The 72089-nt window shown below is 44.4% G+C and overlaps 2 protein-coding genes across 2 annotated transcripts; one reads left to right on the forward strand and one right to left on the reverse strand.

Annotated features, from left to right (window-relative positions):
- Positions 1 to 1444: 1444 nt before the first annotated feature.
- On the forward strand, positions 1445 to 23642 carry Srsf12 (serine and arginine rich splicing factor 12). The gene is made up of 5 exons (XM_028872761.2): positions 1445 to 2022; positions 14661 to 14765; positions 16529 to 16632; positions 16793 to 16934; positions 21839 to 23642. The coding sequence occupies exons 1-5, from the start codon at positions 1523 to 1525 to the stop codon at positions 22200 to 22202; spliced, it is 1215 nt and encodes a 404-aa protein (XP_028728594.1). The 5' UTR covers positions 1445 to 1522; the 3' UTR covers positions 22203 to 23642.
- Positions 23643 to 35664: 12022 nt separating this feature from the next.
- Positions 35665 to 39216, reverse strand: Pnrc1 (proline rich nuclear receptor coactivator 1). The gene is given in 3 exon segments (XM_028872762.2): positions 35665 to 36729; positions 38645 to 38727; positions 38730 to 39216. Coding segments are annotated over 3 exon segments (891 nt in total). The 5' UTR covers positions 39094 to 39216; the 3' UTR covers positions 35665 to 36285.
- Positions 39217 to 72089: the final 32873 nt, after the last annotated feature.

Consider the following 72089-nt stretch of genomic DNA (forward strand, 5'->3'; position numbering starts at 1 on the left):
GAAGTAGACCAAAAACTTTCAGGTCAAATCATTTTCTTAAGAGGCTTGAAGGTGAGGATGGGAAGAGGTCCACAGAATCTTATGCCCACCACAGGGCAGATGTCCCCAGCCACATGGTCACTCTAGGCTAACTTTTTATTCTTCTAACTTAAAATGTTTCTATTTTAACGGGAGCGATCACATATGTGTGTGATGTGTGCTTGTGCGAGGCCAGAGGAGGCTGCAGGGGGTCTTCCACTCCACCTCTCTGTCTTCTCCTCCGGAAGATGGAGTCACTCACTGATCTGGACCTCTCCACTTCTGCAGGCCTTGCTGGCTAGCAAGCTTCTGACCTCACAGCGCTGGGCTCCCAGGTGTGTGGCTATGCCCAGGTTGTTGTTTTTGTTTTTGTTTTCACACGGGGGCTGGGAATTCTAACCTCATGTTTTCACAGCACGCACTCTCATCTACTGAGGCATCTCCCCGGTCACTAGACCTGCTACTCTCCTTGATGAGCCTCTGCAAGTCCGGGAGTGTCATCTGATGCTTGGAAGACATGATTCAGCAAAGCAGGGCTTTCTCTTATAAAGCCTAGAACTTTGGGTAAATGGGATTTTTTAAAAATCTGGGACAGGGAGGATTTTTAATCTAGACCCTTAGGAGTACCATGAAACATCAAAAGGATGATAAAGCACAGCTTCATTGCTTACTCAACACAGCGGTTAAGACACTGGCCAAGCTTTAGTACAGTATTCCTGTTTTTAAATTATTATTTTTATTTTATGTGTATAAGCATTTTGCCTACATGTATATAAGTATGTATGTATGTATGTATGTATGTATGTATGTACATTCCATGTGTGCTTTGTGCCCCACAGAGGCCAGAAGAGGATGTTGGGTACCCTGGAACTGGAGTTAAGGGGTCTGTAAGCTACCATGTGGACACTCGGGATCGAGCCAGGTCCACTGCAAAAGCAGCCAGCCCTCTTTAGCTGCTGAGCCTTCTCCCCAACCCCACCCCTCCCCCACCCCGGTGTAATATTACTTAGTTGTCTACACTTGGAAACGTTCCTGCCTCAGGCCCGCAAACAGAATGCTGTTGTTTTGAAAGAGGTACTTAGTTGCTTCAAAACATGTCTGGAAATTGCAAGAGCAGATCTATGCAATTATCAGTGAGGACAGGGCTCACTTAGCCCAGGCTGGCCTCAAACTCCTTCTGTAGTAGAGGATGACCTCTGATCCTTCTGCCATCACCTCCCCAGCGCTGGGATTACAGGGGCCACCACCATTCATTCCTGTTTCATGAGATACTGGAACAGTGTGCCTCCTGCATGCTAGGCAAACCCTCCACCAAATGAGTCCTCCTCCCCCCACATCCTTAGAGGATAAATTTCATTAAGCTACCAAATGTATTACATTTGTTGCAGCAGCCCGCTAGCCGATACAAAGTACTCTCAACTTTCCTATTATTAAGTCCAGCTGGAGCTTCAAGAGTGGAGCCACAATACCTAAGGGTTTCTAGGCCTGAAACCTTGTTACAAAAATGCAAACAAGCAAACAAAAGGCCTCTTGTCTGGGTTTCTTTGATGCTCTTCCAGTTTACTGCTGCCGGCCTTTATACTCAGAGTCACTGTGCTGTAGTGGTTCCTCCCCACTCGTGTGTGTACATTTGTTCTCCATTGAAGATGGAGTTGATCTCTCCGGGGGAAAGCTGAGGCTATGCTTCCATGCCCGCAAAGGGTGCCCTGTCCCTTGCTCATGGCTCTTTCGAAGCCCTGCCGGGAATCTTTTCTGGGGCTGCTTGGGTGAGGCGTATCTGGATCGGTGGCTATCGGGTCTGTTCCCCAGCAGCCGAGGCAGTGGTCAGGTCGGTGATCGCGCGGTCGCTCAGGCCCCGCGCCCCCCGCCCGCGTCTGCGGCTGCGCGGCCGGCCCGGGAGGGGGCGCGGCAGGCGGCTGGGAGCGGGGCCGCGAGCGGCATGTCTCGCTACACCAGGCCCCCCAACACCTCCCTGTTCGTCAGGAACGTCGCCGACGCCACCAGGTGAACCAAGACGGGACCCCGCGCGAGTACGGGCCGGGGCGGCGGGGTGTCTGGGTGCGGGCTGGGCAGTGGGCTGTCTGGCTGTCGGATGCTGGCCCGGTACCCCGGTGCTGAGTTGCAGGCTGTCAGAGTGCCAGCCGGGTGTCCGGGTACCAGTCGGGGGTTGGGGTGCTGGACCGGTGTCGGGACACCGGACTACGGGCTGTCGGGGTGTTGGGGTGCTGACTAGGTGCTGTCGTGATGTCAGGATGCTGGCCGGGTGTCGAGGTGCTGGCTGTGGTGGCAGTGATGGTCCCGGCCTTGTTGTCACTGCGTCCTGCAGACGCCGCCCACTAACCTTCCGGAGGAACTGGGGCTGTCTCATCTCAGGATGCGCACCTTAGGCCTTGCAATTTCCTCTGTGCTGTTCAGACAGTGCTTACGGCCCAAATTTAATGTACGAGGCCGGCCTGGTCTATAAAGCGAGTTCCAGGACAGCTAAAGCTGTTACACAGAGAAACCCTGTCTCAAAAACAAACAAACATGAAAACAAAAACAAACAAAAAAACCAATAAATGTATACATACACAAACGACTGGTCAATTCGATGTGTATGTTTTTGAGTGCTGGGAACAGTCTTAGCCTTCATCGTGGTTAAGTAGTCAGTTTCAGGGCTGGGAGTCTTTATCCCCCCAGCCCTCTTTGAAAATTCTGTCTAGATGATGCCAAGCATAGACCTTAAGAAATGCCCCTTTCATATAGCACTTTTTCCTTCGATAGGAGCCAGAGGGAATGGGAGGGGTGACATTAATAGACACCTGAATTTCACTGGAATTATTTAACCCTCTTTCTAGTTCTGCAGTCTTGTCCACTTAAGGAAAAGTTCAAGTTCAAGGAGTTGCCTGGACCCAAATAGGCACAAATCTATACAGCTCTTCACTTGTTAGTTATCTGGAGCAATCATGATTTAAGTTTTGTTTTGTTGAGAGAAGGTCTGTACCTAGTCCAGGCTGGCCTCAAATTCCGTACATAGGCTAAGATGACCTTGAACTTCTGACCCCTATTTCCTACACCTCCCTCTCAAGTACTAGGATCACAGGTATATGCCACCACTACACTGATAATTTACTTTTAGGGATATTAAGCACTTCACATTTGATCACTATAAATATATATATGCTACAACTGTAGACTGTGAATTAATAGAATTTTAAGATGCCTGTGTTTTATAGTTCTTCTCTTAACCTGTTTATCAATACATTATTACATAAAGAAAACTTAATATGTGGGTAGGCTTAAAAAAAACTTCACACTTAGACAACTTGAACAATAAGCACCAGGTCTTCATGGCATGTTTACAAAAGAAACCCCAGGGCTTTCCAATTCTAATGGCCACAAAGCTAGGCAGTGTAATACAGGTGGGTGAAGCGGTCAGCTTAAAAGCATGCAGAAGGGCGTGGGCTGCGGCAAATGGGCACGCACCATCTAATAGGGAAGCCATGATGCCACTTTTTCTTTTCAGTTCTAGAGAAGCAAACCCAGGGCTTTATGCACGATGGGCTCTCCTACTGAGCTATAGTTACAGGGACATCAATCAGTTCAGCTCATTTTGTATCCCAATCAGGACTTGGCTTTCCCTCTTTCTGCTCCGACCTCTCCCAGAGCTGTGCTTACAGGCATGTGCCACCACTACCCCCAATTGGCCTCATCTTACTTTCAAGAGAAGTCAGAAACCTGGATTTTTGTGTCTATTTGTATATACTTAAATATACAATATATAGTGTATATATTTGTAAGTTTTAAAACGTGGGGTTGGGGATTTAGCTCAGTGGTAGAGTGCTTGCCTAGCAAGCACAATGCCCTGGGCTTGGTCCTGAGCTCTGAAAAAAAAAAACAGTTTTAAAACGTTAGCATTATTAAGTCGTATAAGGAGTCAGCAACATGGCTCTGTGAGTAGTTGCCTGCCTCCAAGCCTGAGCATCTGAGTTCTATCCCTGGGACCAACATGGCGGAAGAAGAGAATAACTTCCTCATGACCTCCGACCTCACATAAGCCACATCCACACACACGATAACTAAATAAAGATGTATTCAGTTGAATAATGTGAATTCTCATTTTTGTAGATTTAGAAGCTATAAAATACTGGCTATTTTAGATTTCTATAATGTTCAAACATTATGCATAATAAATAAAACACATCTGGGCTGGGGTGTAGCTTAGCAATAATTGCTTGTCTTATATTCGTGAGGTCTTGGGTTCTGTCCCCAGCACTATAAAGTAAAACAAACAAATAAAAACATGTCTTCATGTAACTACTAACCTTGGATCCAGCGAGCCCTCCACCCTGTGCTGAGGCTGACAGTTGAGAGTTACTAATTCTATTTTCTGTTCTTTCATCACTTTTTAGCCTGCCCCGGGGAGGTAATCAAAACTGAGATTATTTTGTATCAAGAGAATAGTAGTTTCTAGTATTGTTAAATATTCACTATGTGACAGGTGCTATGTGAAAAACTCTGAATAAGCCAGAGGGATGACTCAGTAGGTTAAAACACTCGTGGCCAAGCCTGACAACCTGAGTTCAGTCCCCAGGGCAAAGAAGGCAAGCGGAGAGCTGACTCCTTCATGCTGTCCTCACCTCCACATGAACATGGTGACATGTGTGCCCGACACACACACACACACACACACACACACACACACACACACACGCGCGCGCGCGCGCGCGCGCGCGCAACATGTAATTTTTAAAAACTTCACATATATTATCTTTAGTTTTCACCATCCTGCATGTCTTAATTAGGATTACCATTGCTGTGATGAAACACCATGACCCAAGCAACTTGGGGAGGAAAGGGTTTATTCGGTTTATGTTTCCACATCACTGTTCATCATCCAATGAAGTCAGGGCAGGAACTCAAGCAGGGCAGGAACCTGGAGGCTGGAGCTGATGCAGAGGCCCTGGGGGATTGTCGCTTACTGGCTCGCTCCACAGGGTTCCCTTAGCCTTCTTTCTTATGGAACCCAGGACCACCAGCCCAGGGATGGCACCACCCACAATGGAGTGGGCCTTTCCCACATCAGTCACTAATTAAGAAAATGCCTTACAGCCTTCGCACAGCCCCATCTTATGGAGGCATTTTCTAAATTGAGGCTCCCTCCTCTCTTAAGACTCTGTCTTGTGTCAAGTTGACATAAAACAAGCCAGTACACTGTATGTATGCCTAACTTTTATTTCAAATGAGGCCTTGTCTTGTTTTTGTTTTTTGTTTTTTTTTTTGGTGTTGGGGAGTTGAGAGAGGAAGGCAGGGTCTTATATATTGTTCTTACAGGCACATGATACCACACCTTTAAAGATCTTGTCTCAAAAAAACAAAAAACAAAAATGAAACAAAAAAAGGAGGAAGAGAAGAAAAAATAAAATGAGATTATAAAGAAATTTATTTGGCTGATTTTCTTTTCTTTTTTCATGTGTTTTCAAAGTGTGTGTATATGTGGGGTTGGGGGTCAGGGGTCATCCTCTACCTCCCTCTACCTTATTTTCCTCTACCTCCCTCTACCTTTTTTTTCTGCGACAGGGTCTCTCACTGAACCCAGAGCTCACTATTCCAGCTAGACTGTCTGATCAGCAAGGCCAGGCTTCCATCTCATGGGGCAGGCCTATCTCGGGTACTGTCCTGTTACTATGAAGAGAGACCATGACCAACACATCTCATAAAAGAAAGCATTTCAGTGGGAGCTTGCTTACAGTTTCAGAGGTTTAGTCCATAATCATCATGGTGGGGGATGTGGCAGCAGGCAGGCAGGCAGATGCTGGAGAGTAGCTGAGGGCTTACATCCTGATCCTCAAGCAGCAGGCCGAGAGAGCGAGAGACTGGGCCTAGTGTGGGCTTTGGAAACTTCAAAACCTACGCCCAGTGACACACCTCCTCCAACAAGGCCACACCTCCTAGTCCTTGCTAAACAGTCAACCAACTGGAAACTAAATGTTCAAATATACAAGCCTGTAGGGGCTATTCTTATTAAACTACCATAAGACCTTATATCCAACTTATAAAAACATAGTTGGTTACACCCATAACATTTTGTACCTATGGGCGTACCTTGCCTGCTGGTTGGTTCTGGAGGGTAACTAATAGAATTGGCAGTGGTCTATAATGCTTTATGTGTGTGTGGGGTGGGTGGGTGGGTTGAGATTCCATTGGCCAGTAACTAAAAAAGAGGTAACCTACTCTTGGTACTGACAGTTTTATTTGGTAGTATATGGTATCTAGTTGGCATATCTCCCTCCCCTATTATAGAGTAAATCCATTTAAATGCCTTTTATATGTGTATATATTTTAGGCAACTTCTACTGTAGTAGGTTTCCATATGACTTTTTCAGAAGGCCTTTAGAGTTAATTATCCCTTCCTGTATTCCCTCCAGCGCCCTGCCCCTCTTCCTGCCCCATTCAGTCCTTCCTGTCCTGTTTTTCCCTTTTATCCCTTTATAAAATGGCATTCTATTTCCCCTCCCTTAAAATTCCCCTCCTCCCCCATAGCCCCTTACTGATTACATAAACTGTGGGAATTCCAAATGAAACACACATATCTAAAGATTCAAAGCTAATATCTATATATGAGAGAAAATATCTGATGTTTGCTTTCTGGGTCTGGGTTACCTCCCTCAGAATGATTGTTTCCAATTCCATTTGTTTATGGGCAGATTTCATTATTTCATTTTTTTCCTTTTCCCCCTCTTATTGAAAATAGATTTTTTTCTCACAATATATCCTGATTATGTTTTCCCCTCTCTTTATTCTTCCCTACCTCTCCTCCCATCCAGATCCCCTTTCTGTCTCTAATTAGAAAACAAATAGGCTTCTATGGGATTATAATAAAAATGTAAAATAAAACGAAAACTAATACATTGGAATTGGACAAAACAAACAGAAGAAAAAGAGCCCAAGAGAAGACAAAAGAAACAGAGACCCTCTTCCTCACACTCAGGAATCCCATAAAAACACTAAACTGGAAGCTATTATATATATATGACCTGTAGGGTAAAAGAGAGGAAAAGTATACAACTAAAATAAAAATAATAACCATTTTGTAAATGAAGAGCTGTGACATGCCATTATGAGACAAGGAGCCTCCAGAGATGCTGGTGAGTTCCTTTTCTGTTGGCATCTACTGCTGGGCAAGCAGCCTACCAATGAGAGTAGTTTGTTTCCCCAGTGAGACTCCTTTGGAGGAAACTGAATTTTCATTTGCAAGTGGCTATCAATTGTAGACCACTTCTGGGTTAGGGGTGGGGACTGTGTCCCTTCTCCTTTCAGCCCTACGACCTAACTGATGCAGACCAGTGCAGGCCCTGTGCATGCTGCCTCTTCATTCTCTGAATCCTTGTGTGCATGGATCGTGTTGATTTAGAAGGACTTGTTTTCTCGGTGGTCTCTATCCCCCTCTGGCTCACTCTTTACACTTCCTCCTCCAATGGGTCCTGTGAGTCCTGAGGGGAGGGATTTGATGGAGAGATCTGGTTTAGGGCTGAGTGTTCTAAGATCTCTCACTTTCTGCATTATGTCTGGCGGTGGGTCTCTGTATTTGTTCCCTTCTGCTGCAAGAGGAAGCTTCAATGATGATGGCTGAGCAAGGCATGGGTCTATGAGTATAGCAAAATGTCATTAGGAGTCATTTTATTGCTACTTTTTTGTTTGTTTTTAGAAGAGTGGTATTTGATTTTACTCTAGGTCCCTAGGCTATCTAGTCTCAGGTTCTGGGTCACCCAGGTAGTGTCAGGTATGGGTTCCATCTTGTAGCGTGGGCCTTGAGTTAAATCAGGTATTGGTTGGTGACTCCCACAAGCTTTGTATCACCACTGCACTAGCATCTCTTGCAGGCAGGACACCATTGTAGATTAGACAGCTTTTGGCTGACTTGGTGTTTACGTTTCTTTTTTGGTAGTGTGCAGAGTACCATCCTGTACCAAGGACACTAGCACACAGGCTCTGTGTAGGTAGGCACCAGCTCAGCTTCTCCATGTTCACTGAGTTGTGTAAGTATTGTCTTCAGCAATGGGGCTTTGCTGTCAGTTTGTGGAGAGCAACCTGGAGTCTTGGCAAGTGCCAGGATTCCAGGAATGTTTGGAGATTCCCTTGAGATCCCTTTGACTAACAACTCACTTAGATGTAACTCATTCTTGGTACTAAAAGCTTCCCCCATTATTTGGCAATTTTATTTAGATCTCCTTCGTGTGTGTGTGTGTGTGTGTGTGTGTGTGTGTGTGTGTGTGTGTGTGTAAGCTTCTGATTTAGTTTTTTTAACAGCTAATTAATATTGATTATCCATTCATCAGTTGATGGATATCTAGGCTGGTTGCATTTCCTGGCTGTTGTGAATAGAGCAGCATTGAACATGGATACACAAGTATCTCCATAAGAAGATGTAGAGTCCTTTGGGTGTATGCCCCAGAGTGGTATAGCTAGATCTTGAGATAGATCAATTCTCGGCTTCCAGAGGAATCACACGCTGATCTCTAGTGGCTACACCAGTTTGCATTCCAATCAGCCATGACTAAAAGCTCCCCTTTCTTTGAATCTTCACCAGCATCTCAGCATCTACTGACATTTTTCTTTGGCCATTCTGACTGGTGTAATATGAAAAAATTCATTAGATGCGTTTGTCAGGAAGCTTCCTGTGGGTTATTCAGTCATTTATGTATAAAGTCATATTATCTCAAATAAGGCTATTTTGACTTCTTCCTTTCCTACTTGTGCCCCTTTAGCTTTGCCTGTCTGATTGCTTTGGTTAAGGCTCCGAGTACTGTTTGGAACAGGAATGGAGAGAGCAGACATGCTTATCTTGGTCCTGATTTTAGTGGAAATGCTTTGACTTTGAGTGTCGTTTGTTTTTGTTCTTTTTAAGCTTCCAAGTTACCATTAAGTTGTTACTATGAGAGTGCTCAAGCTTTTTGACAAAGACACTTAAACTTTTCCTCTTAGGACTGCCTTCTTTGTGTTCCATAGATGTTCTGTCTTCGTTTTCACTTAATTCTAGGAAGTTTTCAGTTTCCATGATTTCCTTGGCCCAATTTTCATTAGTGTGCTGTTTAGTGTCCACGAGTTTGTGTACTTTCTGCCTTTTCTATTGCTGTTAATATACATATCAACATACATTCTTTTGTGGTCATATAGGCTGCAGGATGTTATTTCAGTTTCCCTATATCTGGTGAGACTGACTTTGTATCTTAATACGTGGTCAGTTTTGGAGAAAGTTCAATGAGCTGCTGTTCTTTAGTGTTTGGGTGAACGTACTGTAGATAGGTGAGGTCTACCTGCTTTATGTTATCATTAACTCCAGTGTCTCCATTTAGTTTTTGTCTGGGTGGTCTATTGATGACAGTTGGGTATTGAAGTCACCCACTATCACTGTATGAGGGTCAATATGTAATTTTAGAGCTAATTTATGAAACTAGTTGCCCTGTGTTAGATACATACATGTTTCAGATTGGAATATCCTGTTGGTGGATTTTTCTTTGAGTATGGAGTACCCCTCCTTACTTCTTCTGATGAGTTTTGGTTTGAAGTCTATTTTGTCAGATATTAGAATATATACACTTGCTTCTTGGTTCCATTTGCTTGGGAATTCTGTTTTCTGTCCTTTTACACCAAGATGGTATCTCCCCTAGATGGTGTGTTTCTTGGAGGCAGCACAAAGATGGATCATATGGGAAATTGAGACCATTAATACTGATAGTTGTTGAACAGTGTTTGTGGACTATTCCTTTACACTGTGGAAATATATGTCACTGTGATTGGTTTAATAAAGAAGTGACTGGCCAATAGATGGACAGGATATAGTTAGGTGGGAGAACCAGACTAAGGACACTGGGAAGAAGAAAGGCATAGTCAGAGGAGTTGCCAGCCAGACACAGGAGGAAACAGGAGGTGCAAGATGAAAGAGAGATAATGCCATGTGGCAGAATGTAGATTAATATAAATGGGTTAATTTAAGTGGTAAGAGTTAGCTAGTAACAAGCCTGAGCTATTGGCCGAGCATTTATAATTAATAATAAGTCTCTGTGCATTCATTTTGGAGCTGGCGGTCCCAACAAAAACTCTGCTTACAAGTGTTTATTAGTTCTTGTTTTGTTACCATGGTGTTGTTTTCTGAGACTTCTGAGACCTTGTGCCTTCTTGGGTGTGTTTAGTCTTCCTTTCAGACCAAGGTACTCCCTCTATTATCCTCTGCAGAGCTGGTTTAGTGGATGTAAATTAAATACTTTAAATCTACTTTTATCATGAAATATTTTATTTCTCCTTTAATTACAACTCATAGTTTTGCTGAGTATAGCAGGCTGGGTTGGCATCTCTGGTCTTTTAGAATTTGTAGAACATCAGTTCAGGGCTTTCTTGGTTTGGTGGTCTCCATTGACTAGTCAGTGTGTTGGTGGCTAGAGAGATGCCTCAGCAGTTAAGAACACTGGCTACTGTTCCAGGTGACCTGAGTTTGATATCCCCAGCACCATGTGATGGCTCACAACCATCTGTAACTCCAGTTTCCAGGGATCTGATATCCTTTCCTGGTTTCACTGAGCACCAGTCACACAAGCAATACACCCACATACATGTAAAACACTTCTACACAGAAAATAAAAGTAAATCTTAAAAAATTACTGTAATTCTGATGTCTTTATGTGTGATTTGATCTTTCTCTCTTGCAGCTTTTAATACTCTTGTTTGTTTGTTTAAGTCCTGTACATTTAGTGTTTTGGTTATCATATGTTGTGGGGAGTTTCTTGTCTATTTGGTGTTATATATACTTCTTATACCTTGATAGGCAACTTCTTCTTTAGATTGTGGAGAGTTTCATCTATGATTTCATTGAAAATATTTTCTGTGCCTTTGACCTGTTTTTTTCCCTCCATCTTCTATACCTATGATTTGTAGGTTTGATCTTTTCATAGTGTCCCAGATTTCCTGGATGCTCTGTTCTTAGTTGTTTTGTTTTGTTTTGGTTTGGTTTTTTGGTTTTTCAAGACAGGGTTTGCTCTTAGTTGTTTTGTTTTAGATTTGACATTTTCTTGATTGTGTGATCCATTTCTTTTACCTTGTCTTCAAGGTTTGATGTTCTCTCTTCTGATCCAATCTCTTGGGGATATTTTCCTCTGAGATCTTTGTTTGGATTCCTGAATATTTTTAAAAATTATTTCCCTTTGGCTTTTCTTCAAAGATCCTCTCTCTTTTTTAACTTCTATTTTCATATTTTAAACTGTGCTCATCTTTTCATTCAACTTCAGGGATTTATACATATCCTTTGAGTTCCTTGAACATATTTATAATTGCTGTTTTGAAGTCTCAATCTTGTGCATCACCTAAGTTGCTTGTCTCAGGGAATATTACAGTGGGGCGCTGGTTTCTGAAGGAGACTTGCTGTCATGGTTGTCCATGGTGTTTGTGTTTTTGCAATGGGATGGAGGCATCAAAATTAAGATTGTTTGTGGTGTTTCTTGGTGTGGATTTCTGGTCTCACTCTTGTTGAGGACCAGTTAAATGATGCTTGGTTTTCAGTCTTGAGGCCATTCTGGGTTTCATGGTGGGGATCCCCATGGTTCCTAGTCAGTGCTGTGGGTAGGATGACTGACATTCAAATGGACCAAAGCCAGTTTTTTCAGGAGACCCATTCCTTCTGATTTATTGAATGAAGAGGTGAAAGAAGAAAAAAAAAACATTGCCAACTAAAAGACTATTTGAAAAGGCAGCCAAGCAACATTAAATAAAGTATATCATAAACTAGACACTGCCTGGGCATATAGTGGATACCTAGTCAATGTTAAATGAATCTTTATGTAATAGTTTCTAGATCCTCACCCCTAGCCTTAGTTACTGATATATTGGGCCATCAAGATGGTTTATCAGGAAAAGGCACTCCATGTACAATCCTGACAACCCCAGATCCTACCATGAAAAAGATTTAACTTTTAAAAGTTGTCTCTGACCCTGGCATGCATGGCACGTGCCTACCCAGACTCACAGACTCACATCATACACACAAACAGATGTTAATATGAAACTAAAATTTTCAAATGTAATTAAAAATCAGATGTTATTATCTAGTCTGGAGAAGAGTTAGTTAATCTCACTTGCATGCCCACAGGCTTTGTGAACACATCACGTCTCCTTCTGCAGCTCTGCACCAGGAAGCTCCCTGTCTCCCCTTTCTTTCATCAAGCTCTTTACTAACTTTCGTCCTAACAACAACTTCTTCCATTCGCTGCAGCCAGGAGCTGTGCAGTCACCTTGGAGTCTCCCCGCTCTGCATTGCTTCTGAAGCATTCTTCTTTCTGCAGAGCCGAGCTGTGAACTAGAAGCGTGAGGCCGAGTCCCTGTGAGCTCCCCGAGGCCATGTGATTAATAACAGACTAGTGTGTGATTCCGTCTCCATCATTTGCTAGCTCAGTGATGTTACAGACAGGCTAACCTGTCTGTGAACCACCATAGAGCTGTGAGAATTAAATGACCTTCAGATGAGCAGCTTGTGTATGTAACTGTCAGCTCGCACTGCTGGACAAGTTGTGCCTCCGGTCAAATTGTAGCTCCACAAAGACATGACGCCACTGTCAGGTCCCAAGGAAACTCCAGTTCTCCAGACTCCAGAAAGCATTCCAAATATCCAGAAATGAGCTCAGCCTGGACTACAGGAGGATTGCAAATTCCCTCCGGCTCACAGACTCCCTCCCCCAAAGCTACTCATTCTCCTTATAATACTGCTGTTCTCGCTATGTTCTCTCTGTAGTCTGCTCCTGCTTCTCTCACTATTTTCTCTATTCCTGTCCCCTTCTGTGCATCCCTCGCCCTCACAGACAGCCCTGGCCAGGGCCAGTCTACTTCTTTCTCTCTCTGTTCTGGACTCTTCCAGATGTCCTGGCTGTTTCTCTCTCTCTCTCTCTCTCTCTCTCTCTCTCTCTCTCTCTCTCTCTCTCTCTCTCTCTCTGCTATCTTTTTTAAGTTAGCCCTGTGCCTATAATGGTAGAAAGCATACAGGAGGCTCAAAACACCATCAACTATAAGAATAAAGTAGTTATTTTGTTTTGGGTTATATGGGAAAATACACATTTTTTTGGTTAAAGTTCAAGAAATAATTCTGAGACTGCTTTCCATTCTAATTCTTGCTTTCTACATACAAAATTCCAATAAACATGAAGTTATAGTGAGACAAGTGAATATATTCTTAAATGAAACCATTGAGTCTTGTGATGGAAGTAACTTTCAAAGGTGGATGTGCTGAGTTTAACAACCACCTGTAATGTTGGTAAAAATCCAGACTCCCTGAACTAGGGTCTCCAAGAGAGAAAGGTTGAGAGTGGTTTGGTTTGGTTTCCCTTTTAAAACCTTGGGTGAAACTAGGCATGATGGTGCAGCCTGCAGTCCCAGCCCCTGGGAGGCCGAGGCAGAAGGACTGGGAGTTCAAGGCCAGCCTGGGCTACACAGCAAGACTCGGCTCTCCTGTTGTGCCCAAATCTCGGGGGTCCCCAAAAGACTGTCTCGGGCCTGAATCCCATATGTAAAAGCAAAGAGCCTTTGTTATATTCAGGCTCCAGGGGTGAGAGCAGAGAGCCCAGAGCCCAGGCAGGGTGGGGTTTTTATCAGAGCAGAGGTTGGGGTGAGGGGACTTCCAGGGTTCAGGACCCTGATTGGCTGACAATCGTCTAGGGGTATCTGTAAAACAAAAAATAGGTGTGTGCTAGACTCTGGGACATCTGGCCACCTTGTCTAATGGTTGGAATGCTTGGGATGTCAGGTACTTTCCCCTGGGTGGGGTCAGCTTATGGCTTTCCCTGGGTCTGGGTGTTGCCTGCCAGGAAGCCTGTCACAGAAGCTGTGTCTGGGCCTTTAAGCCTGTCATGGCAGCTGTGTGGTCAAGCTCTTTTGGGGCCCCTCTACATCCCCTACTGTTACAAGAGACAGTTTTAGATACAGAAGTTTAGACAATACACTTAATTTTTTTTTTTTAACTTTTATTTGTGTGGGGGCCTCTCTCTCCATGCTTGAAGATTACAAGACAACTTGCAGGAGATTGATGGGGCAATGTCTTTCTGTATGCTGTGAAAATATGTTGCTCTGATTGGTTAAAAATTAAAGCCATTTGGCCTACGGCAAGGCAGCTTAGAGGTAGGTGGAAAATCCAAACAGATAGACAGGAAGAGAAAGGAGAGGAAAAAGCAGATGCCAGCCACCACTGAAGGAACAACATGCCAGCAGACTGGTAAGCCACAGCCACGTGGCAACTTATAGATTAATAGAAATGGGTTAATTTAAGATATAAGAGCTAGATAGCAAGAAGCCTGCCATGGCCATAGTTTAAAAATAATATTAGCCTGTGTGTGTGTATTTGGATCTGAGCAGCTGCTGGACCGGCAGGTGAGAGAGACTTGTCCTGACTGCCAGCCAGGTGGGACACAAGACAACTTTCAGCTAGAGGAGATTGTTCTCTCTTTCCACCATGTGGGGGTGTAAGGTTTTGAACTTAGGTCTTTAGGCTTAGCTACATACCCATTGAGCTGAGCCCTCTCATTGGCCCAACAATACATTTTATTTTGAAAGTTTCAATTGGATTTCTGTAGGCAAAGTGTTTATTCCAGCTATTTATATTTCTTTGCCTTATTTCTATACCACTCCAGGCCTGAAGACTTACGCCGAGAATTTGGTCGATATGGCCCCATAGTAGATGTTTACATCCCACTTGACTTCTACACTCGCCGCCCCCGAGGATTCGCTTATGTTCAATATCCTTTATTTTACATGTGCATGCAAATATACATGGGCTTATATGTATTTAGGGGTGTATGTTATGAGATCGACATTGTCTAATTAAATGTGTTTATCTCAGAAAATCTAAAACAGTCCACAGTAGCTGGCAAGTGCTCCCATACCCCCAGTTTGGGCCAGCTTGTTAACTAGACTCCAACCATAAGCCTAGCATGACAAAAGGCACCTAAGCTGGAGCAGAGTAAAGAGGGAGGGTGGACACGGGTGTAAAGCCTGGAAGAACGAGGCCTCTATCAAGCAAAAGACAGATAGTCTTTGAGACTTCCGGCTTTCCTACATTTATTCAGAGTTCTGGAGTCAAAGCCAAATCTGATTTTATTGGTTCTACATCTCTGAAAAGTCCATTTTGCAAGTCCTAAAGAGTTAAATGTTCAAGACCCAGTGTCCCTGAGGTCATTGCCAGTCTCCTTTTGTGTGCATTTTTTGAGCATTTGTGTTTGTTAGTTTAAGAAACTAGTAACAAGGCCCAGCATGGTGGCTCATACCTTTAATCCTAGAGCTTGGGAAGCAGAGGGATTGCTGTTGGTTCAAGGACAGCCTGATCTATATACAGAGCTTCAGGTCAGGCAGAGCTACAAAATGAGAAGAACAAGCTCGTAAACAACCTTCTGAAATACAGCTACTTCCATTTTACATAGCTATTGTCCATTATAGTACGGCTTGGGATCTGCTTTAGAGGAGGGAATTTAGTGGAGCATTTCAAATCAGGATATGTGATTCCAGATGGTCACAGATTGTTTTTGAATGAAAAACGAGGACACTACTGCTCCTATATATAGTTGAGGACTTTTCCTCATTGTAGACATGAGTGAGAAAACAGCCAGGGGCATCTGGAAGGGCCCAGGCTGAACTGGATTATGGGGGGAGGGGCAAGAGAGGAACTAGGACCCAAGAGGCCAAGAGAGCATATATCCAAAATAGTTAGTTGTCTTGTAGAGGGAAGAAAAGCTGAGGAAGGGGAGGAGAAGGGAGGGGAGGGGAGGAGAGGGGAGGGGAGATGAAGGAAGGGGACAGACTGGTTAGGGTAGGGGGTAGGGTATGCCAGCCAGGATGACACGTAACAGGTACTTGCAAAGCTGAAAGACGGTGACCAGCATCCACTTTGATATGTTAATAGGCACCTCAACCATTTCCCAGGTTTCTTTGAGACCTAACTGTTTTTCTGTTATTTCATACTTACATCCCAGTAGTAACACCTAAGGGACTGTTCAAAGTAGTAGGTTCAAAGGTGGGCACCATCATCAAAGGACCAAAGTAGTCCTTTGGGTTAGCTTACTTTTATTGTAGCAGTTTTGTTTATGATGAGTCATTTCTCCTAAATTTCATAACTAGACTTTTAGTGATAGAGTACTTTTATTTACAGAATAAAAGCTTCTGCACACTGATATTTTCAGTGAAAACCCTGATGGATCCTTTCTCTGAAAAGGGGGTTGGGTATAAGCTCTAAACAGTTTATTGTAAAATGCCAACTAATTTGAGATTAATTTTTTCTCACATTTCAAATTATGCTGCTAATTGTATCTACTGTTCCTTTTTTTAATTCATGTTTCTAAATCACAAGAGGGGATTTGTTTTCATAATAAAATACAAAAGCTTTTCTGGTTATTGATATTGGAGCCAGAACTTGGTTTTCCTGTAACTTAATTTCACATGTAAATAATACCCTAGAAATATTTTTACTTACCATCTGATGTCCAAAGTGTCCTTAACAGCTGATCATGTTTGAAGATGTTCGAGATGCTGAAGATGCCCTTTATAACCTCAATAGGAAGTGGGTATGTGGCCGGCAAATTGAAATACAGTTTGCACAAGGTGATCGCAAAAGTAAGTGTAAATGACCATTAGCTCTCGATTACTTAAAAGAATGGGCCTCAGCAACAGTAGCGTTTTACTTAAAGTTCTTCAGAAAGTGATATCGACTGAGTGGCAGCAACTGTGGTTTTCAGGTAGGGAACCATTAGAAGCCTTGTTCTTCGTATTCCAGCACCAGGCCAAATGAAGTCCAAAGAACGCCACCTGTGCTCTCCAAGTAACCACAGGCGATCCAGGAGCCCCAGCCAGAGGAGATCTCGGAGTCGAAGTTCATCCTGGGGAAGAGACCGGAGGCGGTCGGACAGCCTGAAGGAGTGAGTTCTGAGAGCAGCTGTGCACGGCTTCATTGTCTACGTTTTCTGGAAAACATTTGAAAGAATACTGGGGTCGGGCTGCTTAGATGATGGTTTTGTTTAATGTGCACAAACAAACTTTTGTAGAAAGATATGCTCTTCTCTATCATGCATTGGTTCTGCTTGTTTTCCTGGACAGTGGGGTTGAACTCAGGACCTGGCACATGCTCGTAGGAACTCTACTACACCTCCACAGGCATGGGGGCTATATTCCCAGCACCCTCTCCTTTTTAAACTTTTTATCTTTAGACAGGCTCTTGTTATTTTGGTTGTGTGCGTTATAAGTACATGCTTATGTATGTGTGTGCACATGTATGCGTGTGGGTGTGCATGCATGTGTGTGGTTAGAGGTTTATGTCTTTCTTGATCACTCTCTACCTTGGGTTTTGGTAATGGGTCTTTCACTTCACCTGGAGCTCAACCTTTAGGCCAGACTGACTGGCCAGGGACCTGGAATCCACTCTCTCCACTCCACCACATCCCATTGCTGGGTTTACAGATGTGCACCATTGCCTCCTAACCTTTTAAAGGTGCTGTATAATCCAAGCTCACCTTGAACACACTGTTTAGCCCAGGCTGGGCTCAAATTTGAGATGATCCTCCTGCCTCGTCTTCCCAAGTACTGGGATTGCAGGCATACATCACCACACCTAGCTCATATATGGTTGTCAGCTTGGATTCACTGGATATATTCCAGTGCTCTTCAGTAACCGTTTGAAGTGTCAGGGGACTTGACTTAGTTTGAACTTTTTAAATAGATTCTATGAAACTGGCCGTAGTGGCACATACCTAGAATCCCAGCATTTGGAAGGCAGAAGCAGGAAGATCTAGAATTCAGTCAGGCTAACTCAGGCATGTCTAGATCTGTCTCAGACTCCCCTCCCCACAAAAGAAAGATAATATATACCCCCCAAAGTGGGGAAACAGAGGCGGGATGTTGTGGGTGTCATGTGCCTTGTACCCCCAGTACTCAAGAATGGAATAAGCAGGATATTAAGCCCCAGGATCAAGGCCAACTGGGGCTACACACTAAGACCTTATCTCAAAAATAAATACATAAAATAATATATACTCAACAAACAAGGTTAGGAATTTTAGATAAGTAAAATTTTCCTAAATGAACCCAGTAATTCAGAATCTTGACTTTTGAAAAGGAGTAAACTAAAAAACTGTACTACAGTTGTTTATTGAAGAAAGGAGGTTGACTGAAATAAAATCAATTTATTCTTTTTTTTGTTTGTTTTGCTTTTCAAAACAGAGTTTCTCTGTATATCCCTGATGTCCTGGAATTCCATCTGTAGACCAGGATGGTCTTGAACTCAGAGATCAGCCTGCCTCTGCCTCCCAAGCACAATTTATTCTTATAAATTGATAATGTATTATTACTAAGAATCAATTCCAGCTATGCCCATATTATAGAAAGGAGACAAGAAAATAGTAAGTTTGTTAAGAAGAGACATTTGCAAGTTACCTGTTTTTCTACTTAGGAATCTGTATCTATTTTATTAGAACATAGTAAACCACGGTGGAAATTAAATGTTGATACTACTGAAACAGTCATTGAAACTGGATTGTCAAGCCCAAATTCCCTTGAACATTTATGGTTTAATGCTTTAACTTTTTCACTGTGGAATTTTAAAGTGAATTCTGATCTTAAAGTATGATCCGGATACCTGGATGTGGTGATAACTGAAAGGTGGAGGAGGAGGCTCTGGAATCTGAGGCCACCCTCAGCTATACAAAGAGTACCAGACTAAACAGGGCACATGTGTGCCAGGCTGAAAAAACAAGCAAGCAAGCAAACAGAGAGAAGAGAACAAGAAAACCAGTACACCTGCACTGTGGAGTCAGGGAGAGGCTCAGTTGGCGAAGCGCCCGCCGTGCAAGCCTGAGAGTCTGAGCTTGGCCCCCCAGCACCAAGGCAGAGCTGCACCGTGCCTGCCCTGTGTCTGCAGCCCCAGCACTAGAGGAAGCAGAGACAGGCATTTCCCTGGAGCTAGCTGGCCAGCCAGTTTAGACAATTAGTGAGAGCTGGATTCAGCGAGAGACCCTGTCTCAAAAATAAAGTGGAAAGCCATAGAGTAAGACACCCAGTGTCAAGCTAGGTGTGGTGGCGCACGCCTTTGATCCCAGCACTCCAGAGGCAGAGGCAGGTGGATCTCTGTGAGTTTGAGCCCAGCCTGGTCTACAGAGTGTGTTCCAGGACAGGCTCCAAAGCTATACTGTCTCAATATATATATTTATATATATATAATTTAATTTATTTATATATATATATATATATATATATATATAAATTAAAGAATTTAAAGAAGGCAAATTACCACAGAGTAACAGATGTTCTCCTTCAGTCTCTGCATGCTCACACATGGGTGCCACCACTCCCCCACCCCGATCCCAACACATGCACATACCCCACCACCACTACACAATTAAAAATAAAGACAGCCTTTTACTTCCACAGAATTTGGGGCAGATTTTAGGAGTTTTGGGTCTGCAATGCCCTCATCTCTGGGAATTTTGTCTCTTAAGTCCCAGTCATTTTGATAGCTTTGATCTCTTGAGGCTTGTAACTCAAGTTTTGTTTATTTTGATTATTCTCTAATGCTTTCAGATTATAAGTGTTGTGAGGAGGGTTTTGCTTTTCTTTTGATAGAGAGTATTGCTGTGTAGCCAAGGCTGGCCTGGAACTTGAGATCCTCCTGCCTCAGCCTCTTGGAAAGCTGGGACAATAGGCATTTACCATCACACTAGCTCATATAGCAGGTTTTGCTTTTATAAGCATTGTTTATGAACTTTAATTGTTTTCTTTCTTTCCCTATTTGTAAGTTTTTTTTCTTCTGATTTTTATGCCTGTTAACAGTTGTTTAACCCAGCTGGGTGCTGGGTGCATGTCTTTAATTCCAGCACTTGTGAGGTTGGACGGGATAATCACAAAATTGGGATTGGCTGGATTGCGCAGCAAGACCCTGTCTCAGAGAGAGACAGATAGACAGACAGAGACAGACACACAGAGAGACAGAGAGAGAGAGAGAGACAGAGAGAATGCTTAACCCAATCTAAATTTATGGGACTTTTTGCAGAACTATGGCCTATGACACAGGGTCACACAGTAAAAATGTTTTGGACATATATTCTAGTATAACAAGTATTGCAGACTGGTTACTTATGTTTGAGCCAAAAGCATGAGTGATTAAATTAGAAGGATTTCTTTTAGGACTGGAGCTGTGGTTTGGTGTATTCACCTAGCAAACACGAGGCCCCGTGTAGTTTTTTTGTTTTGTTTTTTTTTTTTTTTTTTTTTTTTTACTCTTTAGGGGCACACCACCCAGCTCCCAGATAAATACACAGACACTTATTCTTACTTACGAATGCCAAGCCTTAGCTTGGCTTGTTTCTAGCCAGCTTTTCTAACTTAAATTATCCCATTTCTCTTTAATTACTGTTTGCCTCTGGGCTTTTCACCTTTCTTTATTCTATATGTCTTTCTTTCCTTCTTACTCCGTGGCCAGCTGTGTGGCTGAGTGGCTAGCCGCTGGCGTCTGCCTCTCCTTTTCTTGCTGCTCACTCCCTTCCCTAGATTTCTCCTCCCATTTATTCTCTCTGCCTGCCAGCCCCACCTCTTTCTCTCTCCTGCCTAGCTATTGGCCATTCAGCTCTTTCTTAGACCAATCAGGTGTTTTAGACAGGCAAAGTAACACAGCTTTACAGAGTTAAACAAATGCAACATAAAAGAATGTAACACATCTTTGCATCATTAAACAAATGTACCACAGCAGAAACAAATGTAACACATCTTAAATCAATATTCCACAACAGCCCCGGGTTCTAGCCCCAGTGCTGCCAAGAAAAAGAGTGTCTTGTCACTAATTTATTAAAATATAATGTGTTAATCAGATTTCCAATCATTATAACAAACATCTCCAAGAAGAACTTAGGGAGGAAAGATTTATCTTGCTCAGAGTTTCAGAGGATCCAGCCCATGGGAGGCTAGGTCCATTGCTGTGAGCCTGAGGTGAGGCAGACTATTGTGCCCAGGGACCTTATGGTGCAAACTGCTCAATTCATGGCAAACAGTAAGCCTGGAGGAAAGAACAGGTGATAAGAAACAGCTGTTGCCAGGCAGTGGCGGCACATGCTTTTAATCCCAGTACTTGGAAGGCAGAGGCAGGTGGATCCCTGATCCAGTCTGGTCTACAAAGTGAGTTCCAGGACAGCAGGGCTACACAGAGAAACCCTGGTTCAAAAGACCGAGAAGAGAGAGAGAGAGAGAGAGAGAGAGAGAGAGAGAGAGAGAGAGAGAGAGAGAGAGAGCGAACACACGAGCGCTTTAAAAGCACCCCCAGTGATCCACTACTTCCAAGAAGGCCTCACCTTCTACCTTACACCTCCTCCTGATGATGCCATACACTATGAGTCCATCATGGGACTAACCCACTGATAAGGTCAGAGCCCTCGGAATCCACTGGCTGGCAACCAGGCCCCTAATGCTTGAGTCTGGGGAGGATATTTTCTTTTCCTTTTCGTTTTCATTTTACCAGTATGGGTCTTTTATTTGCATGTATGTCTGTGCCTCCCATGTATGCAATACTTTCAGAGGACAGAAGGTTCCAGATCCTCTGGTATTGCAGTTACAAACAGTTGTGCGTGCCTGAGCATGGGGTTGCTAGGAATTGAACCCAGATCCTCTGGAAGAGCAGCAAGTACTTTTAACCACTGAGCCATCTTGACAGCACCTGTGGGGGTATATTTCATATTCAAACCATTGCACATATTCAGTGCAATATAAAGCATGCCTGGAAATACTGTCTCTTAACCTGTTGTCTTGTATAAAGTACATGCTCTAATGTCACACATGCTTTCAGGTCTCGACACAGGCGGTCTTCTTACAGTCAGTCTAAATCTCGCTCCAAATCACTACCAAGGCAGTCTACCTCATCAAGGCAGTCAAGAACACCAAGAAGGAATTCTGGATCTAGAGGAAGGTCAAGATCCAAGTCCTTACCAAAAAGGTCAATGGAAAAATCTCAGTCACGCTCACCTCAAAAGCAGACTGGCTCAGGGGCAAAATCAAGATCACACGGACGACACTGTGACTCCCTAGCGAGATCGCCATGCAAGTCCCCCAGAGCTTACAGCAGCTCCGGAACTAAGACACAGACAGCAAAGCATTCTCATTTCCGGTCACATGCCAGATCTCGGAATTATCATCCTAAAAACAGTTGGTGAACAGCAACGTCTGGGAGAGCTCCAGGGCTCTGCTAAGTTATTAGACCTGGTTGTGGTTAAAATTCTGCAAGGCTTATAGAAATGTGAACTGGTGTTAGTCACTTTGGGCATGTGGAAGGAATCAAATTGCCCTAACTGTGACGACTAAATATTTGATCTCAATGTAAGGGCTTATCCACAGACCACTGTGTCTGCAGTGTCACGGGTAGGCTGTGTTTTGTTCACGCTGCAGCAAGGGGCTACTTCCCAAAGGAAGTCGGCAAAATGGAACCAATACAAAAATTCTCCTTAGATATTAAATATTATCAATAATGTCCTTTACAAAAACATGTTTTACTCTAAAGCACTTTCCACATAAAAAGTAACTGTGACTATATGGAATTGCATAGGCCAAACTTAAACTCTCTGTGTCTTTCTTGTGACTTTTGTTTAAGCTTGGGCCAATTCTTGGTAGGTACTAGTTCAAATTACAGTATTCTCAAATCTCAAAAGATAAAATTTACATAGAGATTCCATAACTGTTTAAAAGATAACTCAAAGAGCATGTCATTGTTTTTTTTAATACAACAGCATAGGCCAGTTGACATGAAATGATATAAATGTTTGCTTAAAAAAATGAAAACAAAGCCAGGTGTTGGTGGCACATGTCTGTAATCCCAGCACTTGGGAGATGAGGTAGGAGGGTCAAAACCAGCATGGACTGGGCTACATGAGACCCTGTCTAAAAATAAATAAATAAATAAATAAATAAATAAATAAATAAATAAATAAATAAATGCTTTTTTTAAAAAAGTGAAATCAATTTAGAAGTACTAGATTTTGAATGATTTGAGACTACTCTAAAAATTATGATGTGGAACACTCAGAATCCACAAATATTCATATTAAGCCTTACATATTTGAAGTATAGTACATTTTGTATAAATTCATATTTATACCATTATTTCTATATAGCTATTTTCATCTGCATTTTTTTTCTTTTTAGAGCTCTAGTTCAATATCCTAATTATATACAAAGTCTTTTTAAAAAAAGAATTAAACACTTAGTACATTATATGAAGAAGTACTAGCTAATGAGATGGCTTGGTGAGGAAATCCACTCACCACCCAAACCTGGCAACCTGAGTGCGGGCTGGGCAATCTGAGCTCAGTTCCTGAAACCACTGAAAGGGAGAAGAGAACTGACTCCTGCAAACTGTCTCTGACTTCCACCTTGTACTATAGCGTGTGTGGGCATACACACACACACACACACACAAATGTATGCAAAAACTTCATGTTCAAAGCTATACCTTCAAGCCAGACATGTAGCACACGCACATGCCTGTGTTCCCAGCACTCAGGAAGCCAAGGCAGGTACTTGACACCAGCCTGGAAACATAGAGACCCGATACACACACACACACACACACACACACACACACACACACACACACACACGAAAAAGATTTCATAAAAACAGCTTTGAGGTGAGGTATGTGACTTTTACATTATGCTACTCTACATTTTAAAAACCAAATAAGTTTGTTGACAATTATTGCTTTTGTAGTTGTTATAACTTAGAATTTCTTTTAAAATGTGTTTGAGGTTTACATTTCAGAGGGTTTTGGTAGATTTGTGATTAAAAGGTTTGCATATGATTGTCATAGGAGATATGTTTACAGATTTTCTTTGTTGGATCACATTACTGAAACACACTGTCAGCCCTTACAGCTAATATTTATGCCTGGAATACCTAAGAAACATGTCTTACATTTTCAGTGTTTGGAGCCATGTTGCTACTATTAATTTCCAATATAGACTTCCATATTTTTTGCATTTTAAATCCTTTATGTGAGAAACAACTTTACAAAATAATTTGTATGTCAGTGATATTTGGAAAAGTACCACAAATTAATGTATATTATATTCTCTGAATATATTTTCTCTATTTAACCATAGCAAAATTTATTTATTTCAAAATTTCACTCTGATGTTCCTCTGTAATAAAGCAATTATAAAAGTGTGGGAGACTGTTGAACACTTATGGGAAGGTTTGAAGTGCTATCCTGACATGTGCATATGTATACACTGTCGTCTTCAATAAGGACTAACACATGTAAAGTCTTGGGTTCTTTAATCCCAGCACTGCAGGGGCTTGGGCAGGAAACCAAGGAATTAACTGTACTTTTAGTAGTCAAGCCTGCTCTGATCTCTACATGGCAGTGATCATGTCATGCCCAGATAACAGCCTTCCATAACACTTAGAAAAAAGTTAATTTATTCCTGAACATATTTAAAAGTTTCACTTATGCTTGTCTTGGTTTTCCAGTATAATACCATTAATCCCAAAGATGCAAGTAGAAAGACTACTGACCCGAATCATCATGGCCAAATTAACTAAAGCAAGCAACTAATTAAAGCAAGCTTTTCTATTTATGTCCATAGGCTGTCTCCTCCTAAAATCGAGATTCAAGAGATGAGCATTGGATTTGAGGAAAACAAAGCTTTTATAGCCCAAATGGGGGATTTGGCAGACGAACAGGCAGGGTTACAGAAGCAGAACATAAGCATGCCAAGTTAGTCATAATGACCTCCTGAAACAAAGATATGGTCGCAAGGTGGTCATAACAAGGTAGTCATGACCACAGGTTGTCACAGGTGGTCATATAACCTTTTGAAACAGAGAAATGGTTGCCATTTCCTGGAACAGGCAGTATAGAACCACTTGTAGTTAAGGTTACAGGTGGCGCATAGCCCAATCCTTGAGAAATAGAGGTTTAATCATAAACAGGAATAAGCCTAGCTGTCTTTACTATAAAATGGCTTTCAGCCTAAGATGGAGGCAGGCTGGTTCATCAGTACTTAGTGCTGAGGAGGACACTGTTCAGTTTGAATGAAATGTAAAATGATACTGGCTTAAATATTTTTTAACTTAAAAATTTTATGTATGTATGGATGTTTGCCTGCATGTGTGTCTGTGCATCATATGTGTGCCAGGTGCCCCAGGAAGGTCAGAATAGGGTGTCGGATCCCTGGAACTGGAGTTATATATGGTTGTGAGCCACCATGTGGGTGTTGGGAATTGAACCTGAGTTCCCAAGAAGAGCATTTGAGTGCTGTTAACCACTGAACCATCTCTCCAGCCTCTTAAACGATTGTGGGTTTTTTTTTGAGAGGTATGATTTGTTTTGGCTCACAGTTCAAAACAAAGTCCATCATGGTGGCAGAAGCAGAAAGCAATGAGTAAATGCTTGTGCTCAGCTAGTTTTCTCCTGTTCATGGTGTCTGAAACCCAAGCCCAGGGGATGGTACCGCCCATTCTTACTGTTGGTCTTGGTCTTAGTTAAGGAATCACTGTGACAAAATGTCATGACCAAGGCAACTTTCCTTTTTTTTTTTTTTTTGAGAAAGGGCTCCTCTCTCTAACCCTGGCTGTCCTGGAACTCACTCTGTAGACCAAGTTGGCCTTGAACTTGGAAATCCACCTGCCTCTGCCTCCCGAGTGCTGGATTAAAGGCATGTGCCACCATGCCTGGCCAAGGCAACTTTTAAAAGAAAGCATTTAATTGGGGCTTGCTTACAGTTTCAGAGGGTGAGTCTGTGACCGTGGTGGAGCCTGTGGTGGCAGGCCGAGCACTGGAATAGTAGCTGCTAGCTCACATCTGATGTGAAAGTTGCAGGCAAAGTGTGTGTGATGGTGGAGGGGGACTGGGCCTGGCTTTTGAAACCTTAAAGCTCACCCCTGGATACAACTTCTCCAGCAAGTTGGGGAGGAAAGGCTTTATTCAGCTTACACTTACACATTGCTAATCATCACCAAAGGAAGTCAGGACAGGAACTAAAACAGGGTGGATCCTGGAGGCAGAAGCTGATGCAGAGACCGTGGAGGGGTGCCTGCTTACTGGCTTGCTTCACATGGCTTACTCAGCCTGCTTTCTTATAGAACTCAGGACTCACAATGGGCTGGGTCCTCCCCCACTGATCACTAGCTGAGAAAAGGCCTTACAGCTGGATCTCATGAAGGTATTTCCTCAACTGAGGCTCCTTCCTCTCTGATGACTCTAGCTTGTGTCAACTTGACACACAAAACGAACCAGTACACTCACACCTCCTAATCCTTCCTAAATAGTCCAGTTGGAAATCAAACATTCAAATATATGAGCCTCTGGGGGCCATTCTCATTCAAACCACTCCCTGGGCCCCATAGACTCTTGCCATATGATAATGCAAAGTGTATTCAGTCCAACTTCAAAAGTCCCCATAGTCCTTCATAGTCTCAACATGGTTTAACAGTCCAAAATCTCTTCTGAGACTCAAAGCAATCTTTTAACTATAAGTCCCTATTAAAAAACAAACAAACAAACAAACAAACAAAAAACCATGTAACATACTCCCAACATAGAATGTATATTATCATCCCAAAAGGGAGAAAGGGGCATAATGAGAAAATGCTGTACCAAAGCAAGACCAAAAACCAGCAGGGTGAACTCCAAATCCAACTTGTCTGTGCCCAATGTCAAAGGGCTTATTAGATGGCTCTTTGATTTCCCATTCCTTTCAGCTTTGCGGACTGCAACACACTGCTCTTTCTTGCACTGCTTCCCTAGTCCTCCTGCCTCCACCTCTTCAACACACCGTATGGATCAGAGGTGAGCTCCTAACTACTTGTCCAGCACCACGCCTGTCTGCTTGCCATCACCGTCCCTGCCATGATGGTCATGGGCTCACCCTCTGAAACTGAAGCAAGTCCCCATTTAAGTGCTTTCTTTTACAAGTTGCCTTGCCATGGTGTTTTGTCACCCAATAGTCATCCTACTCCAGACAGAAGTTGACAAGAGCGGTGGCTCACCTTCATTCCGTGAAGCTCTGGCTCCTCTTTACATTTCTCATCTACTTGAGCACAGGATTTGGCTCCAGCTTTACCTCTACTGGTGTTCCTTTTTTTCTTCAAACTGTACATTTTATGTCTCTTTCTGCCCCGCTTACTCTTTTCATTGTAGTTCTGTGTAAGCGTGATTACTAATAGCCACAAGACATAGTCAATACTAGACTGTCTTGCTGGGCAGTGGTGGCGCACACCTTTAATCCCAGTACTTGGGAGGCAGAGGCAGGTGGCTCTCTGTGAGTTCAAGGCCATCCTGGTCTACAGGATAGCCAGGGTTACACAGAGAAACCCTGTCTCAAAAACAAAAACAAAAACCACTACCACCACCACCACCACCACAACAACAACAAAAAATAGGTTATCTTGAAATCTCCCCTGCCTATAGCATTAGTCAAAAACTCTTCAATTTAGCTTCAGGCAGATTTTTTGGGCAAGGGCAAAAAGCAGGCATATTCTTTCCCAAAATGTCACAAGAATGGTCTCCAATATTCATCCCCTCTGAAAGCTCTTGAGCTGGGCCTTCAGAGTGTTCTCAGCACTACTGTCTTCCATGCTTCTACTAGGATGGATTAATCCCCACTTAGAGCATTCAACCACTTTTCCAGTCCAAAGCCCCAAGGTCTTCCATATTCTTCCCACAGACAACATGACCAGGCCTATCACAGCAGTATCCCACTCCTGGTACCAAGTTCTGCCGTAGTTACTGCCAACTTTCACTGTGACAAAACAATGACCAAGGTAATCTTTAAAAGCTAGCATTTAACTGAGGGCTTGCTTACAGCTTCAGAGAATTAGTCCATGACCACAATGGTGGGGAGCATGGGCAGGCAGACAGGCATGGCACTGGAGCAGGAGCTAGAATCTAATCTGAAAGTTGCAGGCAGAGAGAGCAGGACTGTGGTGATATTGTGTTCCCTAATATATTGTGCACCCTAATAAACTTATCTGGGAGTCAGAGAACAGCCACTATATTAAACTTAGATTTAGGCAGTGGTAGCACATGCCTTTAATCCTAGCATTCAGAAGGCAGAGATCTGCCTGGATCTCTGTGAGTTCAAAACCACACTGGAAACAGCCAGGCATGGTGACACACACCTTTAATCCCAGGAAGTAATGGCAGGAAGCAGAAAGGGATATAAGGTGTGAGGACCAGGAATTAGAGCCTTTTTTAAGCTTTTAGCTTTTCGCAGCAGTTCAGCTGAGATCCATTCGGGTGAGAAATCAGAGGCTTTCAGTGTGATGAAACAAGATCAGCTGAGGAATTGGTGAGGTGAGGTCGGCTGTGGCTGGTTCTGTTTCTCTGATCTTTCAGCGTTCACCCCAATACCTGGCTCTGAGTTTGTTTTTATTAATAAGACCTTTTAAGATTTGTGCTGCACAGGACTGGGTCTTGTTTGGCTTTTGACACCTCAAAGCCCACTCCCAGTGACACACCTCCTCTAACAAGGCCACACCTCCAAATTCTTCCTAAATACTCCACAAACTGGGAACCAAACACTCAAATATATGAACGTATGAGGGCCATTCTCATTCAAACCACGACAGCCTTTCTTCTTCAACTAACCTAACCAACATAATTCTGGACTGGCATGCTCAGAAGCTAAATAGTCCCTCATAGGTGTGCCTGGAGGCTTGTCTTCTAGGGGATTCCTTCAACTATTTTTGACTATTACTGTGTGCTTGGAACTGCTCTCTTAAGTTATTCATTCATGTATTTGACCACATCTATATCATAAAACAATGCCATTCCAAATAAGGAGGTTAGGATGCAGAAGGATGAAGTCCAGGGGCACACGGACATTACTGGAAAGCTGAGGGAAGGTCCATTCAGAGTTCTTTCCCTAAGCACTGTGCCTTATCTTTTGTAAAAGCAGCCTTTACAAGTTCCAGGCCACCTACGACTACTCAGTAAGACTCTTATCTCAAAACAAAACAAAATAACCTTAAAGCTAAAACAACATCTAGAGGAAAGCCAGAGAACCGAATCGGGAAAATGCATATGGAGGGTCGGCCAGATGGTTCAGTGGGTAAAGCACTTGTTCTGCAAGCCTGGTGACCAAAAATTGTCCTCTGACCTTCATTAGCATATTGTGGTGTGCATGCTAACAAGTAAATACATTTTTAAATGCCCATGGGCTTCAGCGTGGGCTGTGGCCCTGGGTGAAAGTTGGCTGTGTATCATGTAAAGTTGCCTTCTATCATTATAGACTGTACCTTAGGGTCAGGCATGGTGGCTGTCTTAGTCAGTGTTCTCTTGCTGTGAAGACACACCATGATCCTGGCAACTCATAAGAGAAAGCGTTTCCTTGGGGCTGGCTTACAGTTTCAGAGGTTTAGTCCATTGTCACCATGGCGTGGGGAGGAATATGGTGTCACACAGGCAGACATGGTGCTGGAGAAGTAGCTGAGAGGTCTACATCTGGATCCGCAGGCAGCAGGAAGAGTGAGACTCTGGCCCTGGCTTGGGCTTCTGAATCCACAAAGCCCACCCGTGACACACTTCCTTCAAGAAGGCCACACCTACTCAAACAAGTCCACACCTTCTTTCAAGTAGGGCCACTCCCTGGTGACCGAAAATTCAAATCTATGAGCCTATGGGGACCATTCTTATTCAACCCCCAGAGGAGCACATGCCTGTAACCCAAGCATTTGAGAGGAAGAGGCAGGAGGATCGAGAATTGAGGTCATTCTCAGATGCTCCAGTTTTAGGTTATCCTGGGCTACGTGAAACTTGAATCAAAATTGAAAACAAGGAAAGTAAAATGCACACAGGGATATTGGTCTGAATTCGCAGTGGCTTTAAGAGCCATGGGAGGTGGGGAGAAAGAGGCAATTCCATCTTTGAAGACTAGCCTCTTGTATCATTTAAGAGCAGCCTAATATTTGAAGAGTAAGCTTTATTTTGTTTACCTTTGCAAGGAACCTGAAGGGCTCTCGCAGGCCAGAGCAGGGCAACCATGGAATTGGCAGGGTTTACCTTTTACCCTCTCCCTCTTCCTAAACTGTAGATTCAATCCTAAAGCTAGCTCCCAAAGTCCATTCCCTTATTTGGCCAATGACTCACTCCTGAGACAAAACATCAAGGTCCAACAATCAAAATTCACTATTTATCTAACATGTCCAACCAGGATTTACCAACTCACCCTAGAACAGACTTCCCCTTTTCCCATTAAAAACCCTCAACTGCAAAAAAACCCTGCTTGCTGCTGCTGCTGCTGCTGCCTGCCTGCCTTTGCAGCCGTTTACCCCCTACCCCCACCCATTTGCCCATCCTGGATAACAATCTCCTTGGTGCTGAGAATTTGATATCTGGGTGTGTCCTGTACCGACTCTGAGGGGGCCAACCTCCCTTACAGAACCAGTGTGAGCCCTTGTTTTGTAACAAGAACACCCCAACAGTAACTTGTCCAAGGTTGGGTAGGGGGTGTTAGTATGTTTTGGATAATACTGAAGAATGAACTTAGCGCCTTGTGTATGTTTGGCAAGAATTCCACCAGTAAGCATATTATCAGCCCCATTTAAAATTTTTTTTTTTTTAAGAGAGGATATTGCTAATTCTCAATCAGTTATATCATCTAGGAAGGCCTTGATCTCCTGCTCAACCTCCAGAATAGATAAGATTATAGGCATAAGATACCACATCCAGCCTTAACAGGATCAAAACCAAAGCCCTCTATGATTTCATGTTTTCAAGTAAATACCAAAATATCTTCCTGCTCCCCTGGGTGTGGCAGTCCATGCCTGTAATACCCATTTTGACCCTATCTCAAAAATTAAAAACCGGCCTGGCGATGGTGGCACAGACCTTTAATCCCAGCGCTCGGGAGGAAGGTGGGTCTTTGTGAGTTCGAGGCCAGCCTGGGCTACAGAGTGAGTTCCAGGAAAGGTGCAAAGCTACACAGAGAAACCCTGTCTCGAAAAATCAAAGAAAGAAAAAAAAAAGAAAAGAAAAAAAATCAAAATCCAAACCAAACAGCAATAGCAAAACCCACCACCACCACCCAAAATCTCCTGTTCAAATGCCTTGAGCACTCTGTGGTCCCCACACATAGCTTTTGGGGTGGGGAAGCAGGGTGTTTGTTTCCAACGCTAGGTAAGCACTCTACAGCTGAGCTATGTTGGAGATAACTGAAAGTCATCAAAATGTTTACTGAGAGGAAAAAAGCAACTGCGCATTGTGGCACATGCCCGCAATCCTAGCACTTGGGATCCTGAGTCTGAGGCCGGCCTGGGCTGTAAGAGTCCCTGTCTATCAATAAATAAATAGTAAGACAAAAAGTGTAAAAACAAGATTTGTTACTTAAAAAAAAAATCTGAAAACAAAAATACAAGGGGAAAAATTTTGTTAGAAAAATGAAAAATAAAACTGAAAATAACAAGGCATGTGCATGCCTGTAATCTAGAAATCAGGAAGTGAAGGGAGGAGGCCCGCCTGTCTTTCCAAGCCAATTTGGACAATGAGACCTATTAAAAACAACAAACAACACACACACACACACACACACACACACACACACACACACACACCAATCAACCAACAAAACACCCCAGGGTCTGGAGAGATGGCGTAGTGGTTAAGGCTAGAGAAGTAGGTTCGATTTCCAGCACCTACCTGGCAGCTCAGAGACATTCATAACTGTAGTCCAAGATCACCTGACTCCCTTTTCTGGCCTCTGTGGGTAGCAGGCACGCATGTGATAAACAGACATAGATGCAGGCAAAATCCATACACAAAAACTAAGAATTTTTAAAATGAAGAACAAATTCTGAAGATGGAAGGAAAATACTTTTGACCTGCCATCTTTTCTCCCAACACAGGAGACTGCCAGGAACACATTCTCAATTCACATTTGACAGTCAGGTTAACTAACTCTAATCTTGGAGAATTCTCTGTAACTTAAGTACACACAAGCAGCTCTGGAGGATGGCCTGTAATATTTACAGGTACTTTTAATGTTGAAAATTCATTGTGTGTATGCGTATGGGAGAGGGCTTATGGCATGGGATTATAGGTATGTACCACTTGGTCTGGCAAATAATTTAGTGGTTCTTAAATTTTTGTTTGTTTTTCAGTGTGGGAAATTAAAGCTAGAGCCTCCTGCATGGTAGACAAGAACTCTAGCACTGAACAGTATTCCCAGCCCCAACAATGCATTTAATACACCCACCACTGCTGGACATGGTTGTAATCCCAACAGTAGGGAGGCACCGGCAGGAGGACCACAAACTCAAGGCTGTCTGGTCTCCATAGAAAGACCTGTCTCAAACTGAAAAATCAGACAGGCTGACATATAACTCAATGGTACCATGCTTGCTAACATGCCCAAAGCCCAGGGTTCACTCTTCAGCTCCTTCCCTCCCTCCCTCCCTCCCTCCCTCCCTCCCTCCCTCTCTCTCTCTCTCTCTCTCTCACACACACACACACACACACACACACACAGATTGCCTTTTAGAGCTGGATGTGGTAATGCATGCCTTCTGAGGCAGGCCTCACAGTGAACTCCGGGACTACAGTAATGTGGGACCATGGCTTAAAACCAAACAAAAATAACTTTTTTTGGTGAAGGGTGGGTTTGGTAGACATTAATGATGATACATGACAAAGTAGACTGCTAAAGCCCCTCTACTTCTTCCAGAGGTCTGAGATGGAAACTTGGGGGAAGAGTCTGTTTTGGGAGATTGAGCAAGTCATTGGGAGCAAACCAGTAAAGTGTTCCTACATGGTCCTGCTTCAGTTCCTGCCTCTGGTGGCCTGCCCTGAATTCCCTCAGTGACAACTGTGACCTGTGAGTTGTAAAATAGAATGAATCCTTGCTTCCCCAAGTTACCTTTTTTCTTGTTTTGAGACAGGACCTCTCCATGCATCCCTGTCTGGCCTGAAACTTGCTATGTAGACCAGACTGGCCTCAAAACTCAAAGATCCATTTGCCTCCTGACTGCTGGATTAAAGATGTGAGCCACCAGACCCAGCCCAAAGTTTCTTTTTTGTCATGTTGTTTATTGCAGCAACAGAAAGCTAACTGTCCACTTTCACTGGCAAGACTGGCTTCTCTTTCTGTACCGTCACACTCGGTACACACTTCTCCCCAGCACGCCGTTGTGAACCAGGAACAGGGTGGTGGTTGTTGGCTTTGCGCCAGCACCACCAGACCCAGGAATCTCATCGGTCAGCCACTCTAGATCACCACTGCCACTGGGTGGGTGTTTAGTTACCCCCTTTCCAGAGCTGTTCTGGCCTTGGTGCTCAGGGGGAGAAAGACTGCAGTGGAGCCCTGGATCTGTTTCTTCTCAGCATTAACATCTAGAGCTCATGTTTCTGTTGCCATGGTAAACAGCATGACCAAAAGCAATTTGGGAGTTTAGTTTTGAGACAGAGCCTGGGTGGCCTTGAACTCACAGGAGATTTGCTTGTCTCTCCAGTACTGCGATTAAAAGTGGTGGCCACCATGCACCCTACAGTCCACCTTTGAGGGAAGTCAGGTGAGAGGCTTGGCTTAAGTTCCAGACAAAAGTCGACTCTGAGGAGCCACTGAGTGATGTTCTGGAATCTCTGGCCGCTGGTCAGCTGGGGCTGAAGAATCATCTGTGATCAAGCACATGGCACCACTGAAATGCGAACTTGGCTTTACCAAGACAACAGGTGGTCTGCTGGAGCTGAAAAATCAGCTGTCACTAACTAGCATCATAGTCCAAACTGCTTCATTGGAAGAGTGGAGTATCTCCTGGAGGTCAGCTACACAAACTGGTCTGAGCGGGTCAAGACTACAAGTCAAGGTGGCTCGAGAACTTGGCTGGCGAAGAATGTCTAAGGAACCTCCACATTACTGGTTTTAAAGGGACCACAGTATCTTGGTCTTGGCACTTGGCGTCACTGATGTGCTACCATGACCCTTTTCTGAGACAAGTACCCTCCTCCTGCTTGCAACTTCTGAGTACTAGGATACAGGCACTGGAACAGCACTAGGCCAAACCTAAAACACTGTCCACCTCACTCGATGGCTCCCTACCTCGTGTGTACATATGTAGCGGATGTGTACCATAGCAAGTGCATGGTCAGAGAACAACTTTCCAGTCTGTTTCCTGTGGCTTCTAGGAATGAAACTCAAGTTGTCAGGTCTGTGCAGTAGCACATACACCTGCTGACCCACTGCGGCTTGCAGGAGCTGAGGCTCACAGGCTTGCTGAGCTGGCTGGCCAGTGAGCACTGGGGTCTTTCGGTCTCCCACCTCCATGATTACAAGGTCATTGGCTCAGTCTGCTAGGAATGCAAATTTGGGTCCTCAAGCTTGCAGACATCTCCCCAACCCTTCCAATGTTTTTTAGTTGGGGGTGGTGCCTGAGAGGTCACAGGATCACCTGCAGAGGTTGTCCATCTCATGGCTTCCAGGGACTTCAAGCTGGTGCCACGTGCCTTTACCCATTGACTCATGTATTTGTGGACTGCTCAGGAAAACTTAGGATAAGCCTTGGCTTTACCACCGAAGTCCCCAGAGGAAAAGAGTGTGGCTTTTAAGTCTCTCCATTTTAAGCATCACACACATACACTATCGAGAAATGTGATTATCTCACTGTCCAACTGCCGCTTACCTTCATGTAAGCTTTAAATTCCAAAGTCTCCATCTAACATTGCAACAATTGTTTGGTTATCGTGTGCCATAGCACACAAGTAGACCTCAGAGGACAACTCGATGGAGTAAACTCTCTTCCACCTTTAAGTGAGTTCCAGGGATCAAAATCAGGCTTTCCAAGCAAGCTCCTTTACCCTCTGAGCCATTTCCTCCATCCCTTTAATTTAATATACAGAAGTAGTATTTTTCTCGCTGAAAAATGTAGGGGCATTCGGGAGCTCAGCAGCTACACGCATTTGCTGCTCTTCTGAGTTCATTTCCCAGCACTGATAGCCCACAACCATCTGCAATTTGAGCTCCAGAGATCCAATTCCTCCAGCCTCCAAGGGCATTGCACTCACATGCACATAATTAAAAATTAATTGTTATTTAAAAATGTTTAAAAAGCACCTAAGTAAAGCAGTAATAGTTCATATATATAAAAGTAAATTCTAAGTCAGGTGTGGGAGCTTGCCTTTAATACCAGCTCCTCAGGAGGCCCAGGCAAAAAGACAAGTTTCAGCCCTGCTGGACCATGAGACAAGTTCAAGGACAGCATGGGAAACTCAAACAAACAAACAAACAAACCGAAAAACTACATTTTCCAGACCTAGATAGTTGACTGGTAGGGAGCGTGCCCAGGATGCACACAGCCCCGTGTTTGATCCCTAGCACATCGGCCAGGGCGGTGGTGCACGCCAGCCATCCCAGCACCGGAGAACTGAAGGCAGAATCTCAAGTTCCAGGCTATCTCGCCTCTATATAGCCAAGTTCTAGGCCAGTCTGTACTACATGAGATCCTGTCAGAACTGCCTATATTTAAACCAGCTTTACTTCTAAGATGAGAAATTCTTGCTCTCACAGGTAGGTTCAATTAAATTTTGTAGTAAGATTGGTAAAGACCGTAAGAATTTCAAAGTCCAATCATGAAGTCACCTGCTCACACATCCATTCAGTCAGCAGTCATACACAAAAAGCCAAGACTAGCTTAAAAGGGGGGGAGGCCAAATTATTATTGATTTAAAATTTGATTACAACCAATTTTGTTGGCATTTAAGATTTGAGGCGTTTTAAATCTCAATAATGGCTACATACTGATGTCCAGAATTCAAGTTTGGTAAAAACAGGAAAATTTCTAGTAATTACAGATTAAAAGGCAAGTCAATTTAGAGAAACACAGACAAACTCCATGTTTACAGTGATTGTGCCAGATTTAACCTTCAGTAGTACATGAATTTCACATTTAGATCTTCACTTTTGAGATTTGACAGCTGTTCTTAAAAAAATGTCAGTACCTGTGCAAACAGTCTTCCATGTGCCGTAAGCACCCACTTAAAATATCTCCACTGTATATATACAAAACACCCACCACATCTGCAGGGCAAAATACATACTTTCATAACAAAACTATAATGTACCTCTCAAGTATGAACAATATACACATAATACATGGTATACAGTATTTACAAAATATAAAATATAATACAAGCTGCTTATGTGTGACTTAAGCTCATCTGCTGGCAAGTTTCCACTGCTGTATCCATTTCCTTTTAAGAGTCCAAGGATTTGGGAAAAATCTATGTTTAACATACATATTGAAAACTAAAATCTAAGTCTGAACTTTTAGGAGTGTTTTCAAGTGCACTGCCATCAGCTCCCGGCTTTGGCCGGGATTTTCTGCAGGGCTTCCCATCCAGTGACTCGGAGGCTTTGGAAGAACACTAGGGGAAGGTGGATCACTAAACTTTGCTCCAGCATAATTTTCCTTTTGGCTCACTTCTGTTAGAAATGCTGATTTCTTCAAATGGTTGCTTTTAATGTTCTCGGTATTTTTAAAAGGCTTTTTTTCCTGCTTCTGCATTCTATCCGGGGAAGCAGAATCCTGCCAAAAGTCATTTTCATTCCTTTTTGCAGAGGTGATCTTGGTTAGTGGCAAGTTATACTTGCTTTTCTGTCTGTTTATCTTTGGTTGTTCACACAAGTGTATACCATGCACAAGCTGGCCGTGGGGAAGGGCAATTTTCTCCGATTTTCCCATTTTTGATTTTAAAACCTACAAAGGAACACAAAAGTGAATACAGTTTAAAAGTTATCTTTATATCATATAATTTGCATATCATCTTTCAAATTCCTCTAGAATTTAATCCAGTTTCAACTAAGTATGTATTAGTTGTGCTTGCTACTAGGTTTCCAAATATGTTGCTACTCAAAACATGAAAATCAATGCTGTTACCAGCATACATATAAAGTAAAATATCAAACAAAAAATTCAAAGTAACTATGTCCATCTTATCTAACTGTAAGCAACTGTAACAAGCGAGTGTCCTCTGTGGGTTAGAAAAATGTTCCTGTATGCCTTTCAGATTTGATAAATTCATGAAAAATTTTTCTTTTTTCTTTTTCTTTTTTTCCGAGACAGGGTTTCTTTGTATAGTGTTGGTGCCTGTCCTGGATCTCACTCTGTAGCCCAGGATGGCCTTGAACTCACAGAGATCCACCTGGCTCTGCCTCCAGAGTGCTGGGATTAAAGGTATGTGGCACCACCACCTGGCTTGTATTCCTATTAGTGTTATACACTTGTTTTCAGCTGTTACTCACAGAGATCCGCCTGGCTCTGCCTCCCGAAATCTGGGATTAAAGGCGTGCGCCACCACCGTCCAGCTATGAAAAATCTTTTAAGCCCTGCCAAGAAGCCAGTAAAGCAGAAAGAAGCAAGAGATCTAGGCCAGCCTGGGCTACTTGGCTAATCTTGTAAACTGACTCATCCCAACAAACAACAAAAACTTTTGCTCATTGTAGTAACTTTCCTAACCAAAACTGGAACCTACAGAAATTTTCATCAAACGAGAATTTATACAATTTAGATTCTCGCCTTTCTCGTACTTGCATGATAGCAAAGACACAAAAACCGAAAGCTAAGTACTAGGTCACTTACCCACCCACACATCGTTAAGGGTGGAACAGCCTCCCCTTTTACTGCCTTTGAAGACTAAAATCTTCGTGGCTAGGCCTTTTAGATTAATACTTCAAAACAATCTTAGAACTAATCTTAGCAGATGTGATGCCGCACGTCTGTAATCGCAGAATTTTGGGGAGTGGGGGCGGGGCTAAATTATCAGTTATTCTCAGTTGCATATTGAGTTCTAAGCTAATATAGATCACATAAGCGCCTGTGTGAAAAACTGAAACTGAAACTAAAAATAACAAATGAAAAAAATAAAAACACTTTGAAATCTGTAATTTTGATTCCCCTCCACGGGCACACCTCGATCAAGTACAAGTTTCAGTACGATGACTGTTTTTTTGATAATGGTATCAACGAAGAATAAATCCTTCAAATGGCACGGCAAAGGTTTTTTTGGGTTTTTTTTTTGCTAAGACTACTCTCAAACCCCTCTAACCCCGAGGGAATTTTATCCATATCATCCAAATCAGTTAATCGGCGTAGTTCATTTCGGTAACTTCGAAAACTCATTTTGGGCACCGCTCACAGCACGGGGGCTGGGACACACTCGAGTCGGCCATCTGACGACACACGACACACGCTCCCGCCAACTTCCAAAAAACCCCAGGTCCGACTGCCTCCGTGGGTCAGGCCGCGCGCGGGTCCCGCCCGGGTGCCCCAGTGGGCACCGCGCCTGCGCCCCCGCCCCCACCCAGCACCACCTTCATGAGCGCCCCAGAGCGCCGCACGTAGCGGGCTGACGTCAGCCCTCCGCCAGTCCGCGGGCCCCGAACGCTGAAACCCCCTGGATCGCCGCCAACCTTCTAAATGCGGGCTGTTGCTGGGCCGCAGCCGCGGCTCCCATTGGCTGGCTGCGGAGCCAATGGGCGGCGCCAGCGCAGCGGCCCTGGACTCCCCCCCCCACTACGGACACCCCCCTCCCCGCTTCCGCCCCGCGACTCCAGCGAGCGTCACGGAAACTTCCCTCCCGAGTAAACAGCCGCCCCGCCCCCACCGGCCCTACCTCCTTGCCGAGCGGGGGTTGTCTGTGCAGCAGGGCTGTGGCCGCTGGGCCTCGCTCCTCCTGCGCGGCGATCGGCCCCGGGCCGGGCTGCGGCCGCCCTCCAGGCTCGGCCGGTGCTGCTGGAACTGGTGGAAGCGGCTGGGGAGCTGTCCAGCCGGGCTGGCCCGCACCTTCTTCTTCCGCCGCTTCTTGGGCGCCGCCCGCGGGGCGGCCGCCGGGGCCAAGCTGCATCCGGACGGCGCGGCGGTGCGAGGCGCGGGGGCCAGGCACGGGCCGTCTCCCCCGAGGAAGTGCGGCAGGAAGAGGGTGGGCGGCAGCGCGCGGGGGTCCGGAAGGCGCGGCAAGGGCGGCGGGGCCGGGCTCACCATCGGGAGGGCCCCGAGGAAGCCGAGCGGCGCCAGGCGGCCGCCCAGAGCGAGCTCTCGCTGCGGAACGGAGACGACGGTCATGGCGCGGCGAGGCTCGGGGTTCGTCCGAAGACGGGAAGCGGGCGTCACGGGGAGGCGGTGGCGGCTGCTGCTGGGAGATTCGGAGCAAGGACCATGACTCGAGCGAGGCGGCGCAGCAACAAATAGCCCGGGCCGCGGCCGCGAGTGTTGTTACCCGAGGCCACGCCCCGTGCCCGCCCACCTCCCTGCGGCGGCCCAATCAGAACGCGCCTACCAGGCCACGCCCTCTGCTCCGCCTCCGCGCCCGGAGGCAAGACACAAACAAGCGGCTTGCAGCAGCCGGGCACAAAGAGCGCGCTCTGCGCATGCGCGCCCAACGGGCTCTTCTGGAGAGTGTCCCGTGAACAATGAAGTTCGACTTTGGCCTCAGCTCCCCCGAGGCTCTCGCCAGGGGTGGGCGGAGGGAGGGGTGGGCGGTGGAGGAATTAGGAAGCTGCTGACTTCAGGAAAGGACAGCCCATCATCCCCCCCCCCCCCCCCGCTTTTTCATTCTATTTCGTTTTCAGCTGAACATTAAATTCGTATTTAAGAGATTTCAGAGAACACCAAGGGTTTATTCATTAGCACTGGTGAAGATCTGTCTCCGTTTAATCTACAGTAAAGTGTGGCTATGTGGTTTCTCATTTATTCGGTTTGTGACGCTGCTAGTTAACCCTGGCAAAGAAAATAAGAATTAAAGGCCTTAACTGATGGATTCCTAAATTTACAAAAAGTTCTCTAGCCGGGCGCATGCCTTTAATCCCAGCATTCGGGAGGCAGAGCCAGGCAGATCTCTGAGTTCGAGGCCAGCCTGATCTACAGAGCAAGAGAGTGAGATCTAGGACAGACACCAAAACTACACAGAGAAACCCTGTCTCGAAAAAACAAAATAAATAAATAAATAAATAAAGTTCTCTATAGTCTCGAAAATGGGCCTTAGAATTTTTACTGCTTTTATAGCTAAAGATCTGGGGGAGGGCCTTGAGATCTCACACTGCCCCTGATTCTTGATGCTGCTGCAGCAAACCAATTGGCCTTTGTCCCAGTAAGGACAAAACCAGCCCTGCTACAGTTTGCTAGTTAACCTTTCCCCACAGTTTATACATAAAAGAACTGTGGCCACCAGTTACCAGACAAGTAGGTTCTCAGAACTAATCCCGTAAATCATCTTGTTTGAAACAATCCTTTAATGGTTAGCTTTTGTTGTTGTTGTTGTTGTTTTGGTTTTTCAAAACAGGGTTTCTCTTCGTAGCTTTGTGCCTTTCCTGCATCTTGCTCTGTAGACCAGACTGGCCTCAAACTCATGGAGATCCACCTGGTTCTGCCTCCCAAGTGCTGGGATTGAAGGGATTGAAGGGATTAAAGGTGTGCACCAACCACCGTCCAGCGATTAACTTATTTTTTAATCCTCATTTTACAGTAGGGGAATTAAGACATACAGAGTCTAAAGGATTTGCCACAGATCATTAAAAAACTTAACAAAAGGCAGGCAGTGGTGGCTCATGCCTTTAATCCCTTTAATCCCAGCACTCAGGAGGCAGAGGCAGGCAGATCTCTGTGAGTTCGAGGCCACCCTGGGCTACAGAGCGAGTTCCAGGACAGGCTCCAAAGCTACACAGAGAAACCCTGTCTCGAAAAACCAAAAAGAAAAAAAAAGTTAACAAAAATCCAGGTTTGGTAGGATTAAAGTTTGAAGCTGGGTCCTGGTGGCTCAGAACTGTAATCCTATCCTCTGGAGAGGCTGAGGCAGGAGAACGGGAAATTTAATGAGAGTGCCTCAAAATAATAAAAAGAGGGCCAACTGGGTGGATCAGTAAGTAGGTAAAGTACTTGCTACATAAACCTGGCAACCTGAGTCCCATCCTTGGATGCCACATAAAAATGGAAGAGAACCAAAACCACAAAGTTGCCCTGTGACCTCCAACCACATGCTGTGACATACCTACTCCTGCCACACACAGGCACACACACTGATGAGAACAGAAGATGGGAATGGACTAGACAGAAACTTAAAAGATCTTATTAAAAACAAACCTTGAGCCAGGTATTCGGGTGAACGCTGGAAGATCAGAGAGCAGAACAAGCCACAGCCACCTCACCTTGCCAATTCCTCAGCTGATCCTGTTTCCTCAGACGGGAAGCCTCTGTGTTCTCACCTGAATCAATCCCAGCTGAACTGCTGCTCAAAAGCCTAAAAGCTTAACTAGCCTCTAGTTCCTGGTCCTCGGCCTTATATACCTTTCTGCTTCTTGCCATCACTTCCCGGGATTAAAGGCTTGGGTCACCATACCAGGCTGTTTCCAGTATGGCCTTGAACTCACAGAAATCCAGATGGATCTCTGTTTAGAATGCTAAGATTAAAGGTGTGTGTGCCACCATTTTCTGGCCTCTATATCTAGTGGCTGTTCTATTCTCTGACCCCAGGTATGTTTATTAGGATGCTCAATATATTGGGGAACACAATTATCATCACAGAGTAGCTCCATTATTGTCCTTGGCCAGAAGCAGGGAATGTCCTTGTTCTCAGGCCAGGAACACTAGATGGGAGCCCTGAATTCTCATTTCTTCCTAAATAACCACTCCCATGTGGAAGGTAAAAGTAAGAATGTGACCAAAACTCCAATTCAGACACTAATTCCTGATGGTGACCAGATCTGAATACAAGTCCCTGGCTTTCCATCCTGAAAAGGTATATCCACTCCTTGATTTCAGCCCTCCTTGTAAATGATTTTAAGGTTACCTCTTGCTGAGGTGGGAGTGTTGCAGTTGCCTTAATCTGGGCTCTGTTGCGGACTGTTAAGGGAAAGCTATTTCCTCCTAGTCAAAAGCATGGGGTCTACCTCTTGCCTTGGGTAGATGATGACAGTCTATAACTTCCTTTTTATCTCTTTTTCTTTCAGATACTGGCCAGAGCCTGGACGTGCTTTCCTGGACACTCTGGGTTGGTCACGCTTTCTCTCTCCTCTGATGTGTCTAACCAGCTTTCCTGCTCTGTGGCTTTACAAAAAGGCATGTTTTTCTCTCCCTCTGCTCTGTCTTCTCCCTCCAGCTGCTGGGATTTACAGCATTTCCACTCTAGGATCTTCAAAACCAAACTAAACCAAACCAAAAAGTCTAATAATTTTTTTGTTGAGCTTCTCTGTAAGTCTGTTCTACATTATCTTCTTACTGAGACAAGGACCTTGAGAGGGGACTTCAATTTCCCTGGTAGCATGTGATACCCCAAAAGAGACTCATCAAAATTTCCAGTAACAAGAAGTAAAAATTATTTTTATTTTATACAGAGTCTTGCTGTATAGCCCTCAGTGACCTGGAATTCACTACGTAAACCAGACTGGCTTTAAACTCATGGAGATCTGCTTGCCTGTGCCTCCCCAGGCCTGGGATTAAAGGTGTGAGCCATCATGCTGGGAGGACTCCAGCTTCAATGCTGAGGTGCACCTCCTTCCTTAAAAGCACCGCTTTGAAATGGCAGGGCAGGGGTGGCCTTGGAGGTGGTGGCAAGAGCCTTTAATCCCAGCACTTGGGAGGGAGGCAGGCCTGATCCACACACTGAATTCCAGGACAGCCAGCACCACATAGTGAGACCTTATCTTCAAAACAAAACAACAAAAAAGCACATCGTTGATGATCATCACCTGTATTATTTGCCATGCTAGATGATTGGGTTTGGTTTTGATTTTCGTTTTTTGAGGGCCTTACTATGCAGCAGGACAGATGAGCTTGCCTGTGAGAGTGAGGGCAAGAAGGTGACAGGCAGAAGCTTCCTTCTTCCATGTCCTCTCATGTGGGCTGCCACCAGAAAGTGTGGCCCAGATCCGGGATGGATCTTCCCATCTCAGATGATCCAATCATGAAAATCCCTCATTGGCATACCCAGCTGCTTGGGTTTCAGTTGATTCCAGATGCAGTCAAGTTGACAGCCTGGGTTAGTATTTGTGGTGGCTATTCTTGGTTGTCAACTTGCTTACATCTGGGATTAACTAAAACCCAAACATCTCCACCTGTGAGGGACTTTTGCTCAATTTGAAGTAGGTAAATCCTCTTTTAATCCAGATCTTTGAGGTAGGAAGGCACACCTTAAATCTGGGCCACACTTTCTGAACGAAGCTTTTGCTCACTGGCTTTAGAGCCTACTTCTTCAGGATTCCAGTGTCTACAGAAGACCAGCTGACATCCTGCCTTACCGACTGAGAAACTACTGGATTCTTGGACTTTCCATTCATAGCCAGCCATTGTTGGATTATCTGGACTGTAGTCTGTAAGTTATGCTAATAAATCCCCTTTCTATATATATAGAGTTGTTCTATAAGTTTTGTTACTTTCAAGAACCCTGACTAACACAGCTCTAACTCTCCAGGTAATAGTATTGAAGGGTGGGTCCTCCGGGAGGTGATTTGTTGCATGGGAGCCCACAGGCAGCAGTTAGTGAGCCTAGAGAGACCCATGGTGATGTGTGTGAACACAGCAAGTCCACAGTCTGTGTGACTCTGAAGATAAGTCCTCACCAGACTGATCAGGCTGACACCTGGCCTTGGGCTTCCTGCCTCCAGCAGTCTGAAAGGCAAGTCTGTGTTAGTTATAACAGCATGAGGTAGGCATCCTGTTGTACTAGCACTGAAGGGCACTGGTAATGCTGGACCTTCACTCCAGGCTTGGAACGCCATCTGAACATTTGATCTCTACCAGTGTAAGGGAAGTAAAAAAATAAAAAAACAAATTTAGAGAAATGTTGGGGAACTCTGACTCCTCTTAGAAACAGGTGTTTCTAGAAACACTACATTATCAACCCTGTAATACTAGTTCATTTTTTTACTATTGGAACAGGTTTATTTTGGCTCATGATTTGGAAAGGGCAAAGTCATGGCTCTGTATCTTGTGGTAGCCTTGCTGACATAGTCCTGCTGTGATACAAGAGACTGGGAGTTCACATATGTGTGTCTATCTCTTTTGGTGTCTTGCCCTCTTTGTTTTGGGGTGGGGGGAACAGAGTCTCACTATGTGGTCTTGGGTGGCCTGGAACTTGCTACTAGATCAAGCTGGTCTCAGACTTTGAGATCTGCCCCCTCTGCTTTTGAAGTGCTGGGATCAAAAGTGTGTACCACCACACCCAGCTCTTACCCTCCTACAGATCCACCATGATTCAATCATGGGGGCTCCACTTTAGTGACCCAATCACCTCTCAGAATCCTCTGGGCTTTTGTGTGTTTGTTTACTTTGGTTTGTTTTCTTGAGCAGGGTCTAGGGTAGCCTGGACTGGCCTCAAACTCACCATGTAACTAAGGCTAACCTTGTACTTACTGTATCTCAGACTTGCTGGAACTCAGTATGTAGCCCAGGCTAGCCTCAAACTGGTAGCAATCTCCTGTCTCACCCTCCTTCCTGAATTACAGACTTGAGCCACTATACCCAGCTTCGAGGCCCCACTTCTAAGCACCATAGCCAGATCAGGCCTCTACCCACACAAAATTTCACAACTGGGATTCAATTACAGCACATAAAAGTCGGGGAACAACACTCCGGCTGTATCACTGGGTTAAGAATAATTGGAGTCAGGTAAGGCCTGTGCTCAGCTCACTGGCCTCCTTCTGAGCACATCTGAGGCAAATAAGCTAGAAATGCCTATACAGTTAAAGGGAGATGGTTAACTGAGGAGAGAACGAAAGGGCTGGCTGCTGGGTCTCATCTCTGTAGACAGAGCCTCCAGACTCTGGGGAAACACGGCCCTTCAGGTGGCTTCCTTTATCCTTTAAAGCGAAATGAACTGAATTTTTTTTTTTCTTTCTTGAGACAGGGTTTCTCTGTGTAACAGCTCTGTCTGTCCCAGAACTTACTTTATAGACCAGCTGGCCTCAAACTCACAGAGATCCATCTACCTCTGCCTCCCAAGAGCTGGGATTAAATGTGTGTGCCACCACTGCCCAGCCTGTTTTTGTTTTTTTAAAGACAGGTGCTAATATAGCTCAGGCTGGCCTTAAAATTTCTGATCTTCCTACCTCTCCCTCTATATCTATAAATGCTGGAATTATAGATGTGTGCTTAATATTCGTTGCTAAATATTTTTATGTTTTATTTTTCAAAAAGAGAAAAATCTTCAAATAATAAAGTAGTGCTTTTTTTTTTGTCCATGACCTCTCTATAGAGTGTATTATGCCTACTCAGAGAAAGACTTAATGATTACAGTCTTATTTTCTGATTTCACCTGATCTCTTCAGAAAAGTGACATTCAATTATTTCCAAGAAGTTTAAAATAAATTAAGAGAGCTGGGTGTAGTGAAACACACCTGTAATCACAGCAACCAGGAAGCTGAAGCAGGAGGATTACCGTGAGTTTAAAGCTAGCCTGCACTGCATAATGAGTTCCAGGCCTGTGGACAACTTAGTGAGACCCAGTAACAAAATAAAAAGAGGGTCTGGAGCTGTAGTTCGGTAGTAGAGTCTATAATCCTAGCCACTTGGGAGATAAAAGCAGGAGAATCAGGATTTCTAGGTCATCCTTAGCTACATAATGAGTTCAAGACCAACATTGGTTATATAAGACCCTGTCTCAAACATCAACTATAAGAAAAAACCAACTGAACATGGAAAGACCAGCCCAGTGGCTTATAGAGCTAAAGGCCAAATGAAACCTCTTTCAAGAGACTCACTGAAGGAGCTGCTCGTGTTGGCATTCTGCCAGGTCATATTTTAGTATTGATGATGACTCACTGCTATAAATGCAGTATCTAAAATGATGTAATTATCATTCCCAGTTCCGGGAGAGAATAACTAAAGTTTAGCCTAACTGGTAAGTTAGCATGTTACAGTTATTCTTAATATGTACAAGTACACAACATGTGATTAGTTTAAATATTGATGCTAACTTTCATCTTTGATATGAGACCTCATTATTAATAGATCTATATTTATTACCCACCTACCTGTCTATTACCTATTGCCTACCTATGTATTTTTGAAACAGAGTCTAGCTCAGGCCATCCCGGATTGCTCATTCCTTTTGCCTCTGCCTCCCAAGTGCTGGGATTACAGGTATACCAGCATACCTGACATACATATTTCCTGTACTTCTTCTGTCTCTTTATTCTAGTGTCCTCTGAGTCACAATGTCATGGTTCTCTAAGCTTAGTTTGCTAATCCTTTTGTGACTCCCACTAGCTTAATAGTTTGTGCTTTATATACAAAGTCTACAATCAGAGTCTCAGCCTCTGTGTGTCTGTGTGTCTGTCTGTCTGTCTCTCTCTCTCATTTTTTTTAAAAGACAGGTTTCCTTATGTAGCTCAGCTGGGCTAGAATTCTCCATATAGCCCAGGCTGGCCTCAAACTCATGATCCTCCTGCCTCAGCCCCTCCCAACCCCCCACCCCCACCCCCAGCACTCCACCCCCACCACCCCACCCCACCCCACTCCCATCCCCAATTGCTGGCATTATAGATATACTCTACCATGCCCAGCTGGGTCGTGAGAGTTTTGAGGACTGAACAGTAACAAAAGGAATCTATAAGCCATGGAAACAGAGAAGAAAAAAATTCCAGGACCACGTTTTTTGTTGGCTCTTTGTCACTATGACAAAATCTATGCTTTGAGAAACTTCACCTGGAAGGAAGAAAGGTTTGTTTGGTGACGGTTTCAGTCTCTGGTCATTTGCTTTGGACCTGCGGTGACACAGAGCACCAGAGCAAGAGGACATGACAGCAGGAGGGAGGAAGAGGCCACGGTCCAGTACCTGTGAGAGCATGCCCCCATAACTTATCTTCTTCCCACTAGGGCTCTGTCCCTAGAGGTTCCACTTCCCAATAGCACCACAGGCTGAGGACCAAGCCCTCAATACACAGGGCTCTGGGGACATTCAGGACCCTAACTATAATGCCCTCTAATGATTATCTCAGAGTATCAAGGATGTAGTGAACGAGCAACATGAACCTCCAGGCAGAAAGCTCACACGTTGTCAACACACTAGTTGAAAATATTCCTACATGGAGAAACCTAATGATCAGAAAAGAGATGATCACTGAAACACTTCCAGAGAGACACAGGTCTCCCACGAAGCATTAAACCTTGAGTGGTATCTGATCACTAGAACTGGAAGGTAGAAGACAGTGACCTCAACATTCCAAAGGGAAGTGATTACCAACACAGAAACCTGTGGTTGATATAGTGTGCACCCCAATAAACTTATCTGGGGGTCACAGAACAATAACAGCCACTAGATTAAACTTAGGTTTAGGCAGTGGTAGCACACGCCTTTAATCCTAGCATTCTGGAGGCAGAGATCCGCCCGGATCTCTGACTTTAAAGCCATACTGGAAACAGCCAGGCATGGTGACTCATGCCTTTAATCCCAGGAAGTGATGGCAGGAAGCAGAAAGGTATTTAAGGCGTGAGGACCAGGAATTAGAGCCTTTTTTAAGCTTTTAGCTTTTAGCAGCAGTTCAGCTGAGATCCATTTGGATGAGGACTCAGAGGCTTCCGGTGTGAGGAAACAAGACCAGCTGAGGAATTGGCAAGGTGAGGTTAGCTGTGACTTGTTCTGTTTCTCTGACCTTTCTGAGTTCACCCCAATACCTGGCTCCTGGGTTTGTTTTTATTAGTAAGACCTTTTAAGATTTGTGTTACAGAAGCCTGTTTCTCCCAAACTGTCAAGCGTAGGGCCAGAATCTAACTTTCTCAAACACATAAAACCTAAGACATTTGCTCTCATTTGGTCGTTCTTAAAGCTTCTCTGTTGTATGATATTTTGTTTGTGTTCTGACAAATAAAGCTTGCCTGGAGATCAGAGGGTGGGCAGAGCTAGCCACTAGAGGCCAGGTAGTGATGACTCACACCTTTGATCCTAGCACTTGGGAGGCTCACGCCTTTGATCCCAGCACAACTGGGAGGTGGAGACAGGAATATAAAGCAGATGGAGAAAGGGTCTCGGCCCCCATTCAGTCAGAAGATTCGTAGCTGTAAGAAGTCTCTAGTGGCTGCTCCTTTGCTTCTCTGATCTTTCAGGTTATTACCCAGATATTTGACTCCTGGTTTTTATTGATAAGACTAATTAGGATCACACTTCACCCCTCTTTTCAGAGACAAATCCAGAAAGAAAAGAGGAAGTATGATGACCCATTTGGGAAAAGAGTGAAAAGATTTATGGGTAAGAGAGAGAGAGAGGTGATCTTAGTGTGACAAGCTGTGCAGGTGGCCTAAAGACCAACTAGGCCAGTCTGCAGCAGAATTGATGGTTGCTAGGGGATTCAAACAAAAAGATTAAACTGATAGAATCTGTAGTATGTTTGAAAGAGTTGAAAAAGATGTACTCTTCTGTCAGAGAGTTCTGGGATAAAGAAATGATTGATAAATGAAAAACAAAATCAAGGAAAGGGTCAGGGAAATTATTACTATTTAAGACAGGGTTTCATATAGCCCAGATTGGCCTCAAGCTTACTGTGTAGCTGAGGGTCCCCTTGAGTTCTTGATCTTCCCCTCTCTACCTCCCAGGCACCAGGATTACAGGCATGTGGCACCAACACACATGTCTTATGGCCCCTGGGGATTAACCTAGAGCCTCACACATGCTAGGCCAACACTCTACCAACTGAACTACGTCTACAGCTACACTTATTAATTTGAAAGAAGAACAGAAGTACAAGAAACAGATGTCAAGAGATTTTAAATTTATGACATACCCATAGTAGGAGGACTGGGAAAAGAATATGTGCATATATGTAGATATCTGTGTGTGGGATTCTGGGTACTGACAGGTCAAAGAAGCCACATCTTCAGCTGAAGGAATGGCTAAGCAATAGAGTATACTTTTAGTATGGGCAAGGTCCTGGAGTTGATCCTCACTGCCAAATGAATAGCAAAAACAAAAATAAATATACATATTATACATTCTCTAAGCAGATGTTTCATCACTTTTGTCCCCACTGGTGAAAATAAAATGTGTTTTAAGCATTTTATTTAAAAATATGTCCCAAGGGACTGGAGAGATGGTTCAGTGGTTAAGAGCACTTGTGGTCCTTAAAAAAGAACCCAGGGATGAAGAGGTGGTTCAGCAGTTAAGAGCCCTGGCTGCTCCTCAGAGGACTTAGGTTTCATTCCCAGCACACACCTGGCAGCTCACAACCATCCTTAATGCCATCAGGGGATCTGACACCCTCTTCTGGCCTCCGTTGGCACCAGACATGCACATGGTGTACAGACAAAACCCCTGTATGCATTTCAAAAAAGAAAAGAAAGAAAACTCAAGTTCAGTTCCTAGCACCCACATCAAGCAGCTCACAAGTGCTTGCGACTCAAGATCTAGGAGTATTTGACATTGTTGGCCTTCTTAGGCACCCACCTCAGGCACATCCATACATAGACACGTATACATAGTTAAAAATAATAAAAATAAATCTTAAATTTAAAAATATATTCCAAGAGCTGCTTGACCTAGTAGCCAACATCTGTAATCTTGGTATTTGGGAGGGAGACTAGGAATCAAGGCTATCCTTAGTTTCATAGTGATATCAAGGCCAGCCTGGGTTATATGAGATCCCTGTGTCAATTAAAAAAAAAAAAAAAAAAAAGTAATCCTAACTCTTGCGAAGTTAGGTAAGAGAATTGTTGTGAGTTCAAGGCCAGCCTGGAGAACGGAGTGAGTACCAGGCCAGCCGGGGGTTACTCAGCAGGACCATATCTCAGTGAAACCACAATGAGATACCACGTCACATCTACCAAGCTGGCTAGAGTTAGAAAGCCAGCAGTGGTGGGTATTAGTGAACTTTTCACTCCATGACAGTTGCTGGGAGAAATAACATAAGGAAGAAAGAATTATTCTGCCTCAGTTTCTACCCAGGGTGGGCCGAATCTATGACTCTTGGTCCCAAGGTAATGCTGGATATCAAAGTACTGAGAACAGGTGGCAGATGCTGGCTCCCTAATGGGATCCAGGATATGGAGAATAACAAAGTCAAGGGGTGGGGTGGGGCCAAAGCATGATTCAAAGGCACACCCCAAGTAACCTACTTCCTTAACTAGACCCTGCCACCCAGAGTTCTACAACTTTCCAATAGTCTATTGAGAATATGAATCCATCAGTGGGTTAAACCATTGCCTAGGTCAGAGCCCGCATGATGTAGTCATCTCTGGACATATCCTCACAGCACACCCATAGGTGCATTTTATTAATATCCTACATATCTCTCAATCCAGTCAAGCCGGCAAAAAGAATATCACTTTGAGGATGTAGCTATGGTAGACAGGCTCACATTTCAGAGTGATGTTATAAAATCATGCAGTTGTCTTAGAAGCAGTTTTGTCAGTTCCTCAAAAAATGTTTGACAGTTATTGATGACCTAACAGTAACACTCCTTGGTGCACCCAAAAGAACCGAAATCATGTATATGGCAAAGTCTACATAGAACAGGGAGTATGTGGTGGGTGTCAGGTGCAGAGGGCACTCATAACTCAGGGCTGTCCAGTACTAAGGATACCTCAGCCCATTACACAGTGTTCACAGTAAAGAAGCGGAAACAGCCCAAGTCTACCAAAGAACGAATGGAGAAACATGATACAGTATGTTCATCACAGCTAGCCATATCTGACTACAGAAAGAGATGGAACACCATCATATGCTGTAACCGTGACTCCTGGGAAGCCCGGCCTGAAATGTGTTGTGTCGCCCAGACTGCCTTAGCCATGTAGCAATTCTGTCTTGGTCTCTTGAGTCCTGGGATTACAGGTATGTGCACCATGCCTGGTTCATCTGTCACTTTAGCATCAAGATTCTCCCTTTAAATTCCACATCTTTCTTACCTCGGCACCACTTTCCTGATTTAGGTAAAAAGCTGTGGAGTCTTTTGAGTTTTGAATGGGTCATAACAGAGATCCTCTGGCTGGAAATGACGAGGAGCCTGGCCTGCTGCGCCTGCTGCTTTAATGAGCAATCTCACTTGGTCACCTCGGAGACGGTCAAGCAAAGCATCAGCTGGGACCTTTCTCTGAATGAAAAGCAGCAAATACCTTAGACCAGAAACCAAAAAACCTTCTCTACCAAGAAGCCAACAGAGGGCCTTACAAGAAAAAACAAAACTGGGTCTGAGAGATGGCTCAGTGGATAAAGTACCGAATATTGGGGACAGGAGTTTGGGGACCCAGAACTCATCTAAATGCCAGGGGGAGTGTGGTGGCCTGTCAGTAATTCCAGACCCCAGGAGCACAGAAGCACACAGACAGCTGGATTGACAGGCTCTGGGTTCAGTGGAGAAACTCTTTCTCAAGCATAAAGTAAAGAGTGAATGAGGAAGACTCCCGGCACCAACCTCAGGCCTAAGCATGCATAGTCACATGCACCCACACACATGCAAACATGCATGCCCACATGCACCCACACACATGCACATGCCCACATGCACCCACACACATGCAAACATGTGTACATGTACACACACCACATACATGCAAGCATGCATACACACAAATCACACATATGCACGTGCAAAAAATAAGAATCATCAAGTTCTGTTTTGTAGCAAAAAGGAAAGAAGACAAATTATTGCACTAATATGTGTCTTGTTGGGTACAGTGATACAGACTTGTAATCGTGGCATTTGGCATGCTAAGAAAGAGGATTGCTCACGAATGGAGGCTAGTCTGGGCTACAGGGGGGAGTTCTGGGATAGCCACGCCTAGATAGTGAGACCTTATCTTAGGAAAAGAAAGAAAGAAGATAAGAAGTGAGTAACTGTCTTTGAAAGGACTTGAGAGGGTTGGAGAGGTGGCTTAGTGGTCTAGAGTACTTGCTGTTCTCGCACAGGACCTGGGTGTAGGTTTGGTTCCCAGCACCCACATGGTGGCTCCCAACCTTTTGCAATTCCAGTTCCAGGGGACACGATGCCCTCTTCTGACCTCTGTGGGCACCAGGCAAGCACAGGGTGCACATGCAAACATACAGGTGAAACACATACATAAAATGAACATTTTTAAAACAGGTTTAAAGGATTTGAGGATCATTACCATAGGGTGGTAATAGGTGGCAAGGAGATGGTCTTCAAAACAAAACAAAGCTTTACATGTAATTTCTGTTTCAAGCTTTTGGGGAACCAGCCTTATACAAACAGGTTAATTAAAGGAGGTGCTAGTGAAGAGCACATTCATGTATTTCTTACACACTTAGTAAGAGCTCAGAATCCATCCTTCCTTCCTTCCTTCCTTCCTTCCTTCCTTCCTTCCTTCCTTCCTTCCTTTCTTCCTTCCCTCCCTCCCTCCCTCCCTCCCTCCCTCCTCCCTCCCTCCTTCCTTCCTTCCTTCCTTCCTTCCTTCCATCTGTTTTGTTTTGAGACAGAGTCTCACTTTGTAGCTCTGGCTAGGCTAGCCTGAAATTTGCTTTGTAGACCAGGCTGCCCTTGAACTCACCGAGATCTGCCTGCCTCTGTGTTCTGAGTGCTCGGATTAAAGGCATACACTGCTATTTTACAAATGTTCACTCACTAAAACCTCCTGTATACCAAATACTATAACATACTTGGGTTTTGCTGGGTTAAACAAGGAATTCATGGCCCCAAGACACTTTATAAAAATTTTTATTTTTATATTTTACTCCTGATATGGGTTCTGGAATCAAACTCAAGACCTCTGGAAGAGCAGCAAGTGCTCTTAACCACGGAGCCCTCTCATCTCTCCAGCCGTGGGCTGGGCAGAGCCGTGATGCAAACCCCACTCCATCAGTGTCAAACGGAGTAGCTACAATCTATTAACATTCATGAGAAAGCCTCCGGAGCTTCCAAGGACAAAGGCTGTATCTGTCTATTCACTGAAACACTCCTGAGGCTGAGGACTGGCTCCTTCCAGGACTCTGAGCTGGTTGACCTTCCTTACCTGTTTTCTTTGTTCAGTGCAAACACAGGCACTGGGGCAGATTTGTTGACTTTAACTTGTGTGGGTGTGTGTGGGTGTGTATCTGTCTGTCTGTCTGTCGGGGAGGGGGGCTGATAGCAGGACCTCTTACAAAATGGGCAAGTCCTGTACCACTGGGCGGCATTGCCCCATACTTACGCTCCTTTAGCCTGTCTGCTCCGCTTACTGGTAATATTGTGGTGTGATCTTGTTAGTGGCTCAGCCCCCATCTCTCTTGTAATCTCTGGGAAGAACTCAGACACAGAATGTGGTGGGGAAGACAGGCAGAGGTCACGGAAAAGCAAGCACAGCACACTTTCAAAGATAACAGGGACCATGGCCAAAGAGACCACACTGACCCAACCAACACATCAGACAGAGTCTGACTCACTTCTCTGCTAATGAAAACAAAAACCTTCCTTTCAGGTCAGAGTCCTGGCCAAATGATCGCTAGGTCTGTTTGGACTGACTCTCACTGGCTTTTACAGGAAGGAGCTCAGTGAGGGCCTTCGTGGACTAATGTTTTACCAGAAGGCTCGTGCTAGGCTACCATCTTACGAGGTTCAGAGAGAGCTTTGTGGAGCCTGGATCAAATGGTTATCTGTCAGGCAGCTCGAGAGATCATGTCAAGTCTGGAGGCCACCTTTCCTTCCAGAGCCGGAAGATGATTCAGGCCTGATTTTCTGATCCTTCATTCACAAGCCTTTACTTCACAGACTGCTGACCATGGAGAGGTCCTGCCCCAACATCCTCCAAGACTTCTCACACTGGACTAGCTTCCTAGTCATTTTTCCCCTTCCTCTTTGCTGGGATATCAAATCTTTCCCTTTCACCCAGGACCACCCTCCCATTAGGAATTTACCTCTATCCAGGGTTGACTTCAGGTGTGTCTGCAGCTCTGTGCATTACTGAGTGCACAGTTTAAGCAGAAACCGGAAGCTGAGTGAGAAATGGAGATTCCAGCCTAATTTTAAGAGTCTGGGGTCAAGCAGAGGTGCCAAAGAGAGGGCGCTGGTGCCCTGGCACTGGTTAGAGGCAGTTGTGTGCCGCTGGGGGTTCAGGTCTTTTGCAGCTGCAGCAAGGGCTTGTCCCGGCCCCTTGTTTTGTTTCATTTTGGGGGGGGGGTTCATTTTGGATTTTTGAGTTCCCTAGCTGTCCTGGAACTTGCTCTGTAGACCTGGTTGGCCTTGAATTCACCAAGATCCACCTGTTTTGGGATTAAAGGTGTGTACCCCCCTTGTCTGGCTCTTGCCCCCCGGCTGGGCTGGAAGTCAGTCTGTACAACAACAGACTTGCTTTGATCTTTCCACCCCCACCTCAGTGCTGGGCTGACAGGGGAGCCTGGCTGTGCTCTGTCATCAGCCTGGTCTTCTCTCACACAGACCTGGGAGGGGAGCTTCCCTAAACCAGACCTGCAATCACTGTTTTAGGCCTATGCACTTTTGAGTACAAATGTCTCTTTTTCCTCTAGTATTTTTTGAATAATGATTTTTTTAAAATTTAGCATAAATATTAAAAATCCCCTTCCAGTTCAGACTTTCTTCCTCCCTCTCTGAAGGCCTTTCTTGTGGCATACATTCACACAAACAAACACACATGAAGGTTAAATTAAATCTCTTGAAGAATCCAAAGTAAAAATAATAGTAATAATTCCTAGGGCTCTATAGTAGAGTATTTGTCTACCATGTGCAAAAATGCCAAAAAATAAACACTAAAAAAATAATAATAATAGGGACTGGGGAGTTGGCTCTGTGGGTAAAGACTTGCTGGGCAAGTGTGAAGACATGAGTTGGAATGCCCAGAACTCACGTAAAGCTGGTGAGGCAGTGTGTGTTTATAATCACAAGGTTCCTTTGGAGATGGGGGTGAGGGCAGGAGAGTCCACAGCAACTCATGGGCCAGCTACTCTGGCATATGCAGCAGCAACCAACAAGAGAGACTCTGTCTAAAGGTAAGAGTCAAGGACTGACACCTAACAATATCCTCTGACCTCTGCACACCTTCTGTAGCACATGCGTTCGTGTGTGTACACACACACACACACACAGAGAGAGAGAGAGAGGAGAGAGAGAGAGGGAGAGAGAGAGAGAGAAATAATATAATCTTTATGCTTTAGGAATGGTGCTGCACACCTGTGGTTCCAGCATATGGGAGGCTGAGGCAGGGATCTCAAGTTCAAGGCCAGGCTGAGCTACATAATGAGACCCAATCTAAAAAGAAGCAAAATAACAAAACACAAACCCCAAAGAATGAACAAATTCTAATTTAATCCGTGCCATACTTTTATGACAATGTAGTTGTGATTCTTTTCTGTGGAAGAGACTGAAAGGACGAAAGGCCAGTAAACTTTCTGTCCAAAGCCTCTAAGCAGTACTACTCACTCCAAGCCTTTCAGATCCTCCACTCTAGGACAGTCGGGGGTCCTTGGCTCTGCTCTAGGACAGTTGGGACCCTTGGCTCCACTCTAGGACAGTTGGGACCCTTGGCTCCACTCTAGGACAGTCAGGGGTCCTTGGCTCTGCTCTAGGACAGTCGGGACCCTTGGCTCTGCTCTAGGACAGTCAGGGGTCCTTGGCTCCGCTCTAGGACAGTCGGGACCCTGGGCTCTGCTCTAGGACAGTTGGGCACTTGCTGTTCTTACAGGCCTGGAGTTTGGTTCCTAGCATCTGTTTGGGGCAGCTTACAACTGCCTCTAATTCCAGTTCCAGGATATCTGACACCTTTTTCTGGTGTCTCCAGGTACCAACCTGCACATAATTAAAAATAAAATAAATTCTTGCCGGGCGGTGGTGGCGGCGCACGCCTTTAATCTCAGCACTGGGGAGGCAGAGCCAGGCGGATCTCTGTGAGTTCGAGGCCAGCCTGGGCTACCAAGTGAGTTCCAGGAAAGGCGCAAAGCTACACAGAGAAACCCTGTCTCGAAAAACCAAAAAATAAATAAATAAATATAAAAAAATAAAAAATAAAAATAAAATAAATTCTTAATAACAATAAAATTCCCCTTCCCCCCAAAACACTGACTCCTTCTTGAGAACCCCATAACCATACCTGGGTGTGTACTCTCCTTTCTCTAAGCTCCTCTTTCTATTAACCTTAAGTTTATGTTTAAACATTCATTTATTCATTTATGTAGTGTGTATATATGCATTCATGTGTGGGTGTCGGGGGACTGAACTCAGGCCATCAAGCTGAGTAGCAGGTACCCTACTAAGCCATCTTACCTCATCTTTCCTCCTCTCTTCTTTCTTCTCCTCCCCCTCCTCTTCCCCTTCATTTTGCCCAGGTTAGCCTCAAAATCCCTTTGTAGCAGATGAAATGTTGAATTCCTGAGCTTCCTCTCAAATGCTGGGGTTATAGGCATACGCTACAATGCCTAGCTAAACTTCCTTCCTTATAAACTGCAACTCTGCTTAAAAAGAGAGGGAGGGAAGGAGGAAAGAAGGAAGGAAGGGAGGAAGGAAAGAAGGAAGGAAGGAAGGAAGGAAGGAAGGAAGAGAACTAGACTAATTTTTATCAAATTGAAATGACGTATTTGAAATTTAAAGTCAAAATGAAGCTCACAGTAGCAGTGAGTGGTGATGTTTGGTTATCAGGAGGCTCCTGAGGGCACACTGAGGAGAGAAAATCCACAGAGAAAGAACTGGGCCCCTCATACATGTCTCTAGCATGAGTTAACACAAACAGAAATGAGATCCAGCATCGCTGGAGTTGACGGCAGCTTGCACAAGGCCAGACATTTCCTGAATTGCAACACTTCTTGGCCAGCACCTTTCCCTTCCTGGCAAAGTCCAGCATTACTCATGTCTCCTTAGCCTTTGCCAGCCAGTTGGAGTCCCTTTACTGCTGGGGTGTGGCTGTTTTTAATATTGAAGTAGGCAGGCCGCTGGAGGGCCGTCCCAGTGAAGGTTGCTGGCAGGAAGAAGGCGGAGCTGAACTTACGTGTGAACCATCCTTTCAGACTGTCACACTAGGTCATCACTTGCATCAGTAACGCTGTGAATCTGGGGTGTGGTGAATCTGGGGTGTGGCTGAGACTGAGCAGTGACTGGGATGCCCTGTTGGCATGATTTCCGTGGACCCTTGACAGTCCGTGAGTGGACTGAGGTAAGCCTGCCTGAGTCACAATCCCTACTCAGCAGTTACTTGGTAATCATTATTCATGATGGTGAGCAGTCGTCGAATATTCCAGTCTTGCATGGTGTTGCTAAACTTAACTGATGTTGATTGTCAGGTTGAAAGGCTTTTAGAACACAGCAGTGACAGGCCAGCCCCAAGTCCCCCTCAGAATGGGTCCTGCCTAAGACAAGAGAGGATGCTGCCAGCCATTCTCAGGCCTCTTCTACCCTGAGGCTCTCCTTAACCTACCCGCTTCATGCCTTGCCCATCTTATTTTAGACTCCAGGATGGCCTCCACTTGTGGCAACCCTCTCAGCCCCTCAAATTCTACAGGATGAACCACCTTACCTGGTTCTCTGAAGCTTCTGAACCTAGCTGTGTCTTCCTGGAGCCCTACCTCTGAGAATTCCTCCAGACCTCATACCCTGGCTCTTCCTAGTGTCCCCATGAAGGGGAAATTTTTCTAGGGTGTCTGGCTGTGGACAGTCAATGGAAGTATCTTCCCTAAGAGCTGGACATGGAGGTTCACTCATCATCTCAGCTTGTCCCTCTTCCCCATTATCACATGCCATCTTTTCCTTTGGGCTTCCATAGCATCTTATCAGGGGCTTTCGAATAACCTTACAGGACACCCCCCTCTCGTTAACTTATTTGTCTGTGAGTTATAGTTCCCTTTTCGTCTGTTGGTTTTGAGACAGGCTCTCGATGTGTGGTCTGGGACTTGATGGGTACACTACGATGTCCTCAAACTCATGCCAATTCTTCTGCCTTTGCCTCTCAAATGCTAGATTACAAGTTTCCACATGGTACCCAGCTATATCTACTATTTTTAAAATTTAATTGAGGGATTTGTTTTGTTTTGAAACAGGACCTCATGTAGTCCAGGTTGGCTTTGAATTCTTGACTCTTCTGTCTCCATTTTCCAAGTGCTAGTATTACAGGCATGCACTGTCATGTCTGGGTTGTCTTTTTATTAACCCCATTAAAAATTATTACAGGGACTAGAGAGATGGCTCAGAGGTTAAGAGCACTGGCTGCCCTTCCAGAGGTCCTGAGTTCAATTCCCAGCAACCACATGGTGGCTCACAACCATCTGTAATGAGATCTGGTACATGTAGACAGAACACTGCATACATAATAAATAAATAAATACTTAAAAAATTATAAGTCAGGCATGGTGGTGCATACCTTTGATTCCAGCACTTGGGAGGCAGAGGCAGGTGGATCTCTGAATTTGAAGCCAGCCTGGTCTACAGAGTGAATTCTAGGACAGCCAGGGCTAAATTGAGAAACCCTGTCTCAGAAAAAAAGAACAGAAACAAAACATTTATTTATTTGTTTGTTTGTCTGTGTTTGGGCATGAGTACCAAGGAACCTGTGTGGATATCAGAGGACAACTTGGAGGAGTAATTCTTTTCCAAATATGTGGGTCCCAGGGATCAAACTCAGGCCCCCCAGCAACTGCTTTCACCCACTGATTCATCTTGTCAGCCCTTAACCCTCTCCTTTTAAGGCTGGGCATGGTGGTGCTCACCTTTATTCTCAACACCTGGGAAGCAGAGGCAGCTGGATCTCTGGGAGTTCAAGGCCAGCCTGGTCTACACAGGGAGTTCCAGGTTTGACACTGTACATTACATAGTGTCCTGGCTAGTTTATGCCAGTTTGACTCAAGGTGGAGTCGTCTGAAAGGAGGGAATCTCAATTGAGAAAATGCCTCCATTAGATCGGGCTGTAGGGCATTTTCTTAATTAGTGATTGATGGGAGAGGGTCCAGCCCATGGTGAGTGGTACCACCCTGAGCTGGTGGTTCTGGGTTCTATAAGGAAGCAGGCTGAGCAAGCCATGTTGAACAAGCCAGTAAGCAGCCCTCCTCCATGGCCTCTGCATCAGCTCCTGCCTCCAGGATCCTGCCCAGTTTGAGTTCCTGTTCTGACTTCCTTCAGTGATGAATAGCAAATATGGAAGTGTAAGACAAATAATCCCTTCCCTCCCAACTTGCTTTTGGTCATGGGGTTTGTCACAGCAATAGAAACCCTAACTAAGACACTCAATAAGATTCTGTCTCAAAAAAAGAAAAAAGTCACTGTTGACTGTAGAACCCCACATCACTACCATCAAGTCCATCACTGTGGTCCTTATCTTCCCCTCTCAGCTCTGCTCCCTACCTCAGAGCCCCAAGCTTTTTTTCCTTTTTTCCCAAGACAGAGTTTCTCAGTGTAGTGTGTAGTCCTGGCTGTACTGGAACTCACTCTATAGACCAGGCCTGTCTTGAACTCACAGGGATCTGCCTGCCTCTGCCTCCTGAGTGCTGGGATCAAAGGCGTGCACCACCAATGCCAGGCTGCCTCAAGCTTTTTTCATTTTCTGTTTTTGCTAGCCTGGGTGCTGGGAAAGTTGTGCAAGCTTTCACACTTCATGCTCCTCACAGGTGAAGTCAAGAGAATGACAACTGGCATCTGACAGCTGCATGTGACCGTTGCACAGCACAGTGCCGGACAAGCATCAGCCACTGCCACCACTTAAGAATATTCCTGACACAAGAATCAGTTCTTGAAATTGTATTTATATGTATTTTATGTATGAGTGCTCTGCATGTGTACCTGCATGCATGAAGAGGGCATCAGATCCTATTGTAGATGGTTGTGAGCCACCATGTGGTTGCTGGGAATTGAACTCAGGACCTCTGGAAGAGCAGCCAGTGCTCTTAACCGCTGAGCCATCTCTCCAGCCCCCCCCCCAAGAATCATTTTAATTAATTAATTAAACATTTTTTGAATGGATGTGGTGGTTTGAATGTGAATAGCCCCTATAGGCTCATATGTTTGAATGCTTGGTCCCTAGTTAATGGAACTGTCTGGTAAGGATTAGGAGGTGTGGCTTTATTGGAGGAGGTATGTTACTGAGGGTGGGCTTTGAATATTCAAAAGCCCACACCAGGCCCAGTGATTTTTTCTGCCTGCATGTAGATCAGGTTGTTAGCTCTCAGCCCCATGCCTGCGTGCTGCCATGCTTCCTGCCATGACTCACCTTCTGGTCATGGACTCACTTTCTGAAATGATAAGCCAGCCCCCAATTAAATGCTTTCTTTTGTAAGAGTTGCCTTGGTCATGGCATTTCTTTATTTCACTTAGAACAGTAACTAAGACAGAGGGCTAAGAGATGGCTCAGAGGTTAAGAGCACTGACTGCTCTTGCAGAGGACCTGGATTCAGTTTCCAGCACCCACATGGGTGGTGGCTCACAACCACCTGTAACTCTAGTTCCAGGGTATTGGACCCCTGTTCTTACCTGTGTACATGCCAGGAATACACAAGGTGCATATACTTACATGCAGGCAAAACACTCATACACATAAGCATTTTTTTAAAAAACTTGTAAGACACAGGCTTACTATGTAGTCCTGATGGCTCTCAAACATACAGCAATCTTCCTGCCTCAGCCTCCAGGAGGGTGAAATTACAGGTGTGAACTACCACACTTGACTTAAATATACTCTTGGTTTCTCAGTACTGGGGATCAAACCCAGGGCCTTGTGCCTGTTAGACAAATACTTTACCCCTGAGTTAGACCTGCAGCCCACCATCTGATACATGATAAAGCTACCAAGAATCTACATAGGGAAAAGAAAGCACCTTCAACAAGTGCTGCTGGGAAAACTGGGTGTCCATATGGAGAAGACAAGTGAAATTAGACCCATATCTATTACTCTGCATGAAAGTCAACTCTAAATGGATGAGACACTTCAAGGTGAAACCTCATCAAAAGCACTGAAACTTCTAGAAGAAAACATAGGCCTCATCCTACAAGATACAGGTGCAGGAAAGGAATTTATAGATAGGACTTTATTTGCTCAGGAATTAAGGACAATAATTGACAAGTGAGATCTCATAAAACTAAAAAGCTCCTGGACAGCCAAAGAAACGATCAAGAGAAGAGGAAACCCACAGAGTGGAAGAGAGCCGTTGCCAGCTGTATAAAGCTGACAGAGGAGTAATGTCTAGAGTATGCAAAGAACTCAAAGCACAAAGAGTGAAGAAAACAACCCAATTAAAAAATGGGCAAGGCACCTGAACAGAGAATTCTCAAAAGAAGAAATAAAAATGGCTAAGAGATACCGTAAAAGGCGCTCAACATCCTTAGCAATTAGGGAAATGCAAATTAAAAGTCTATGAGATTCCATCTCATTTGTCAGAGTAGCTGAAATCAAGAAAACAACTGACAACAGGTGCTGGGGGGGGGGTGCAGGGAAAGAGGAGCCCTCGTTCACTGCTGGTGGGGTTTCAGACACGTGCAGCCACTGTGGACATCAGTGTGGTGCATTCTCAAAGAACTAAGAATAGAACTACCACGTGACCCCGCTGTACCACTCCTTGGCATCTGCCCAAAGGACTTCACATCCTCCTCCACAGATGCTTGCTCAGCCCTGCTCATTGCCGCTGTGTTCACAACAGCTAGGAAATGGACACAGCTTGGATGTCCACTGTAACAGGGCCCCAGACCTTAGCAGACCCTAAGACCTTAACATAACTGACTCCATGAGGGAAGTGCCATTCAGGCTGTGAAATGTAGACAGCACCACCTGCCAAAAATGAAACAAAGACCTCATCCATCAAAGTCCATAGTTCTGGGAAAGTCTCAAAATGTGCTAACCTTGCTTTTTGGCTTCTGTAGTTCTGCTTCTGGCTAACTGTTCTTGTTAACTGAAGCAAGTCAACCCAGAACATGGTTTTTGTGCTTAAAAGCTCGCCCTGAGAAAGGCTCAGGATTACAATGGGATCCCAAGCACCCAGTGTAGTCGCTGACCTGCTAATAAAGATTTTCTACTGGTCTAAATCCATGTCTGAGCTGTCGTCTCTGGTGAGCACCCCACAACATCCATCGATAGATGAATGGAAAATGGAAATGTGGTTCATATACATAATGGAATACTCTTCAGCTGTAAAGGAAAATAAAATCATGACATTTTCAGGTAGATGGATGGCACTAGAAAATATAATAGTGAGGTAGCCAGACCCAGAAAGACAAACCCCACATTTGTGGATCTCTCCTCTGAGGCTTCAGGTTTAGTTCAAACCCTGGAGTGACCCTAGAAGCCAGGGAAATAGAAGAAGACCACAGAGCAAGCTTTCAAGAGGGCAGTAGGACACAGATGCTGTGAATAGGGAAATGGGGACTTTAATGGGTTTTGGGAACTTTTGAGGTCTAGCCTCTTTAGTTTCCTTCCCAGGGGCCCAGAAGAGACACTACTAATGGCAGGGGTATTCAGTGGGAAAATAATCTAAGTACACCGAACTCTTTCTTAGTCTGTCTACTTTATTCCTCTGGGATAAAATTCTATCTACACAGCTTCAGTTCTGTTCTCATGCCTAGCGCTTTTCTTGCTTGATTTCTCCCTATATTTATCTGCTGTCCCCTCTAAGTTCTGTCTTAATTCTCTCATCTTAGGTCTGCCCCATCTTGGTCTTTCTCACTTGTTCTTACCCATCCCGTTCTTCCCCATCTGGCTCTTTCTCATCTTCCATCTCATTCTTCTAGTTCTCCCCCGGCTGTCCGGTCAAGACCCTCTCTAAGTCTCTGAGGTTTGCAGTTATATACCCATGCAATAGCAGTGCTCTAGCCAAAGCAAGGTCACCAGGCTTGAATTCTTACAGCATCAAAAAGGCAGACAAGAGTTTTCCTCAGGCAGTGACCATCAGGCTTTCTTTTACAACCCAAAGGGGGAGTGGTAAAGCAGGAGGTCAACTAAGAGCTAAAATCAGTAAATGTATCAGAAAAGGGGAATTTATGTGCTCAAACTACGTTCCTAGAGGTGGTTAGGTAAATGTTAGGAGTCTATAATATTAGTGTAAATACCACTAAGGCTGTATAAGAAAGGAGGGTCTAGCTTAGTTTACCTTAATTCAGGAGATCGTTTGACCTTGGGTCCTTGATAGATATTTCAGATAAAATACACTGTTAGGAGTTCTTGGAAGCATACATAGCATACAAGAAAATCATTGCAGGAATTGGCTAAATATACAAAATATATACAAAAGCTAAATCATCACCAAAACTTCTTAAGCCAAGGCTTGACCTTTGGAAAAGTCCTTGACCTTTCCAAGTAGTAGCTTTTGTGATAGTAGCTGGATTCCAGTACATTTTCCTTCGGCTTGTAGCAAATGGGGATGAGGACAGGTGTAATACAGAAGGAGAGGGACAGAGAGGAGAGATAAATAACATTAAGGATATTTTTAAGCACACAGGGAAACATTATTTTATAAGCTTACTTAAAAATACATATGTGTGTATGCACACACACACATACACACATGTACCTTAAAAGATTTACTGTTATTGTTTTTAATTATGTCTAGGTGGTGGACATGTGCAAGCGAGTGCAGTTACCTGCAAAAGCTAGAGGTGTCTGATTCCTGGCGTTGTGAGCCATCTAACATGGATGCTGAGAACCAAACTCGGGTCCTTTGGAAGAGCAGCAAGTGCTCTACACCTCTGAGACATCTCTCCAGCCAAAATAAATAATTTAAATGGAGTTACTCCACAGGAGTGATAATATTCCCCTAAAGAGTTACAGATTGTCTAAGAAAAACCCCAGTACCAAGCATGTTGTTAGTCACAGGAATCCAAGAGAATCCCAAAACAATACAGGCTGGTGCTGTTGCCCTGGGTTGCTTCCCAAAATTTGAAGGTAAGACTCTCCTGCTGAAGATACCACTTATTTCAGACACAGGACTTGGAGGAACTGAACTAGAACTGACCTGGAAGTTCCCTTCACAAGGAAGTATCTGAAGATACTATGCAAGCTGCCAAGCGAGAGAAACAGTCTGTAGTCCTACCTAGCTCTAAAGCCTATGAACTGTGGTGATATTGTGTTCCCCAATATATTGTGCACCCTAATAAACTTATCTGGGGTCAGAGAACAGAACAGCCCCTTGATATAGAGGCCAGAAAATGGTGGCACACACACCTTTAATCCTAGCATTCCGAAGACAGAGATCCATATGGATCTCTGTGAGTTCAAAGCCACACTGGAAACAGCCAGGCATGGTGACACATGCCTTTAATCCCAGGAAGTGATGGCAGGAAGCAGAAAGGTATATAAGGTGTGAGGACCAGGAACTAGAGCCCCTTTAAGCTTTTAGACTTTTGAGCAGCAGTTCAGCTGAGATCCATTCAGATGAGGACACAGAGGCTTCCAGTTTGAGGCAACGAGATCAGCTGAGGAATTCGTGAAGTGAGGTTAGCTGTGGCTGGTTCTGTTCCTCTGATCTTTCAGCGTTCACCCCAATACCTGGCTCCTGGGTTTGTTTTTATTAATAAGACCTTCTAACAATTCGTGCTACAATGAACCATAATGATGACTGACTCAGCAAGACATCACCAGTGGCAATCAATGGCTGCTGAGGGAGGAAGAATCTGTTTTTTGCATGAATGAGTTCCCTGATGGGTTATCCAATCCAAGTGGTCCATCCTGAACACATGTACATTCAAGCCACACTAAATGAACTCAGTAAGTTATGCCTGTGTAACAATAACAAAAGCGTAGAAGAGATATGAATTTGAGAGGGAGCTGGGGGCACAGGAGGGGTTGGAGAGGAGAGGGGTAAATATTGTGAATCAGTACTCTGAAATCCTCAACTTATTAAAAATTAAAAATAAAACCTTAAAAGTAAAAAAAAAAAAAGAAGCTCTATTTTTCAATGTTTCTTTCTTGAGAGATTGATTGACTGAATCTTTTGGAGAAAGCATCTTTGTATGTAGCCCAAACTCTTTGCTCCACCTCCCAGGGTTGTGGGATATTTTGATTGCACTCTGACACTCCGGACACTGACAATAAAGTTTACCTTGAACCAGAGGACCAGAATTAGCCATAGAGGTTTTGGAGGACCCAGGACATATAGAGAAACACAGGAAGTAGTAGGGAGGGGCTTAGAAAGATTCTTGGCCCTTTTGGATTGAGGCAGGAGAGAGAGAGGAGGTCATGGGTTGCTTCTCTGCCGCTTCTCTAATCAATCAGGTTCTTATCTGACATGTGACACCTGTCTTGTTTGGATTCTGTTCTTGAGAAAACAGAGGAACTAGAGCAGTTAAATGACTCTATCATAAAGGCACTTGCTGGCAAGCCTGGTGACCCGAGTTCAATCCCTGAGACCCAAGTAGTGCAAGGAGTACTCTGACCTTCACATGAACACGTTGGCCCATGTGTGTGCATACTTGCATGCACATGCATGCTCACACACAAATGTGAAAAAAATGTTTTAAGAGAAACAGAGGAGCCATATGTAGATTCTCAAATCAAATAAGGCTCAGTCTCTGGCAAGCACTTCTCTGGAAAATGTGTCAGGGGAACTGATCAAAAACATGTTTGAGGATAATTATAGAAAATGAGAGCTGATATGAACAAGTACAATACTACACATGAATGAAAATGTCATCTAAAACCCATTAGTTTGTATGCTTATAAAATAATTTTATAAAAAGGAGGGGGGTGACTGTCATTGAAGGAGTACCTGGTCCCAGAACATTATTTTACTTTGAGACAGGGTCTCATGTATCCCAGGTTGGCTCAGAATGGCTGAGGATTATCTTGAACTCTGATCCTCCCTCCTCTATCTTCCAAGTCCATTAGATTAGCCTGTAGGCAGGTCTGTGGGGGCATTTTCTTGACTAATGATTGATGTGGGAGGGCTTAGTCCACTGGGAATGTTATTTCTAGGCAGGTGGTCTGGGACGTTGTAGTGGTTTGAATAAAAATGTCCCCTATAGTTGGGCTGTGATGGCACATACCTTTAATCCCAGCACTTGGGAGGCATATCTCTGTGAATTTGGGGCCAGCCTGGTTTGCAGAGTGAGTTCTAGGACAGCCGAGGCTATACAGAGGGACCCTGTCTCAAAAACAAAACAACAACAAAAATGGCCCCCCATAGGCACACACACACACACACACACACACACACACACACACACACACACACACAATGTTTTTGAAAACAGGGTTTCTCTGTGTAACAGCTCTGGCTGTCCTGGAACTCAGTCTAGTAGACCAGGCTGGCCTCAAACTCACAGAAATCTGTCTGCCTCCACCTCCCAAGTGCTGGGATTAAAGACATGCACCATCCCTCTCCCCACCCCCACTCATATATTTGAATGCTTTGTCATCAGAGAGTGTCACTACTTAAAAAGGATTAGGAGGTGTGGCCTTGTTGAAGTGTGTGAGGGGGTGGGCTTTGACGTTTCAAAAGCCTAAGCCATGCCCACTGTCTTTCTCTTCCTGCTGCCTGTGGATCTGAATGGAGAACTCTCAGCTGCCTCTCCATCACCACATCTGTCTGCAAGCCACCATGCTCCCTGCCGTGATGATAATGGACTAAACCTCTGAAACTGTAAGCAAACACCAATTAAATGCTGTCTTTCATAAGAGTTGCTGTGGTCATCACGGTGTCTCTTCACAGCAATATAGCACTGACTAAGACAAATAAAATAGTTTCTTGTTTTGTTTTTTAAGACTGGGTTTCTCTATGTATGCCTGGCCATCCTGGAACTTGCTCTGTAGATCAGATTGGCCTTGAACTCAGAGATCTGCCTGCCTCTACCTCTCTAGTGCTGGGATTAAGGCCTGTGTCACTACCACCTTACTAAAATAATTTTTTTTAATTAAAAACATAAAGAAAAGCTAGTTTGACAGGCATGCCCAAAATGTCTGCTCTTGAAGAGATAGAGGAAGGAGGATCTGGAGTTTAAGATTATCCCCTAATAAGAAACTGTATTAATTTCTTTTCTATTTCTAAAGAAACTTTTAGAAGGAAGGGTTTATTCCGGCCTTACAGTTCCAGAGGACTAGGAGTCCATCGCCATCATGGCGGAGAAGATGGCAGATGGCAGGCATGGTGCTGGAGCAGCAGCTGAGAGCTCACACCCTGATCTATAAGACAGAGAGCTATCTTGCCGGGCGGTGGTGGCGCACGCCTTTAATCCCAGCACTCGGAGCAGAGCAGGCGGATCTCTGTGAGTTCGAGGCAGCCTGGCTACAAGTGAGCTCAGGAAAGCGAAAGCTACAGAGAAATGTTCAAAAAAAAAAAAAAAAAAAAAAAAAAAAAAAAAAAAAGACAGAGAGCTATCTTAGTGTGTGCCCTGCTGCTGAAGGTCGGGCCGGTCCTGCAGGGGAAGTCAAGGCAGCTGGAACTTGAAGCAGCTGGTCACATTAAGTCTCAGGCAGTAGAGAGCAATGCAAACTTTCTACACCCAACCCCCTCTCTACACAGTCCAGGTCCTGTCCAGGGAACAGTCCCAGCAGCAATCCCACATAATTAACAGAATTAAGAAATCCCCCACAGGCATTTGAGGAGTCTCATCTTCCAGGTGATTCTAGGTCCTATTACGGTGCCAGTCAACACCAACTTTGAGACCAGGCTGAGCTATGTCAGACACTGTCTCAGAAAACCACCTCCTTACTGTAAACAAGTGTGTGTGTGTGTGTGTGTGTGTGTGTGTGTGTGTGTGTGTGTGTTTCATATGTGAGTTCATTAGTGAGGTTGGTGGTGCATGCCTGTAAATCCCAAATAGTCTCATGTAGCCCAGCTGGCTTTCAACAACATATGCAGCTGAGGATAACCCCAATGCCTGATTCTCCTGCTAGGACTACAGGTCAGCACTCCTGATTTTCAAATTTTATTTTGTTTTCCAAATGAATCATCTCAATGCTGTTATTTAATACCCTATTATTCCTCTACTCTTTTCAAATATTTTGATTTTACATACTTTGTGCCAATAAATGGAATTTCCCCTCCCCCCATACCCCAGACAGGGTTTCTCTGTGTAGCTTTGGAGCCTCTCCTGGAACTCACTCTGTAGATCAAGCTGCCCTGGAACTCACAGAGATCTGCCCACCTTGAGTGCTGGGATTAAGGCATGTGCCACCACCACCCAGCTATAAATGGGATTTTTAAAAAACTTTGTGTCAGTCTTGCTTTATAGATCAGACTAACTTGAACTTATTCTGTAGTCCAGGTTGGCTTAAAGCTCATGGCAAGCCTCCTGTCTCAGTCTCCCGAGTGCCTGGCTTACAGTCAAGGTTGTATACAGAAGTGAAAATGAAATCTGGGAGTTGGAAAGTGCATGATGGGGAGAGGGGAGCACTTTCCAGCAGAGGTGGGGTGGGGCAGGCAGGATGGGGATGGGACTTCCTAAACAGGGCTGGACTTTGCAGTGTTAAGAAAACAGGCTAGTAGACAAGTTTTCTTTCTAAATAATTTTCTTTCTACTCTCATCAGTAAGGAAAGTTTAGATGAAACTACAGAATGAAGATCAGGGGAGCTTGTAGCCCAGGCCTTGACCTTCTGGAAATCTGGCAATTCTCTTGTTTCAGCCTCAATCGTGCTGGGATGGCAGGCATGAGCCATTTCGTCAGGCTCCCACAACAGAACTCAGCCAGCAAGTGGCTGAGCCAATTCAGGCCAATGCCTTATGAAAGACAGGGCTTTGTGCTTTTGAACTCTTGGAAAACTTGAGCCAATCCACAAAACAACGCATCCTTCTGCTGAAGTGACCAGAAGGAGCCTGGCACATGACTGGCCCCTGCAGTGCCCACAGAGAAAGCAGGAGAGCTCAGACTACAGTCACAAGCCAACAGCTGTTCTACTCCCGCCCTTTCAGGCCCGCCAGCCGCCGTCTTTATGGAAGTAATTTCTAATGCACCAGTAAAATCTCTTTAAGGGATTCTATCAGGAAGTAAGGCCAATGACTGACAAATGGAACCCTGGGACATTAAAAAAAAAAACCTCTATACAGCAAAGGGAACCATTATCAAGCAGATAAACAGTCCTCAGGGAGGGAGAGAACTTATACATCTGACAAAGGATTAATATCCAGAATATAAAACAAAAACAACAACAAAAAAAAAAACAAAAAAAAAAAAAAAAAAAAAAAAAAACCACCAAAAAAGCAAACCATGAAACACTGATTAAGAAATCGAAGAGCCAGGACTGGAGAGTTGGCTCACTGGTTAAGAGCACTTATGGTTCTTGCAGAGGCCCCAGCCTCACTTTCCAGCGCCCACAGGGCAGCTCACAGCTATCTGTAAATTCAGTTACAAGGGGATCCAATGCCTTCCTCAGACCTCTGAGGGCACCAGGCACCATACATGGTGTACACACATATATGCAGCCAAAGTACTCATAAACACAAAATAATCAAGTAAAGCTTAAAAGAACAACAAAGAACCCAATAAAAATGGGCTAAGCAGCTTAACAGAGAGTTTCCAAACAAAGAAACACAAATGTCCAACAAATACTTCTAAAGTGTTCTACAGCATTAGCCATCACAGAAATGCAAAATAAACTACTTTGAAATTTCATCTCACCTGTCAGGATGAGTATTATCAAGAAAACAAATGATAACAAGTCCTGGAGAGGATGCGGTGATGGGGAGCCCTATTTACTGTTGGTGAGAGTGTAGACTGGTACAACCATGATAGAAATCAATGCAGAAGTTCTTCAAAAAACCTGAACTAGAACAAACAAGACTCAGCTGTACCACTCCTGGGCACACACCCAAAGGACTCTACATCCAACTACAGATACTTGCACATCCATGTTCATTGCTGCACATTGCTGATGGAATCAATCTAGCTGTGTGGTACACATACACAATAAAAAAGGATGAGGGGCTAGAGAGATACCTCAGTGGTTAAGAGCACTTACTGCTCTTGCAGAGGACCCAGGTTTGGTTCCCAGCACCCACGTGGCAGCTCACAACCATCTGTAACTCCAGTCTCAGGGGATCTGACATCTTTTTCCAGCCTCTGTGAGCACAGACATGCACATGGTGCACATACCTGCATGTAGACACACACATATATACATAAATTAAATATATTTTTTTAAATACGAAATTTGCAGACAAGTGGACGGAACTGGACAATACTGTATCAAATGAGGTAACCCAGTTCCAGAAAAACAAATATTGCATGTTCTCTGTCATATGCAGATCCTAGTTTATGGTGTGTGTGTGTGTGTGTGTGTGTGTGTGTGTGTGTGTGTGTGTATGGAAGCCAGAGGATGGAATAGGACCAGGAGAAGGGGAGAGAAGCGTTAAGGGAAAGGAGCAGAGAATATTAGAAAGGGTGGTATGAAAGTGGAAGGGAAAACTGTGAGCTGTAGAGATGGGGACGGGGGGAGCGAGGGTAGGATCAACCAAAACTAAGTATGTATGAAAATATCCTAAGAAAACCCAATACTTTGTAAGGGTATCTTAAGAAAACACCTCTAGCTGGGTGTGATGGTGCACATCTGTGATCCTAGCACTTGGGAGATGGAGGAGGAAGGAGAATCAGGAGTTCAGGGCCAGCCTTGGATACAAGAGCAAGGACAGAGGCCAGTGTGGGTTCCATGAGACTGTCAAAATAGACAGACAGACAGACAGGCAGGCAGGCAGGAGGATCAGGAGTTCAAGGTGAACCTGACTGCAGGAGACCCTATCTCACAAGAACAAGTAATAGTAATTGTTAATAAATAACGATTTTCTTTTCCAGAGTCTTTTTTTTTTTTTTGTGATAAATGCAAGCCCTCTAGCAGCACCCACATGCCTACAAGCACCAGCTCTTGTTGCTGTGGTTATGGAATCAGGCTTGCCATTCAAGGGTCCAGTGCACTGCCCTGACCCTGGCTCAACACACTCTTACTCCCCATGATGCAGGCTCAGTCTAGAAGCCTAGCACAGGAGAGGTCCCGGGTCCCACAGCTCAGCTCCCAACTCACGATGAGGCACCATCAACAGGAAAACTGGGTTCTCAAAGGTTCCTTCTTACAGGTTGACGCAGCGGCTTCTTTAAGTGACACTCGGGACCAGCACAGCCACTAGCTGGCCATCTCCCACAGTACAAAGACTTCCAGTTCTAGAGGATTTTGCTGGTGAGTCATGAAGTTAAAAAAGGAAATCTGTATCGGTAATAAAATCTTTGTAGAAGTACTCTGTGTTCTTTTGAAAATCGATTGTTTCTAAATGACTACTTTGACTAACATCAAAAGAACAGATTTCTGATGTTGTAGATATTAGTGCTTTATGAGAAATTGTTCCTAGTTTGTGTTTCTGTTTTGAAGTTGGCACATGAGATTTCTTTTTTAAAAATAATTTTTTTTTCTGGGTAGTGGTGGTGGTACTGGTGGCACACACCTTTAACCCCAGCACTCGGAAGGAAGAGGCAAGCAGATCTCTATGAGTTTGAGGCCTGGTTTACAGAATGAGTTCCAGGACAGCCAAAGCTACACAGAGAAACCCTGTCTTGAAGAAACAGAACACAAATACTTTGAATTTCATGTATATGAATATGTGCATATCAGTGCAAGTGTCTGGGGAGACCAGGAAGTGTCAGGTTTCCTGGGAGCCCTCTGAGGTGGCTCCTGGGAATCAAACCCCAGTCCTCTGGAAGAGCAGCCAGTGCTCTTAACTGCTGAGCCATCTCCCCAGCCCAGCACAGGGGATTTCTTATGAAGGGTAGGTACTTCTAGGGGTTTAAATTTTTCAATAAATGTAGTGTGTGTGTTTCTTTTCTTTACCTTTTTTCTTTTTAAAACAAGGTCTCGCTATGTAACACTGGCTAGCCTGGAAGTTGTTCTATAGACCCTGAACTCGCAGAGATCTGCTTTTGTTTTATTTTGTTTGCTTGCTTGTTTTTGAGACAGAATGTCACTATATAGTGAGACAGGAAATCACTATGATACTAAGTTGGCCTTGAACTCAGAGATCCACATGCTTCTGCCTTTGAAGCCTGGGTGGTGGGCGCCCCCAAGGGTGAGCATGGGCAAGGAGGTCCCACTGAGCCAAGGGTTAAAGTCCTCATAGGTCTTCTGTGCAGACTATGGGAGAACACAAGAAGCAGCACCCTGGCCCCTTGGTTACTTGTGTAGGAAAATTCCAGAGAGTTGTAGGACCATGTCTGCAAAGAGAGTTGAAGTTTGAGATATGGCCAAGATTGATGAAGCTCATTTTGACAGGAAGATGAAGAAATATATTCCTCTCAAAGGTGACAAGAAAGGAAAGAAAAAAAGT

This window comes from Peromyscus leucopus, chromosome 2, assembly GCF_004664715.2.
Source record: "Peromyscus leucopus breed LL Stock chromosome 2, UCI_PerLeu_2.1, whole genome shotgun sequence".
Taxonomy (NCBI): domain Eukaryota; kingdom Metazoa; phylum Chordata; class Mammalia; order Rodentia; family Cricetidae; genus Peromyscus; species Peromyscus leucopus.

Coding starts and splice junctions, on each gene's coding strand:
- Srsf12 (XM_028872761.2), top strand. CDS start 1,523: ATGCAAACAAGCAAACAAAAGGCCTCTTGTCTGGGTTTCTTTGATGCT. Junction 2,023..14,660: donor AACGTCGCCGACGCCACCAG/GTGAACCAAGAC, acceptor ATACCACTCCAG/GCCTGAAGACTTACGCCGAG. Junction 16,633..16,792: donor TGCACAAGGTGATCGCAAAA/GTAAGTGTAAAT, acceptor TTCGTATTCCAG/CACCAGGCCAAATGAAGTCC.